This window comes from Cryptomeria japonica, chromosome 2 (genome assembly GCF_030272615.1).
Source record: "Cryptomeria japonica chromosome 2, Sugi_1.0, whole genome shotgun sequence".
Classification (NCBI taxonomy): Eukaryota; Viridiplantae; Streptophyta; class Pinopsida; order Cupressales; family Cupressaceae; genus Cryptomeria; species Cryptomeria japonica.
In genome coordinates, this window is record NC_081406.1 from 84,429,581 (window position 1) to 84,501,669 (window position 72,089).

The following is a 72,089-nucleotide window of genomic DNA, read 5'->3' on the forward strand; positions in this document are numbered from 1 at the left end:
CTAAAGAATCTGGTTAGTGTTTTAACAAGTTAAGCTCAACTCCTTAACTCCTTAGACAGGTATTGTTTTATTTTATTATATTAATATTAAATAATAAATATAAATATAAAAATATAAATAAAATCAATTTTTTAATATTTATTCAGTTTTCTTTCTTAATCATAAATAAACAAAGTCTATTTTTTAATATTTATTCAGTTTTCTTTCTTAATCATAAATAAACAAAGTCTATGATAAATTAGTTGCAAAATAAATAAATAAAAAATAAAAAATAATTTTTTTTATCATGAATTAGTTTCAAAGTAAAATAAACTATTTTTGTGTAACTGAAATCATTTAAATTAATATATCTTCTTAAGATTAATTTTTCATAAAATTTAATGTTAGTGATATAATATATTACTAGATGAGTAAATCATTTATTAAAATTATAAATAAAAATATCTTAAATTTAAAAAATAATCTAAAAAAAAATCTGTGAACACATTTTTAAATAATTTTTTTTAATATACCCGTACTAATTTATTTTATTTAAAATGCTAAAATTTTAGTGTGCAGAGAATTAAAATGCAATAATTTTATACCTTATCCCTGCACTGGTAAACAGTTATCCTGTTGGTAAAATTTTACTTTTCAGAGGATTTTTGAAAAACACCCTGAACAATGTATGAAAAGGACAGCTCTGCGACCTGGCACGAGTGAAATGTGAAATGTGAAATGTGATGAGAAAAAAAAAACAACAATAAATCTGTAACTGTAAATGTCATCTGCAGCCCATAACATGCCATAGACGTGCAGATGCAGGGATAATGCAATATTTTTTAAAAATATCCGATTCTTCAACAGATCTCCATTAAATCATTTGACAGTAATTCATTTGCAGGTATGGCGATGCGCACTGATTTATTTTACGGGCAGATAATGCCATATTTCTACCAGAATAAGATATTCCAGAAAACGATGTGCACCGATTTCTTTAACAGGCAAATAACGCCATATATCTACCAGACTGAGAAATTCCAGAAAACGATGTGCACTGATTTAAATTAGTGGGAAAATAATGCCCTATTTCTAGGGAAATGAGATATTCCAGAGAATGCTAACCATTGATTTATTTTGTGGAAGAATAATGACATATTTCTACCAAATTCAGGCGTTTCAGAAAATAACAGAGAATGCTATTTTTCTACAAGTTCTCGGCATTCAATAAAAATGAGTAGAGAGCAAATAAAATGTAGAAAATGCTGTGTATTGATTTAGTTATGTACGAATAATGACATATTTCTACCAAATTCAGAGGTTTCAGGAAAAAACAGAGAATGCTATTTCTCTACAAGATCCCTCTGCATTCAATAAAAATGAGTATACAGCAAATAAAATGTAGAAAATGCTATGCATTGATCTATTTTATGGAAGAATAATGACATATTTCTACCGAATTTAGACGTTTCAGAAAAAAGCAGGGAATGCTATCTTTCTACAAGAGCCCTGCATTCAATAAAAATGAATATACAGCCAAAAACAAATGTAGAAAACGGCAAGAATAATCACATATTTCTATCAAAATTCAGACGTTTCAGAAAAAGGCAGATAACGCAATTTTTCACACCAAATTCTCGGCATTCAATAAAAATGAGTATACATCAAATAAAGGTAATGAGAGGAAATTAATCTTAAAGAGCATACAAATGGAATGCAGAAATATCTGATCTCACTGGAACGGCGAATTTTTCAGTTCTTTAATTACATTATTTTCGTTAAAGAGCATACAAATGCAAAGCAGAAATATCTGATCTCACTGGAACGGCCAATTTTCAGTTCTTTAATTGCATTATTTTCGTCAAAGCGCTCATACAAAATGCAATGCAGAGATATTCCCAGGTAATGAGGAAATTTATCTTAAAAAGCATACAAATGCAAAGCAGAAGCATCTGATCTCACTGGAATAGAGAATTTTTCAGTTCGTTGATTGCATTATTTCCGTCAAAGCGCGCATACAAATGCAATGCAGAGACACCTGATAACACAATCAGAATTCTGAAAGTTACAATTCAGGAAACCGGTTAACCCTGAAATCAGTTACAAAAGACAGGTGAGATCATCCTCGATTATTCTCAAAGCCAGCGGAAGCAGCAGCAATTTATCCTTCCGCTTCGCTTGTATATAGACATACAAACACTTCGAAATATATTCCTGTGAAATGCTACAATGTGGAAAGGGCTTCCCCCTTTTTCTCACAAATGCAGAGATCCAAAGGTAAAACAAGATCAAACAAGAGAAAAAAACCTGCAAAGAAAGGGCAAGGAGAACAAGAGGCAGAGAAAAGTGCAGGATCCGAAAGCATTAACAAGAGGAGGCGAGCCGCCATTAATGCTGTAGTAAGGATAATAAGGAAATTGTGAACCAGAAGGAGGAGGAGGAGGAGGAGGAGCATAGCCGTAAGGGTACAGATCTGCAGGCGGCGGAGGGCAAGCGATCTTCGGAGCAGCGGGCGGCGGTGGCGGCGGTGAAGCGGGCACAACAGGAGTGCAGGGGTTTTCACAGGTAGCGCAGGCGGTGCATACGACCGTGGGCGGAGGAGGAGGAGAGGAGTAGATCACCTGCGCAGTCACATTACCCCCCAAAACGGCCATAAACAGCAGCAGAAAGAGTCCCCATAAGGCCATGGTCATATGCGCGCAGGCAGGCAGAGGGGCTTTGCTTACAGAGAAGATTCAAGAAAAAAAAAATGGTCCCCTGCAGTAATTCACTGATAAAAGAGTTCTGTGCACAATATTTTCATGGCCTCCTGTCGTCTTAATATAAAGGCCAGGCGTCAATTGGTCCAGTGCATGTGATCCGCCGGGCGAAGAAGTCGTGATCCGGCCGCCGTTGTTTAATTGAAGATTAATCTAATTTTTTTAATGTTTTTTAAGTCATTATCCGCGTCAACGGTCTCTAAACTACTTGATTGTCAATGACGTTTGCCATTTGGTGTCACGATGAAGAAACTTCCGAGCTCCATTTTCTGACTTAAATAAAGACCAACTGTCACATTTTTTAATCGAGTGTTTATAGAGGAGTGTACTAGTCTATGTAGATTTGTCGAGGATTGAAGGGTATCTAAGTGAGAGGATCGAGTAATTGAACGTGTTTCAATTGTTGTGATAGTAGTTGAACGCGTTAATATTCATAATTGTTGATTTAATGTCTAATTTTTTTTAACAATATTGTTCTAGCAGTTGTGATTTTAAAGTTGTTATTGCTATGATAACTACCCATAATTGAATGAAATGTTAACAATATTGTTCTAGTAGTTGTGATTTTAAAGTTGTTATTATTATGATAACTACCAATAATTGAATGAAATGTGCCCTTATTTGTAAAAAGCAACCAATCATATGATGCCACATTAGTTGAACAAGGGGGGCTCTTTTGCATGCCTATTGGTCTCACCTTTTTTTTTGGGTTGTTTTGGACAACTTGGCAAAAAACATGCTGATGTGGCATCATATTTGATGATGTGGCCCTGAAACCTTAGTTATAATCAAGGGACTTCCCAAGTAAGTTGCTATAAAAAATTGGGAGTGATTTGAAATTTCCATGTAGGATTTTGAGAAGCGCAAAATTAGGGTGCACAACTACTGGGTCCTCTCCCCTATTTTGTCAAAATCGTTATGACATAATCTTTTATTATCATATTTCGTAGTTTTTGAATCTCGATGAACGATGGAAATCAAAGAACATATAATCACCCTTATCAGTTATACTCAAACAATTGAATTAGAACCTTCTAGTAACTAACTTTATGAAAGATTTTAAAGTTATATACAAATGTACGAGCCAATGTTGATAAATTTTCTACTAAGAGTCATGGATTGAGGGGTATCCATTATGTCCAAATTGTTGGAATACAATCTTATATTGATTTGAATCTTCATGGATGGTGTAATCAATAAGCATACCGTCACGCTCATTGATTATACTCAAGATTATACAAAATCGAATGAACTACAACCCTCTAGTAACTTCCAAGATTATAACACTCAAATTGTATTCAATTGGGTGTGATGATTATATGAATGTACGAAACATTGTTGAGAGTCATGGATTAAGGGGCACCCGTTATGTTAAAATCATCCAAAGTACACTCTTACATTGGTTTGAACCTTCATGGATGGTGTAATTAAGGAACATACCATCAACTTCATCGACTATATTCAATCGATTGAACTCCATTTCGAGATTATAAAACTCTAATTGCATTCAATTGGTTGTGATGATTATGCAAATGTACGAGTCAATGTTGATAAATTCTATGTTAAGAATCATGGATTGAGGGGTACCCATTCTACCAAAATCGTCCACAATATAATCTTAAATTGGTTCGAACCTAATGTTGTAATCAACGAACATACCATCACCCTCACTGATTATACTCAATCAATTGACCTACAACCTTCTAGTAACTTCCAAGATTATAAAACTCAAATTGCATTTAATTGAGTGTGATGATTATACAAATATACGAGACAATGTTGGGTATCCATTTTGCCAAATCGTCTAGAATACAATCTTATACTCGTTCAAAAATCTTCCTAAATAATATAATCAATAAAAATATTATTACAATCTTATATTAATTTAAAATTTCATAGATAACTAATCAAGAAACATATCATTACAATCTTATATTTTTGAAGTTTCATGAGAATTTACCAAACAACCTTCGAGCAATTTCCATGAAATTGTATTCAATTGGGTGAGATGATTTGTCAGATGGAATTATTGGGGAAGGACTGGTGTTGTTTGGAATTTGCTAGGGAAGGAGACAAGAGAAAGGACGAGAGACATGAGTGAAAATACCCTAAAAAAATGGAGGACACCCGGAAACAACCGGCTTTGGAAGGTCTCTGACAATTGGTAGGTACCATTTAGTTTCCACGCACCCAATATAGAATCATTTCACACGTTTCACAATGTGAAATGGGCTTTTTACCATTTGTAAGTTTGGTCTCCGTGTGGACCAGAAATTTGGGTACGAAAGTGTGTAAGAGAAAAGAGGTGGAAAGAGGATGGTGCTTTTGGGTCAGATTCATTCCACACGCTACGATTATTATTATTGATTAGGGGACACATATTTCAAGGCATGGAATTGAACAAGATTACTAGTAAAGTTTGATCCTCATGCAGATTGGGGTTGGTATTCCTTCCTTTCTTTGTTTCTTCTTATTAGGTGTCATGCTTTTTGAAGTCCTCAATATTTTTGACTTTTAAGGAGGGTTTGTTATTGTAGGGTTGTAGGTTAGTTGTGTTTGTAATACTTTTTAGAGTATTGTTCTAATTTAGTTTTAATATATAGTATTTAAAATGAAAAATGAAAATATAAAGTTGTTAGGTTTAAGTTAAGTTAAAAGATATGATATTTTCACAATTCATAATAGTATTTGATAATATTTGTAGATGTGAATTTTTTAGAGATTTTAATATCATATTCTATGGTCTATTATGAAGAAGAGGATAAACATTTATGACACATTGTAGATTATGCATTTATGATAGATTGTAGATTATGCTCTATACAAAGAGGGATAAGGGAAGAGGAATCGGAAACCAAGATAAAAAGAAAGGAAGGTCACACAAACTCCAAAAATTCAACATTCAAGCAAGGTTCCACACCTAGATCTAGTCATCTCCTTGATCTATGCTTAACCTGCCTTGGAAGGTATTTCAGAAGAGGAGGGAGCTCTCGGCAATTGGAAGTTTATTGATGACTTCATCCTAGGAGATGTCTAGGGGAAACTTAATGATAAATATCCTTCTTCTATTGAGATTGCTTTAGTTTCTTAGTGTTATTTGATTTTTTGTCTTTGTTTTTTATGTTGTTACATTTAGGCTTTGTGCCTTTATATTATTGTCCATTTTTTGTGCCTTTATATTACTATCGTATTTAGGCTTTGTGCCTTTATATTATTATCTATTTAGTTAAACTTTAACTAGGACTTATTCATAAAAACATAAAAATTGAATTAGATAAGGAATACGATAATAAATAATATTAAACCCAAAGTAAAATTCAAATAGAAAGTTATCTAATAGTTAATATATATTTTTAAAATCACATTTTCTAGCTACTTGGGACTCATATCTTACAGACATATCATCCTTGGTTGTGGATTCTCATACTATAGATTTGGAGGATTATTTTGAGGACATTCATCTCCTCTTTATTGATAGCCTCATCAATTTATTGTCAACCCATCTTCATTGCCCATGGAACTTGTTCTTCATTAGTTTCGTGAAGTTCTAATTTGTCACCTCCTACATTGATTGGGCATGCACCTAATTAGTTTGTGGCATTATCATCTATCATGGACATAGCAACATATGAGCAGTTTATGGGATGTCACAAACTACCAACATTAGTTTATGGGATAATCCTAACAACTCATGTACCTGATTAGTTTGTGACATATCATCTATCATGGATTTGGCTTCCTACATCTTCCTGTTTATGGGAGTGGCTTTTTATATCTCTAGTGGATTTATTTCTTCCTAAGGGGAGAAATGTTGATTGTAGGCAGTGGATCTTGTTCTATCTTCGGGCATTCATGATTGGCATAGGAGTTGCTTCTTCATTGGGGAATTCTTATCCTCATTTTATCTTTGTTATGGGGGGATATTCATCGTACTATTGTGACAAAAGAAATCCTGGGGGAGGTCACATTGAGTCCTCCTTCTTTCCTTCTTTCTCTAGTATAATTATTGTATTTTCTCTCTTTTGGAGAGAAATTTTCTCCCATTGGATTTTTGTCTTTTTCTCCATTTGTGAGAGTTGCATTGGTTTGTACATGACCTAATTAGGCCTAGTTGTTGAGACTCATTCATGCTTGCATTTGGCATTCATCTTTATCTCTTTAGCTTATCCCTAAGTTAATCTTAACAGTGACATGTTGGAGTAAATAAGGACATTTATATAACTATTGATTAATTAGGTCCTTTAATTTACTTTTTTCACTTAAGCTAAACTTGGGTGTTCTTTAGATTTTATTTAATTAGGCCAATAAAATAGCTTCACTTTAGTTTAGCTATAGTTTAGCTTTATTTAGCTCCTCGTGCCTTTTATTTAGTTCTCCTAAATTTAGTTTAGGGCACCCTTGTGCTCTCTATATAAGTACATCATTATGTATTGTAATTATATTTTGTAATATTTGCTTTTGATGAATATGTCATATTTTTCTTGTTACTCTTGTTTGTGGAAGGTGTTCTAGTTTGGTGTTTGATCTTGCATGCTTATGTTGCAAAATTTAATAGTTTGAATAAGGGAGGTATCCATCTTGAGTTAGTATAACAAGTGAATAATACAAACATTAAGATTTGATCTATTATAGAGTATGGTAAGTATTATGATCCCAATTTCATTAAATGAGAACAATAATCATGAGGGGATCATATTGATTTTGAACTTCCAAAGGTGGCAACTCGTGTTGTTTGAACACAATATATTGTCTGTGTTTCATGCATATGATCATGAAAGGTTGTTACATCATTCGATCTAGTAGAAGGTGAGACAACTCCCTTTTGTAAGGATTTTTGGAGAATCCCATGGTATCTAGGTGAAGTTAGAATCAAGTCCCAAAGGGAGATCTTAGTCGAAGTAGCATGAAGCTACTCAACACGATCACACTCCTTACCAAAATGATTAAATATTTGGTTGATAATTAGAAATTGTAGACACCTAAATTCACACACTTAATTAAATGAATTTTATTTGTTTAATTATCATTTATCCACCTATTAATTAAACTAAGGTTTGATTAATATTCATCTTTCTTCTATCTAACCATTAATTAAATTCAATAATTAATTAATTCCCCTTTCTTCCATTAATTGAATAAATTCCCTCTCCACCATTTAATTAAAATTATTTCTTGCATATAAATTAAATAAATTTATTTATAACCCCCCCCCCCCCCCCGCCATTTTCCTACAAATGCAAGTTGCATTCATTTTAGTTAAAATAAATCTTTTTATTTTAAGTAAAATCCCTATTTCTCCCACTTGCATTCTCCTACATTTTCCATTAACCTCCTAAGCATTCTTCTAGAAGTCCTCAAATCCCACTTAATGAGCTTAATTCTTCTAATCATGTCACATCACTTCTCCAAATTTGGAAGAAAGTCTTCTAAATGCATTTAAGACTTTATCCTTTTCAACAAGTTAACTTCTTGAGTTCCCCAAATTTGTAAGGCTCTTACATATTAAACTCCAAAGTCTTCCAAACCATTAAAGGCTATTACAAAAGCCTTGAAGGTTTCTCCCTTCACACAAGCTAAACCTCCAAAGTCTTCAAAGAGCTTTTAAGGCTCTTACCAGACATCATCCCTTCAACACATCAACCCATCATGGCTTGTCTCTTTGACCATCTTTCAAATTTGCACAAGAGTTGAACCAATGGATAATAGCCTGCATCCTTGGATAAAAGCTTTATCCAACAAGCTTGCCCACATGGGGTTAACCATTAAGTCTTCCCAAGCATTTAATGTTTCATTCCTCTCCTCTCAAGCAATCTCATGGTGACACTTGTCAACATGAGATTGGGTTGAAAATCTCACATGAATTTATAACTTTCAATCCTAGCCCTTGTCAAGATTATTCAATCTTGGCCATCCATTTGACTAATTCTTCTATAAATAGAGCTCATTCTCTCATAGCAAGGATCCCATCTTAGTTATTTGTATCTAAGCTATAGCTAAATTGTCTTGTGAAAGTTATCAAGGAACTCCATTGCCATCTTCAAGCATTTTTAGATCATTGCAGTTGCATTATAGCATAGATTTCATCATGTTAGTTTATTTTCCATGCTAGATCAATCTCATCTTCACACCATGCTCATGCTAGCTGAATCTCACACTAATCTTGTTATTTTTCACCATATCATAGTTCCATATCAATAGCATTCACTAAGATCTTAGTTGCATAACATTTAGGTCTTTGATCATATATCCCTCGTTCTTTAGGTATTCATCCTAGAGATCAAGTGCTCTTCCAAACTGAGAGCTACCTTGATTTGAAGGATCCTTGGAGATAGAGGACAATGGGAAGCGCTTAGAGTTTTATGTCACTTTAACTTGTTTTATGATTTCAATCCTCTAACATAATGTTTCATTGGTGTGCTTGAGTTGTTTGTTTCTCACTTGCAGGATTCCACATTTTTTCGAGCATGTAGAAATAACATTTGATTCTTGAAATTATTATTTTGAATGTTGTATGTGTGAGAAACCTCATGATAATGAGGTTGTTGATTAAGCCTATTACTTTGAGTGAGTTTTTTTTCATAAACAAATATTGGGGGGTCTAGTTAGATTATTAACAACTTTAACATTAATCACAATTTGTTTATGAGTTTGAGGGGTATCTTGATGAAGATGGACATTAATTTTAGGTTTCTCACGACCATAAACATGAATTATGTTGACTTGACTTTGATTGGGTTCTTTATTCACTAAAGCTTCATCTTTAAAAGAGAGAGCATTGGAAATATTGCGACTGATGTGTTTCTCTTGCACAAAAATATACTCATGAGTAGGACCAATTTTGGGAGAGGCACAAGCATGATGCATCAATACTTCATCTCTAAAAGAGATGTCATGAATAGGAGGTAAAGTGTCATTAAGGGGATTTTTAACGGTACATCCTCTTGCACTAAAATATGCTCATGGTTAGGACCAATTTCGGGAGAGGGACAAGTATGATTCAAAAATGCTTCATCCTTAGAAGGGAGAGCATTGAGAAAGGTGTTAGTGTCATCCTCTTGATCCAAAATGTCCTCATGAATAGGAGGATCTTTAGGAGAGGGATGAAGGGTCATAAGTAGAGCTAAGAAACTATCACATCCATGAAATGACTTCATTGTGAAAATAATTTAACCAACTACTTAACCGCACAAAGAGATTTTCAAAGAAATAAAAATACATATGCAATTAACATTGATATTATCATTTAAGCAATATAAACTGGCAATAGATTTGAGAAATGAATGCATCTAAATCAAAAAATTTAATGCAAAAATCAGATCTGAAACTGGAAATCATAAGTAATGCAAGTGGAAGATATGTTGGGTTTTCCAAAATGAAATTGTGTGTAAATGGATCCTTAGACTAGAAATGCAATCTAGGAACTTATTCATTCACCATTCTCAATCCTTGATCATTTTATTGGGGGCAAAATCAATTAGGTCCAACTTCAGTCCTTAAGGAGAGCTAGACAATGTTGTTAATTGTTCCCCTTTTTTATTTGATATGATTATGCAAGATCTAGGTAAATTGATAGAAAATTGACAAGATTTAGCATAAACATACAAATATAAAGTTGAAAACAAACAAGAAGTATAGATTTGGAATTAGGAGATAGAGAAGAACCTGTAATTGAAATCTAGAGTTGAAAGTGTCAGACTATGGAGATAGGAGCCCTAGCCCTATAGGTGTCTTAATTAGCTAAGGCTTCATAATCTAGATTAAGAGGGTCTATAGATATTCCCCTCCAACATTTAACCTAAAAGTGTCAAATGAGTGAACTAATTGGCACAATCCAAGGGATTTTGCCTATTCAAAGTATAGGACTATGCATCTCAGTTTGCTTGCATAATTATGCAACATTTGGCTATTTGATATGTTATCTAAACATGTGAAAGAGGAAAAAATGTTGTGTTGTATAGGGGCTTGCCTAAGTCAAACCCTGTGTTGGAGTTCCCACCTCCATAACAATAATGGTGATGTAAAAGAGAGCTTGCCCCTAGTAGGGTAGAGGCTATAACATCATTAAAATGCTAAATAAATATGATATTACCTTAGGATTGATAATGGTGGTTATGAAATACTCTTTAGACAAGTCCTTCAAGTGTTGATATAATAACATAACATGAGAAGATATAACAAGATCAGTCATGAAAACATACTTGCATGTAGGTTGTTGTAGCTTGTTGCTCCATAAAATTGAATACTCAAATCCACATAACTCACTTGCTCATAGATTAAGAAATCATAAAAATATTAGGTCTCTTAGATGCCTTGTGAATGCAAAATGATTCCTTTATATAGGGTTCACAAGGTTTTTCCTAATTTAGGCAGACTTCCAATGGTCAAATAAAAATATCGGGATAATATCACAGATCGTGAGAATTGACACTACACATGTTCAAATTTGGGCCCCTTTTGGAGGGACTGCGACACTATGTGTCATAGTCCACTCAAAATGGGAATGGAGAAATATAGTTGTAGAGCATCAGGTTCTAGGACATAGGATTTGGTCACAACTTTTAGCATATGATGACAATTTGGATGTGATAAGGCCCAAATAGGCATGAAATGGCCTAAGAAGAGGCCCACTAAAGCAAGGACCCAAATAGAGTGTGAAAATGTAAGGGTATACAATTCATGACATTACCAATCTATAACAAGAATCCTAGGAACTCCCTTTCAAAATGGAGTCTCTCAAGGATATGAGTTGATTTATGATAATAATTTTTTTCAGTGGTCTAATCATTACCTTTCAATGGCTAGACATTTCCAAATTGGCAAAATGATCCTTCTAGCCAACCATGGTTGTATTTTGTCTTGTTGGCTCCCTTACAAAATTAGTTAGAACCAACATGCCCAACTAACTAGAAACTTCATTTGGAATATGTGGATCAATAAAGAAGGTCTCCATGCTTCTTCTTGGTTGCATTATATCCAACTGAAAGATAAAAGTTTGCCACACTACCAAATGGCTAGTGAGAGCCATGGATGAAAATTGCCCATGGAAGCATTTGCTTCAACATCACATCCATACTCCCACTATAGGAGGCCCATGGTATATAATTAATTGGCATGATAAAATAATTATGGATTCATTCTTGAAAATGCATGGTTCTGCTCCCTTTAACACTATTTGGAGAGCATGATATATCACTTCTAAAAATCTTATTTGGTATGAATAGTTTCTCAGGCATGACCTCAATTTTGTTTGATCTTCCATTTGGTGGAACAAACTTGTCCAACTAGAAATAAAACCCTTAAAAATTACCCAATAGCTCAATGAAAACCACCCACTAGTACATTCGGGTCAAAATTTCGACGGCAAATCATCGGAAATTCGACACAATTTCGTCGCACTACCGACAAAAAAAGTCGTCAAAAACTATGTGTCGAAAGTTCCAACTATCCTTGTGGTCGTCGCAATTCCAACATCACCTCCAACCTTTCTGACGGCCGCCATGGATGCTCATACCCCGAAAGAATACCGTCACGATCTTGACCTATCGTTGGAATTCTGACTCCAAAGGGTAAAATTTCGACAAAGGAGTGTCGTCGGATGCACAGCATCCTCGTCGGAACTCTCCTGGAGGCCATCGTAATTACGACGGCCTCCAGGAGAGTTCCGACGAGGATACTGTGCATCCGATGACACTCCTTCCTCGTTGGAACTCTTTACGACGGCCTCTAGGAGAGTTCTGACGAGGATGCTGTGCATCCGACGACACTCCTCTGTCGGAATTTTACCCTTTGGAGTCGGAATTCCGATGATAGGCTGATTTTTTGGAAAAAAAATTTTTATAGAAAAAGATTGACATTGGTATCTCTCTTCTATCTCTCTTCTCTATCCCTCTCTACTATCTCTCTTCTCTCTCCCCTCTCTAGGTCTCTTTCTCCATCCCTCTCTTCTTCTCTCCCTCTCTCCCTCTCTACTTCTCTTTCTCTACCCTCTCCAGGTCATTATCTCTTCCTCTCACCCTCTCTCTCTCTCTCACCTCTATAGGTCTCACCTTCCATTCCTCCATCATTACCCATGTTGTCAAGTTGCAAGATATTTCCCAAAGTACTTGGTTGCTAGGGTTTATTTGCTTAAGTGTTGGAGTCGGAGTTAGATGAGACTTGCATGATTAAGCTGTATTAAGTGATCAAGTCACCAAGATCTCAATTGTAAACATGACTAGGTTCTAGGGTTTTAGGGTAGCATAGGTCAAGATTGAGGTATGGTGGTCAAGAATTACCTTCCAATGACAAAAGACATCCAAATGATGAAGAATGAAGGCGATGAACTCATAGAAGTTTGGAGGAGATAATTTGACCAAGTTAAAATTTTGTTTAAGTCATGGTCATGATACTAGCTTGCTCATCAAGAGCAATTTGTGTGAATGAACCCTAGAAATGTACCCATGCTAGAGAAGCAAGAATTCCAATAAAACCTAAGGCAATGCTAGTAAGGGGTTAAAATTAAAGAATTAGGGTACAAAAAATAAAATTTGGCTAAGTCGAGATGTTGCTCAAGGATGACCTAAATCATGGAGTGTAAATCAATCATGAAACATGAGAATGGATAGGTCTTGACCCAAGCAACGCAAGTCCCCCTTGTGATTCCAGCAAATATCACATCACAATCATTGAGTCTATTTGCAATATAAAGTCAAGACCTGACTATTGGAATCTTGGAGTCATCCCATTTGATCACGTAGTTTAGCACTTGGGAGGATTTTGTTCAAGAGAGGATAGAATACTTGGTATTTTATTTTGTGTTGCATAGTGCATAAAAAACACATCAACAAAAACCATTGAAAGGTTTGGTTAAAGCCTTCGAATCACAATCTCTACGAGAAGCTATCAAGAATGCCCAGAATTTGGAAACTTTAGTATCCAAGAACATAATTCATAAGGCACCACTTTTAGAGCAACCAAAGAAGCCTATCAATGTAATATTTTATTTACCTTGGATATGTTTTATCCTAAGTGTGATATTCCACTATTAAAAAGATTAATTAGGTAATATTTTTACTTAGGTAGAATAAGATAATGACTTGCACATTCTCCTTCTTTGATTGAGATTCTACTTTTTCCTTGTCACAAATTTGGAAACTTGGATAAGCAATTTCTTTTTTTGGTTTTCTACCTCTTCATTATCCTCATGGATTTGGAATCTTGGAAGCTATCTATTGTAGGTTTTTCCTTAATTAACATATCAAATGAAACTATTGTGAGCTTTCATATCTTAACATACCAAGGGCTTAAGTTTGGGGATGACAGGGGGATGATGAAGGGGGCGGGGTGGGATGCAAATATATATACACCTTAAAAAATTAATTATAAAAGGATGTGTATAGAATAAGTATAACAACTGTAAATAAAACTTTGCCACACTATGTAAATTTTACAATAAACATTAAAAATATGTCAATGATTGCATTGAAATTTGAACATTAACAATGGTGGTAGAGTTTTGGAACTTTGGGAACAAACTAAGAATAAGTATAAGAATTGCAGATGAAACTTACATTGCCAAATCCATTTGTTTAGCTTTGAAAAGTGACTTTGAAGTTAATGCTCAACTTGTTTGAACTAATTAATTTGTCCTTGTACACAAGAGGATCTTATGCTATAATCTTGTACAAGTTTTCTATGGAAAATCTCTCCTTAATGGCCTGCAATCATGAAATGTTTATTTTCCTCAATACAACCTTTACAAAATTCTTTACATATGTTTGATTGGTAGTATTTAATTCATGTTTTGGGAGTTTTTTTACTTCTATTGATGGATCATTCTTTATTGTTAGAATATCATAATGGACCTATTTGTTAGAGTAATTGGGTCTTTACTTGATTAATTAAACAATGTTTGTTTAATTCTTTAAGTTCTCAATTATCTTTTTACACTTAAGCTAACATTAGGTGCATATTAATTAATTATTTTATTAATTATTATGTGCAAGCCTAGGGTTTTCCCTTTTTAGGGTTTATTGACCTATTAGAGGTTAAGTTTGATTTTCATTGTATTATTATTCACAATACATTTTTGGTGAATTGGAGCTCTCATCTTTTGAGAATATTTTTCCTGTGTTTTGTGTGTTCTTCAGATGATTGCTTCTTTGCTTCTCCTTGTAACATGTCTTTCAGCTTGCAGAAGATCTTCAGGCTCATGTGGTGTTGTATTTCTCAACTCCAATATGGTATCAGAGCCAGATCTGCAGCCATTTGTTCCTGTTTTTTGAGAATTTTGCATTGGAAGCAGATCTGGGGTTTCAGACATTTTTTTGTGTGCTTAGGTTTAGGCCTTTTTTTTTTAGCACTTTGGGCCTAAACAGATCTCACCATCATTCTCAGCAAGCCCAAAAACCCCTATAGTCATATAAAATTTGTCAATTTTTGACTCATGAGCATTTGGGTGATTTTTTTTCTCTCAACCAGATCGTACGACTCTGGCACGCAAATCGAGAAAAAAATTCAAATTTTGTTTTTTTGCCTTTTTACAGCATGCAAGCCGGATTTTTGATTTTAAAAAAAAAATCACAAAAAAAACTCAAAAATCAAAAGGGCACGAAAGGAATTTTTTTTTTTTTTTTTTTTTTTGGCTTTTTGGGTGGGCGCCTGCGCAAGGTAGAGCGCTAACAGTTCGCCCGCAGTACGGCAACCAGACCTATCAGACCGGCCCTCACCGTTGGCCCGACCCCCGCTAGCCCTGCCCTCCGACCCCCGCCGGCCCTACGCCCGCCTGCCCTCCGGCACCGATGCCCGGCCCCCGGCCCCCGCTAGCCCTCCGGCACCCACCACTATCGGCCTTGCCACCATCGGCTCTGCCCTCGCCGGCTTTGCCCCCACACGCCAGATCTGCACCCGCCACCGGCCTGCCAACAACTCTGCCCAGCCGCTGCACTCAGCACTCCACTCCGCCCGGGCTTCCCTCCGCCCAGCTTCGCCCGACCACCACCACCGTCGTCGGTGCACCACCAGAGCACCACCGGAGCCTGGCTCCTCCATCGGAGCACCACCCTCTAGCCTTTTTTGAGGAGGGGTTGTTTTTTTAGCTCTATCTTGAGCATCTGGCGTCAGATTTTAGCAAACGAGTAGGCGTCAGAAAGGTGATTCCAAGCGAGCCCTCGTGGTGGTGGATTTTTTTCCCTAATCTGTTGTTTGACTATACTTTTTTCTAGTCAAAGTTAGGCTTCTTTTTTTCTCTTTCGGGGCCGTAGAATGGGCAAACAGACTCCGTTTTTCGAAAACGAATAGGCGTTGGAAAGCTCTCAGCATGCTCTATTCAGATTTGTGATCTTTTTTCTCAATAATGTTCACCAGGTACATGAGATATCAGTTTGAAGTTTTTTTTCTTATGCACTACTTCCTTCTCATTACTATGTACTAGGGTTTGGGTTTATCTATTGTGGGGGGTGTTTTTTTCTCGCTTTCTATCATTTATATCAGAAATAAAGAACACTAAAACTCTCAAAACAAACAAACCCTTCTACATCTTCTGTCTATTCTGAAAGATCACATAATAAAAAAAACCAACAAGCAGGTGCAGGTGCAAAGTTTTTTGTTCTCATGGCAGATCCTTCAGTTGCGTTGTTGACTTCACACAACTTTCACACCTGGAAGCTCCGCATCACGAGGCTTCTCAGGGCACGAGGGTTGTGGTCTTGTTTGGATGAGGTTCAACCTATATTACATCGTCTTTATGAGCTTCTTCAGCACAGGAACAAGATGGATGAGGCCATGGGTTTGCTCTCCTTGCATGTCTCTGACAGTCTTTTGTTTCACCTTGATGAGTTACTCACTCCTCGGGCTATGTGGTTGAAGTTTGAGACTCTTTTCGGGAGGGTCAATGAGATTTAGACATTGCAGATTGAGGCCGATTTGGTCTCCTTGTCACCTGATTCCTTTCCCACCATTGAGGATTTCTTGAACCAATTCAAGACTACCCGATCTATTCTTCAAGGATGTGGCAAGGTCAAGATAGACACAAAGTGCATTCACTTGATTCTTTCAAAGCTTCGGGGTCATTTTTTCAGTTTTTTGCCTCTGCTTTCTACTCCACCATGGATGGGTTGGGTGCTCGTTTCATGATGCCTACCTTTGATGTCTTTTGTGAGCGTTTATCTCGTGAGTAGTCTCATCTTTCTTAGTTGGATATGCTTTCAGGATCCAAGAACAAAGCATTGGTTGCTCATTCATCTAAGGAGAAACAAAAGTAGAAACCGAAGCCAAAGAAGCCTTCTACAGGTAGTGAGAATTCCTCCAAGCTAAGTTTGATTCAAAAACACCTTTTCCTCCCAAACAAGGAAAATCTTCACAGTCTAGTGAGTCTTCCTCCAATACTCAGAAGAAATTAGGAGACACTTACAGTTTTTGTGGCAAGGACGGACATCCAGTTTCCAGGTGTTGGAAATGGTTAGAGGCTTTAGAGGAAGCCATGCAACAACATCACACTTCCTCACCTCAAGCGTCTTCTCCTTCCAAAGGGAAAGGTCCCGCTCTCACTGCTCAAGCTTCGACCTATGGGTCCACATGGATTCTAGTTTCTGGTGCTTCTCACCATATGACTCACACTCAACAGATGGTTACCTCTCTTGCCTCTTGTGGTACTTCACAGATTGCAGTGGGTGACTCGGTTCAACTTTCAGTCTTGGGTTTAGGTTCTGTCTCATTGGATGGGGGTACTCTGCAGGATGTTCTGGTTGTCCCTGACATCTCGACGAACCTCTTGTCCATCTATCAGATTTGCCACTCTGGCTCTGGTAAGACAATTGAGTTCTCACCACATGATGTGGTTATTTGGGACCTCTATGACTCTGATTTAGTTGTTGCCACTGGGAGTGTTGACACTGCATCTCGTCTGTACAGATTTGATGGATTTGAGCCCTCTGAGGGTGCAGGTTCTTCTCTTATAGCACATGTAGATTCCGTGAGTAAGCTTTGGCGTGAGCGATTGGGCCATGTCAATTACCGATATCTTTAGCAGATGAGTACACAGACACTTGTTCTTGGGCTCCCACAAATTTCCCACTCCTTTTTCAGGGGCCAAGTATGTACGCACTTTTATTGATGACTTCTCTAGACGCACATGGGTGTACTTTCTTAAGTACAAGTCTGATGTCTTTGATTCATTTCGAATCTTCCAGACATATGTAGAGACGTAGTCTGGCTGTTCTATTCGGCGGATACATACAAATAATGGGGGAGTATGTGAATCAGGCTTTCAGATATTTTTGCATTGAGCATGGTTTGCAGCATCAGTTTACTGTTCCCTACACCCCTCAGCAGAATGGTGTCGCTGAACGCAAGAACAAAACTTTACGGGAGATGGCAAATTGTATGATTCGGTCTAGGTCCATGGATTCGTCTTTTTGGGCTGAGGTAGTCAATTGTGCCAATTATATTCAGAATCGAATGTCTCACAAGGCTATTCGACATATGACTCCTGAGGAGGCTTGGTATCATGACAAGCCTGATGTTTCCTTTTTTCGAGTATTTGGCAGTGAGGCATGTGCTTTTATTCCTAATGCTCAGAGGAAAGCCATGGAGCGGAAGAGCTGACCATTCATTTTTGTTGGCTACTGTGAGGATGTTTAGGCGTACAAGTTGTTTGATCCTGACTCCAGAGAGGTCCTGTTTCGACGGGATGTTCAGTTTGATGAGTGCCTTCCCACAGTGGATACCCCGACTCCAATGTCTCCTCCTCTGCCTACCCCGACCACTGCATCTCTTCAGGATCTTTTTGAGGATGATTCTGATGATGGTGCTGATGATCCACCATCCCCACCTCCACTTACTCCACCTTAGATGCCCAAGTGGGCTCGCCTTACTGTTGAGGCGACAGGTCCTATGGCCGGTGATCCTTCAGATACTCGTCGCACCTATTCTCATACTATGGGTTCTAGTATTTTAAGTCATGCTATTTCAGATGATCCTCAAAAGTTTTCAGAGGCGACGGGTCACCCTGAGTGGGATTGTGCTATGGAGGAGGAGTATTCTTCTTTGATGAGGAATCATACTTGGGATCTTTGTCCTCTTCCTAAGGGCAGAAAGATGGTTAGGTGTCGCTGGTTGTATCACACTACATATGTTGCTGATGGTTCCATTGATAAGTACAAAGCACGTCTTGTTGCGAAGGGGTTTTCACAGGTTGAGGGTATTGATTACTCTGAGATGGGTTTATTGACCTATTAGAGGTTAATTTTGCTTTTTATTATATTATTATTCACAATACATTTTTGGTGAATTGGAGCTCTCATCTTTTGAGAATATTTTTCCTGTGTTTTGTGTGTTCTTCAGATTATTGCTTCTTTGCTTCTCCTTGTAATAGGTTTTTCAGCTTGTAGAAGATCTTCAGACTCCTATGGTGTTGTATTTCTCAACTCCAATACTATGCAAGTTACTTTATGATGTTCCTAGCTCGCATTCAAGAGCAAGGATATAGCATACTCATAACTTGCTTGCTATAGACTCACTACTAGACTCCATACTAGAATCAACTTAAAAACTTGATACAACACTTGATGCCCACAATGTTTCCCAAATCCCTTATTTATAGGATTCAAATGACTTGTTGAGAAGGTAAAATGAAACAATATCGACTTTACTGGGTAAACCAGTATATAATTAAAGTAGGTTTATTGTGCACACTTTAATTAAAGTGGCTGACATTAACATTCCTTTGTGCAAATAAAGTCAAATTACTATTCCCAGACCACACATGAGGAGATGGGTCTCTACATTTAAAATCCAAGTCATTATACACATCTTCCCACTTTGGTGGTTTCCACTTGGCACAAATATGAAATTTATGGAGAAGATCCCAATCTTGTTCGTACTATCATATATTATGCATGGGACAAAAGAAGATTCCCACTTTGACTGAACTATGACTATGTTGTTTAACATATGCTAACTATTTTTTTATTCACTTGTTATTCTTCTTATAACTTTATTGTGTAATATTTCCTTTATGCACACATACAATCTACAATTGAAAATTTATTTCCAAAATTATAATTATTCCACATTTAAAGTAATAAATTTGAAATGTACTTATAATAGAAAATTCATTCTCTAAACTATAATTTTTTTTTGCTCAATAACAAACCGAATCCAATATATTTATATCCAAACCAAAGGAAATACATAAGATGATAAAAAAATAATAAACCAATCCTAACTTCAACCTCGACAAAAAAAGAGTAAGTCTCCAAAGAGTCATTTGAATTTACATGCATAGCTATCAAACTATCAAACTATGAAAATATCTAACACTTTCATGAAAAAGAGAAAATGAATGACCTCCACCATAATTACTCCACCTTAAAAAAATAAAATAAAATTTTGGAATGTACCAATTAAAAAATTAGATGAATACCTAAAATTTGAAATATTGAGCAATTACATTATATTTGTACTTTAAAATAGAAAAGAGTAATTGACCATGATCTGTAAAGCTAAAACGGCAGCTACCTTGACGATTTTTTTTTATTTTAATTTTTAATTAGCAAAATAGGATTATTTGCTTCCTTCAAAGCTAAGGTTTATAAAGCCTACGAAAATCACGTTGAGAAAAAAGAAAGCGTTAAAAGTATTATTTTTTCATAAAAAGTTGCCTGCACGTAAATCAACGACATAATTTGAAAGCGCAGATTCTTTCGATTTTATTATTATAAACACTTTTGGGAGCATAATCATCAACCTTTTGAGTTGTACGATTTCCTTAATATTTGCACTCCCATTTGTTGACGCTGTAATACCTAGTGGAGAATCATATGATTTGGGCATGTTAACTTTTATTAAATTTGAGTTTATTTTAGAAAATATTTTAATTGTAAAAATGTTTCTAGAATCAATAGTGTCAAAGATTTTTTTGCATTTTTAGATCATACTCCATGATCCATGACAATAATTGTAATCTTTGACACAATCCAATTGAAAAACTTTTTCACAATTATTGTGAATTGTGAAAATTTGATATCATTAAATATTTTAATACTTTTAAATGATGAGTGATTTTTTTTCAGTCCCCGCCTTAAGCAGGGAACTAATGTTTTCATCTCTATCAAAAAAGAGCAATAACTTACTTTGATAATTGTGCAAGATGAAAAATATTTATCTTATGCTAAAGTTTTTATTATGTTTTTATTAAACTATTTTAAAATTTATTAATTTTTTGATATATTATTGGTTGTTTAATTTTTTGCTCGGGTTTATTTTTATTTTTCTCCCAAAAATATTCCAACTATTTCTGACTACGGAGCATAGGCTTTTGTATAGATTGTAAATGCAATAATTAAGGTGGTAGCGCTACGGCATAGCAATAATAATTAAGGCAGCAGGTGGGAGTTTAATGTTACGGCATTTGGTAGTGTGCATGCGTTGATGTTGCTGCTTCTACATACTTCAAGCATTGAGCTTAGGTTTTTTGTTGGTATACTTCTACAATTTGCTATCAGCCACATACCTTGCTATCTGATATTCTCTGTGATGCTTTACTGGACGACGTTAGTAGCTCAAGGTCATTACCAGACTCTATACACCAGACTCTATATGCCAGCAGCTTCATCCACAACTACCGACAGGAGCTCGCTAGATACCCTGCTTTGACTACAGGTTAGGTTCATTGTTTGTCTGATATCATTGCCAGAGCTTAATTTCCTTCAAATCTACAAGTTTGATTATAATATGTGTAAATTTACATTCAATTTTGAGTCCGAATTTTGAGTTATGTTGAATCTATAATCCGCAACAATATTTGGATCTGGAATCAACACGTTTGTTACAGTGTTGCTCCGTTTCATATATTGTTTGAACCCCATCTTCTCTGCTTATGATTTGCCTACAAATTTATGCCCAATATTTTTTTCCTTAAAATGCATCTGAAATTTTGTGAGATCCGAAATTCTTCCCATTTGAAAAGCTCATAGGAATAAGAATCTTAGAACCTAATGTCACTTTGAATTGGAGGACAGCTTATCGTCATCCTTCGGCTACGATTTTGTTTGGGAGATGGGATTAATAACATTAGGGAAAACTTATAGCTTAATTTTTACTTTTTACCTTTAGTCGAGTATTTTAACTGGAAAACCAACATTTTTTTGCAAGGAATATGTAAAATGCAAGTAGTAGCTAGGTAAAATGACCTACTGAACATCCAGAATGGACCAGGCGGACTTCATGAGACTAAGGTTCTCCTCTTCCCAGTTGCGTAGGTAGGATAAGAAAGACCTCTTCTTGAATATTATGAAAACCCTTGGCCAGAACAGAAATCGGGTGGCTCTTTCTCTGGTTACACAGCAAACTCCTGCCCAAATTAGTCATCGAGTACATTATAGTATTTGAATTTTTAGGGTGAAGGTGTATTAAATTCAATATGCAATGGTGGTTTATTTTCATTAGCTGGCTATGTTTTTCAATTTATAAAATGCCCAAGGAGAATGCCTCTAAGGAATTTAGGATTTCAATTACTCTTTATTGTATTCCATACACTGGCTAAGCAGATAACCATAAGAAAATAAGACTCTTCTATTGACAGGAACTTCACAGGTCCAGATGTTCATTTTTATTCTTTTACAGAGTCTTTGAGTTTACATGATTCATTTGTCATTTTCTAAATGCCTTTACAGATTTTTTAACATAAATCTATTCTGTGCATATATACTACAATTATCACAGTTTACGAGTGACATTTCTTAGCGGCATTCTATCAAACAGTTCACTGTGCCCTGAGGCAGGGAGGATGTTGGCAAAGGTTGTGCAATTTGGCTTTACACCTGTCGATTGCATTTTCTTGAAATTTTCTAAAGCGTTTTCAAGGTATGCATTATGTGCATATCGTGTTATCATGGCATTCCATAAGACCACATTTCTTTTAGGCATTTTGTCAAACAATTAGCATTCTAGGGCCTGATTGGCCTTGTCGCTGTTTGCTCACAATGTCAGAAGCTGCGAATATTATTTCCAATATCTTGCTTCTACACTCACGCATCCTTTATAGTTCAATTAGAGGTCCATATTGATGGATATGGCATCTCTGAATGACACATTTACTGAAGTTTATAGAATGGTTAGGGGAGTCTGTGTTTTCATTTTAAAGATAGTTTTTTTGTCTTCTTAGCAAAACATTTCTTCTGACGGATGAGTTCAGAATAATTTATCACTATTTTCCTTTTCTGATAATTTCATATTCCAGAAAATGTATTACATAGTAAAACTTTAAATCTTTTTTATAAATATCACTTATGTTATTCTTCATTGAAAAATTTGGGAGTAACACTTATTAATTATTTTAGACAAGCTTATATCGGGTAAGAACTTGATAAAGAAAGTGGTATGAATACAATTGTTTTGATGTTTTCAATTATATATTTATCAAAATTACAAACTTCTGAAAAGAATTCAAAAAAATCTTAACTTATTTTTTTTCAAAAGTTATCATGATTAGATTTTTGTATTGTATTGAAATTTCAGTATTGTGCATTTGAATTTTGGGTTTTACCGTAACTTTATGTTTTTTTAAAGCAAAGGCACATATTATCTTATGGATTGTCAATGTGGTTGTGGTTTTGTGTTGCAGGCTATCTTTTCCACGAGACAATCTTGTAGCCTTGTTATGCTTACTGCTCAAGGTCAGTATTGGATTCTTAAAGGTGCTCTTTGTTCAGTTCTTCAAATATAACTGCATTCTTCTCTGTCTATATTCGATATTTCTAAGTGGACACCACTATAGATACAAATCTTCTTAGTCTAGGTCAGTAATCTAGTAAAATGCTTATGAACACTAGTCTAAAGAAAAAAAATACATCTAAAAACCCAATTATAGTAGAAACATACAAATCACATGATCAACCACTTATGATATCAATTGATGAAGCTCTAGACAAGGTAAATTGTTTCCGAATTGATTCATTCAACTACACAGTTGGTGATTGCTTATTTGACACAGTCCATGTTTTCTCCATTGTAAATATACACCTAATGAACTACATAATGGTCTTGTCGATCATTTCTTACATTGTCTTCACAGTGGTTGTCCTGAAGCTTTGAGCTCTTTTGAGCATGAATTACATCCAACAATACTTTATGATTTGAATAATATACATGATAAAAATACATATCTACGTAGAATGAGGCTTTCAGCAACAGAAATCAATGCCAATGGTGAAGTTGGAATTTGGCGTGACACATTTTGTGTAAAATGGTTAGCACGTTGGTTAAATATACCCATATGCATTTGGTCTCTAACACACAAAAAAGCAGTTGCATTTCAATAGAGATGCATGTCATCCTACGATATCAATTCTTTTCCATGATACAAATCCAACTGTTGGACATTATGAACCTATCTTTTCAAGGACAAGCACATACAATTGCCTTCAAAGCATGCAATCACAATTGCCTATTGCATGTTATGAATTTGACAATGCCTGGACTATAGTTGCAAATGCATTTGACACACTTGAACTTTGCCGACCTGCTACAACTGCAACTCCATGTGGTGAAAGCATGTTTGATGCTATTGCTTTACTAACTGATGAATGATTTGATGCAATTGCTTTACGACTATATATGGCCCAATCTTTGACGAATGCATTGAAAGTGCAAGACAAATTTGCATTGGCATGTGTTGACATGAATGAGAACCCTACTATAACAAAAAACAATTGTCTATTGCAATTGCAGCCACTCATTTCTAAGATCGGAATACCACATGCAGAAAGCAAACTTGAAGGTTCTGAATTTTGTTTATTATGGCTTTCACACATATTTCATGCAACTATACATGTATGGAAAGCAAGTGAACAACCCAAGGCCAAAGTATATTGTAATTGCACAAAACTGAAAAAAAGCATAAACTTGATTTGCTTTCAACACAACTCATGTCATTGTCATTATGAACCACTTTACAAAAAACAACAACTAATAGCTAATATGCATATAAGGCAACCTATTTTGGTACAAGTCAGTGCAACCGCACCTGCATCTACACTGCCTTCTACATTTCAAAAAAACCTAGACTTGTTACCAATTGCACCAAATTTTGAACCAAGTAATTATGGTGAACAGAATTTGACTGGTTCACAAAATGTTGCAACAAACAATACAACTACTTCGCCTATGACAAGCTCACTAGCCCACAGAACTACATCTTTACGTAGTGCAAATTTGAAAGCCACTCACTCATTGCGATGTCACAAAGCTGCAATACATAATAAAGATTCACCAAAACAAGACATAGACAACAAACAATTGGTTGGAACAATAGACATTGCAAATCAGATAAGCACAAAGCCTCAAACAATTACAAATTTTCCTACAACAAAATTGAAAGAGACTTGTTTATTGCCATGCCTCAAAGCTGCAATCCATGCTAAAAATAAGCAACAAAACAATAGAGCCAATGCAATCCAAAAATCCATCAGCAGATACTTGCAAAGCATTAATGATACGCCAACACAACCATGTACGCTTTGTGAAATGTTGCATTTTCATAAAAACATTCGCAAAGCTGACAATGCATTTGTCAATGCTTTCTCTTTACTTTCCATTGCAACCAAAGACAAAAGAATTGCAATAGGGCAGCCCATTTACAAACAATGTATAAAAGCAACTTTTTTTGGCTAACTACCTTTTTTCGCTGCACCATGCAAGATAAGACGAAAAAAACAAATAGACATTGTCCATCGATTGACTTCTTTAGAAGAAAGACTTGTCTCTTTGCGTATTGCTTTTGCACAAATTAGACAATTAGGATATAAAAGAGCACAATATGGCTTAAATGGTACAATCATCAATGTTCTAGTAGATTTTGATAAGGTGCAACAAGCATTGCCTAGAAAAATAGATAAAACTAGAACAATAGCAGTCAAATTGAAACGAAAGCTAGAGTATGAAAATGCATATTTACAAGGCAATGTTAGGCCTACTTGTGTAATGAATGCTTTAACAAGATTATCAAAAACACCATTGTATATAAAAGAGCATATCTCCATAAATAAAGATTGGGAAGCTCTACTTGGAAACAAAAAGGAACACATGCGCACATATATTGAAACAGAAACAGATATGAACAATGACAAAACTGAACAAGATGAAGAGCCTATAACTGAATCGCTAGTACATTGGTTCAATGATCCGCATTCAATCAAAGACCTTGATACAACTATTATTGAAATTGCACTGTCAGAAGGCTTTAAGGCTCTTGGTATTTTTCAAGACACTTACTCAGAAGAAATGAACTTCCCAGCTTTATTCTATGGATCTGCGTGACCAATTGACATTACAAAAAATCCATCCTTTAAAAAATAGCAAAATGGGAGCTCATGCATAAGACAATGACTTTGCAACGCACATAACGAATATTTTTTTTAAAGCCATCAAAATTATTATACAACAAATATCTTCATTACAATGGGTGTGCATAAGAAAATCTAAATTAAAAGGTAGAAAGTTGCTTGCAAAGGATGTGCGTAGTCCAACAAATTTAGAAAAAATACTAAGATCTCCATTAGGCTTTAGATCATTAAGAAGTATTTGCACATCTCCAGATTATTTAGAAAACACAAGGAAAAATGTTTTTGCAATGATAAGACAATTAGGACCTCCAACTTTTTTTGTAACATTAACAAGCGCATAACACTTTTGGGAGCCATTATGCAAAGCATTGCAAGATATATCTACTAAGAAACAAAAAGAACACAATGAAACTATAGAAGATAGAGACTTAGACTTTCAAATTAGAAAAAATCCAGTTCTTTGCAGTCGATATTTCAATCATAAGGTCAATGCATTCCGCAAAATGATGCTAGAAAACAATGAGCTATTTGGCAAAGTATTGGACTATTTTTTTGTCACGGAGTTCCAAAATCAAGGAAATGAACATGTACATTTTATGCTATGGGTTAGAGATGCACCTATATATGGAAATTGCAAAAACATTGAAATAGAAAACTTTGTGGACAAGTACATTTCATGTGATTCTTCATTGCTCGATGCAAATCTTGTCAAAATGCAAACACATCATCACACAAAGACTTGTGAAAAATACAAAAACTCTAATTGTCGCTTTAGTTTTCCTTTACCTCCCATGAAAAGAACAACAATACTAGAGTCGTTGCCTTTTGCTAATACTGCAATCAAAGATACAACAAGAAACTTCTTCAAGCAATTAGAAAATAAACACTATACAAAAGAAATTACATTTGACAATTTCTTGGACGAATTCAAAATGGATGAAGCAAACTACATTGCAATGCTACAATCAACATTGTCAAGGAAAATTGTCATGCTAAAAAGGCACCCAATTGATATTTGGATAAATGCTTTTGCAAAACAAGTGCCAACTTTATGGTATGCAAATACAGACACACAATTCATATTAGATGCATATGCTACTGCATCTTATTATAGTTCATATATGACAAAACAAGATAGAACATTGTCCCTTGCATTTCGCCAAGTGCGACAACAATGTAGATATGCTTATGATGAAAAGAGCCATGTCATACGAAAACTGGGCAATGCATTGCTTAATTATCAACAAATGTCTAGCCGCCAGGCTGTTCACATTGTTTTGTCATTGCCATTGTGTAAATGCTCAAGGAAAACCGTTTTTATTAATACTGCGCCATTAGAAAGTAGAGTTTTCATGTTAAAAAGCCCTAAGCTATTAGCAAAGGAACAAGATAATTCTGAAAACATAATGTATGCATCTGCAATAGAAAAATACACACAACGCCCAAAAGCTTTTGACAAATTATCACTAGCTGAATATACAACTTTCTACTCTACCAACATAACAAAGGTAAAAAAAAGAGAGAAGCCACATATCATACGCTATGTAAAATACAATCCACATGTTGATCAAGACGATTATTGTAGAGAAAAACTTATGTTATATGTACCTTTTCGAATTAGTGAAGAAACATTATTGGTTGGTCATAAAACATGGAGTGCAACATTCAATGCAAACAAAACACAAATTGCAGAGATTGAAAAAATGTTTACAACACAAATTGATTATAGATGGGGTGACATTGAAAAAGCTGCCACAGAAGCTGATATTGAAAAGTATCCAACAATACATTTTGAAGATGATACTTACCAAAACATAGATGAAAATGAAATAGAGAAATATGACATCATAACTGACCTTAAGCATACAAGAAATACAAAATCCACACATAGTGCTTGCAACTCATTGTTTGCATAAATAGCTCATCCATTTTTGCTGAGTAACGAAGAATATTTTAGTTTACGAAGGCAATTGAACAAAGAACAACAATCAATACTGAAGGACGTGCTAATGACAAAGAGACTTGCACCCCAAAAACCAATATACTTATTCTTGACAGGCGGGGTTGGCACAGGCAAAACCTTTACAGCTAAAGTACTCTTGCAAGCAATGATTTGTTTCTATGATAAGCAACTAGATAGTGACCCGCTCAAACCTAAAGGCATTATTGTTGCTTCAACAAGAAAAACTGCATTTAATGCAGGCAGAAACACTGCTCATTCCATTTTCCATTTGCCATGCAATTCTTAAAAAATGCTACCTTTGGACTCAAACACACTTGATAGCTTAAGCAAAAAGCTTGACCAACTTCAGATTCTACTTATTGTTGAAACCTCACTCATTGGCTCGACAATGCTATACAATATTGATAGAAGATTTCGTCAGATCAAACACATACCAACAAAACCCTTTGGCAATGTCAATATCATATTTTGTGGCGACTTCTACCAAGCACAACCTGTATGTGACACTTGGATATTTGAAGAACCAAGAATAAATAATGAGAAAATCCCATACACATTTTGGATTGATGAAGTCACATGCTTTGAACTACAAACTGTAGTTAGACAAACAAATGAACATTTCATTTCCATACTCAATCGCACTAGGACTTCTCAACAAACTAACGAAGACATCTCCTATTTAAATACAACATGCTACAAACCACCACCCAATGATCCAAGATTCCCATATTTGTTCCAGAGAAATTTAGCTGTTGATGAGCACAACAAAAAAATGTTGAATTACTTGCCTACGAAGCTCTATGTGTTAGACGCTATCAATAAAAAGGATACACCCATTGACAATATGCATTATCAAAATGAAAAGTCATCACTGCGTACCACAATCTATGTAAAACCAAGAATTTTGGTTGAGCTAATTGTTGGCAACCTTGATACACAAGATGGTCTAGTCAATGGTGCTGATGGCATTTTCCAGTTACACACAAATGAGAAAGAAGAAATTGTCTGGATTCAATTTATTGACCCCACAATTGGAAAGTTGCGTCGTCAAAGAATGCAAACCCTATATACAACTGGTATTTTGCCTTCTTGGACACCAATAACAAGAATTGCTAGAAAAGTCAAAACACCTACAAAAATAGTCACTCGAATGCAATTTCCTTTCCAACTAGCATGTGCAAGAACTATTCATAGAGCACAAGGCCTAACAATGGATGCACTTGCTTTTGACCCTTGCAAAGTATATCAACATGGTCTTGCATACACTGCACTATCACGTGTAAGGAACATTGAATCATTGTACTTGATTCACAAATTGCAACACCAAAATTTCAAAGTGTCACAAAAGGTGGACAATGAGATGGAATGCCTTCGAACACAAGCACAATGGAAATTGCAATACAACCTTTGTTCTACATCATCAAACCATTTTAGTCTACGCTCATTGAATACACGAAGCTTTGCATTCCATGCACAAGAAATAGCCCATGACCATGATTTGCTTAGTGCAATTGTACTATGCTTACAAGAAACAAGAGACAAGACTCTTGAACATCTTACATTGCTCAATAAAAAATTCAAATGCTATCCTTCATTTGCTATTCATGGCCTATTAACATGTTGCACAAAAACAACCACATTACAAAAAATTGAAACATTCGCCACAAAGCACTTGGAATCAATAACAACTGACTTGCTGTACTTTGGCACTGTTTTACGAATCACAAATCTCTTTTTAACACCAGTTGCACCAATTAATGATCTACTCAATCTAATTGAAGAAATTATCAAGTCACAACCACCCAATTACAAATTGATTATTGTAGGAGACTTCAACATTGATATGCTAAATTCAACAAAAACAAAAACAATGCTACTTGAATTTATGCAACAACACAAACTGTCATTCGTTATTGACAAGCCAACAACGCATGCAGGCAGTTTATTGGATCACTTTTGGATAGGCAACATTGATATTTCACTTGTACGCTTCACTATATTGGATACATATTGGACAGACCACTTCGCAATAGTTCTACAACTCCAACTATAACACACAAAATTCTAAATTGCTATTACATCTTACCCAATACCTTCAGCAATCAATCACAATTACTTAATACAGCGTACAAGTTCATTTTAAAAACTCACTATTGCTTAAAAAATTGTTCAATCTTTACAAATACACAATAATTGGCTACTATTCAACCTACTAAACGCTAGCTAAAAGACATATTTAACATTTCTTCGGTTTATTGTCAAATTCTAAAATCTGCTTTCGACTAATTGCAGATTAAGCAAAACAAAATAGTGTTTTACCTATTTTGCACATCTGGAACTTGTATCAAGGTCAACGAAAAGTCATTATGAAAACCAACAATTATCTAAACTACAATTCTGGTAAGTTACAATTAACCCCTCCAATTGGTAATTATGCTTCTTTTTATCCTGCTACTTATTGACTTTATACATAAAATACACCAAATAGTTACATAAGTCTGCTATCAAAGATTAGCCAAGTACATGAAATAATAGTATGCATTTTGTATGTCTTTGTTTAACTCTTCATCTTCAAACAATTACATCTTTATGTATTAATTTGCATTTGAAAATTTGTTGTAGCAACTTTTGCAAACGATAGCTTTTGCACAAGTCAAAATGTAAGACACAGCATCTGACCACAACTTGTCATCAAAAAAACGCACACATAATGAAAATACGTATAGCCAATACACACTTATCTTTAATTATAGAAAAATATACTTTTTTTTTCTACTATATATTAACAATTTGCATACTAAATCATCTCATTCATTGTTTTGAAGCTCACAAATAGCCCGTCATCAAAGCAACCCCCCTGAAAATACGACCAACTCAAACAACAACGAAGAACAAAAAAGGCAAGTGTTCTCCTCAAATTCTAGAAATACATCTCTTATTTTTTTGTGAAATACATCACTCTCTCTTCTTTCTCTCACTGTTATACTTCCAATTATTCTCATTTCTTTGTTCTAATTCTATTTACACATACTTCCACAACAATGTACATACTAACCTTGCTCATTTGATTACAGGTCAAAGTTGGAAAGGCCTCCTGCATCAAGTATAATTGAAATATGTACAATGCAATCTGCCATTGCTTTTGAAGGTGATGTACTAGTCGCATATGGCCCTGCTATCAAATAGAGCTCAACAAACGAACCAAAAGCACCCATTGCACATGTTGATCTCGTTGACAACCATGGACAAATGACTATAACAGTAAACATCAACAATAAATTAATAGACACCTTTTTGCCCCAGTTATTGCCTGGGGCAAGTGTGCGCTTAACAAAATTCACAGTGAAGAAAAAATCACAATATGAGAGAGGAGATGCTGATTACTGTATCCAGCTAACTGCTAAAACAACAATTGAAAGTATTGATAAAGTATGCAAGAAACAAAAGCTAACACCTGATACAACCATTTCGCAATTAATCCACTCACCAAACAACTATTCAATTGGAACACTAGGCGTCCTTGTAGCATCTCAAAATCAAGAACCAAACGAATTTCAACTACAGGTCAAAGATGGAGAATTGCCATCTGATACAGCTACTGTAAGATATTTTCTCATAACATAGTCTAATTTATATGCCTCACAAATTATACATATAATTTAGTATACTAACGAACAAATTTGTGTCTTTTGCAGCTAACAGTTCCAAAAGTCCATACCAATTCCTATGCCACCTTGGAAAGGCTCCTGACTTCAGCAAGACCACCACTTCTTCTCCTAAAAAATGTTGTCCGCGGCAACACAAGAGGATCAAGTGACATTAGATCAAGTCTCTCCACCTACATTGATGAATTGAATGACGAATACACCAAAGGTTTCTTGCAAACACTTGCTTCCTCCAATTTGCAGGTAACCAACTAAAACACTCATTAGTAAGAACACTACAATTATTCTCATTCACTAAATTCCAAAAGCATTTAACACTTCCATTACAATCTTTCTTCCAATGACAGGTTGCTGGAACATTGAAAACAAAAAACGTGTACCTACCACCATACCAGCCACTTTGCAACTTGTGCCATAGCATAGTTTCTGCAGCTCACATGTCAGCGAACAACACTGCTCACTGCACCACATGTGCATCAACCACGACTTTTGCATACCAACACTACTTGCAATGCACAATTGAAACTGAAGATGGAACTATTAACTGCAACTTACACACCAAACTCTTGCAACAAAACTTTCCTGAGCTCACAAAAATAACATTTGAAAATTATAAGCAAAACATATCTGCAACTATCTACCTCATGTGCAAGTTTGAGATACGAGGAACATTCACAATTGCCATGAACAATTCCATCATTGCCATTGCACAAGAAGCGAGCAGTGTAATTTTATGCAAACCACTCTTCTGCATTGCTACAATCTAAAACCATTATTTATTACAACTAATCCTAACAGTGATCTAATTGTTTTGTGTAAATTGTAGAGTGTATAAAAGCACCATGCCATTTTCAAGAAGATTTTGGTTCACTTCACACTACTCCTCAAGGTAATGCCAATTATCCCCATTTCTATGCTTGTTCTGTTTATTATATTTAGTTTAAGGCTAAAAGTAAAATATGTATATATTTATAATTTTTGTAGTTTTCTTTGCCATTGCTGCTTTATATACTTATAATGAAGAATTTTTTTCCCACTATTTCATACTGTTGTTGTCGATAAGAAGGATGAAGTTTGTATGGTTTTAGCCAAAACGTATCCAACCCCTGAGAATTGAAACAAGCCCATGTAATTTGTAATACCTGAGTGATCCAAAAACTCAAAATTCTAATCAAATATTTTGCATCTATATCACACAATCCTTGACAATCAGTCAATGATACAACCTTTTTATAATTTTCCATATACTTTACTATTACACTATAACAACTCTCTACCATATGCAGACAAACCAGATTTATATTTGAACTTTCTGTTCTTAGGAATATCAAATCAAGTTTTCTTATGTTGTTCTAGCAATATGGCCCAATTATTATAGCCCATACACTTCCTTTCGTTCTTCAAATAATTCAAAGGAAAACAAAAACCCGTAAAACTATACACATTATGTACCGAGGGGAATCCAACCACACAAGGGCATTGCAATGAAATCTTAAACCAGGAATGCCTTCCCTAAAGTTGACATAAAATACTAGCGTTCCATCATATAATATTTTATTATATATATGACCAATGCCAAATCTGATTTACAGTTAGTTTAACTTCAACTTTCTAAGCAACAACTTATCTGCATTAACTAGTGCTGAGGGATATGAGTAAATGCTTGAACACACAGATACCACGTAGATAATTCACATCTCTACGTGTCTCCCTGTTTTTCATTTTATAGTTTGATTACTTGATTGTGTTCTTTAAGGTGTACAACACCGTATATATATCATTTAAATATAGATTTGGTGCATATGTAAATTAAATCAACATAATCATATATAAATGGAATGTGATCCTAGGCTTTTTTTCCCCATATTGTTATTTACATTCCTAATTTTTTTAATATAATACTTGAAGAGTCTACATTTGCACATTTCATTTGCTAATTAACATCTTAATTTTGTTAATTTTGCAGGTTCCCAAATGAGAAATTAAAAACAATCAAAAGCTCCTTGCTTCAACTAGTGGACAATTCAAAATACTATTCACATACCTATAATATTCAAAGGAACACTTATCTTATTTTCTTTTGTAAATAACTAGTTAATTATCTTTGGCTACAAACATTCGATAATATGCTTAGTTTTTGTAAATATAAATCTTATGCATTGTCTACTTGTATAATAGAATTGAAGACGAGTTCTTAGAACACTACAACACGTTATCTTTTTTGCATTCAATATCAGTTGTTAACTATTTTCAAAATCATATTATATGAATAGAAAAAGTTTTACTATGTCAAATTCAACTCTTCTATAGTATAATTGAAATATAATTACATTACTTAATCATATTTTTCTTTATGTCTATTCACAACATCCAGTCAATGAATTGTGTTTATAGATGTTGTTTCCCAAATATCTATTTTAGCAATTAACACAAGAAATATTATTGGCCTAGAAGAACACAATACATGTGCAGTAACTACGAACAATTAACATGAAATTACATTTTATGAAAAAAAAAGGTTCTTACTACGTCATATATAAGCTCACCCAAATTTAAAAATATATCATTGTAGCGTCCTAAAATTGCGACACTTGCAATTTCGACTGCATTTCGGTCTTCACGATGGCGATGCAACACGCAACCTGAATGGAGACCCTGAAACCTGATTATGACACTGAAAACTGCATTTTCTTGCACCCTGGCCTGAACCTCCTTTGCACCCTGCTGTCCCGGGAGGTGGGACCAGGGCGCCCAGCGCCCTGGTCCCTGGGTCCTATTTTGGGCCCGGTCTCTTTTGGACTTCGGGTCTTTATGTTTGCAAATTGGAAAATTATCTTTCCTGGTCGGCCTAAGGTTGGGAAAATCAGTCTTTTAACCCTAATTGGCAAGTATATAAACTACATTTTCCTCTCTCATTTGGACGTATACATACATGAGGGAAAAAGCGTGGAAACTATACTCAAGCATTCAAGCATTCAAGCATTCTTTCAAGCAATTGATCATTCTAAGTCTCCATTCAAGGCTAAGTGTTGCATTCAAGACAAGGATTCAACCATTGAAGAGGAGATCACATACTACATGCTACATACAACATACAACAATACAACAAACAACAACATCTATACTTTCGCACATAAGGATACAAACATCCTTACAACAAGGTATTAGTACTTGTTTTACATTACATACATTGACATTTACAGCAATTTCTCATTTCTTGGTTAATTCCAAAACCGGGGTTTGACCTAAAGGCAAACCCCTAATCCCTAACCCCCCAATCGTCTTCACTTTTCTGTGTGTAGGTTGCAGGTACGCGGTTGAAATTGAAGATCTGGAATCCTTGTGCAGAGACGAACAGATCCCTCTTCGTTTCGCGGATTTTTCGGAGGACCGTGTGCACGCCGGGCGCCATCGTCCTGACAACTTTTGCTCAAATTTGCAGGACAGCGCCGTATCGACATTTTACTGCTAATTCCAGGTCCACAGCTTCATATCATATCCCTATCTCAGTTTATAAGCGAGTCTTTATCACTTTCTATGCATTCCTAGCTTAATTCTTCTATCAACATTCTTTACAAAAGAGGGTAGCCTTGCTTTCTTAACCCTTGAAACACATTTAGCATCCAATCTTGCATTGTGTGGGATTGGATCTTGTGGGTTTCAACCCCTCTTTTGAATGTAAAGTCTCTCCCCTAAGTGAAAACCGTCAACCCTAGTGAATCTCCCTTCTCTCTCCTTGGAGTTGGAAGAGGGGAGAGCAACTAGGGTTCGATCGCGATTTTCCGCTTTACATTTTGGTGAACCCGACGTGAACATCCTTTCTGATTATTCATAGTTAGATCTAAAAATTGGATTCCTTGATTACATTTCCATGTTTGATCTTTGGCAAAATTTTAGAGGTTAATTGCATAAAAACCCTAAATTTTCTTTTTAAGTAATTAAACTTGTGAAATGTTTAATTGTTAATGCTTGTTTCAGATCTGCCCTTCTATTACAAATTATCAATTCGTATTTGTGCTTTAATTTTGAAAATTAAGTGGTTAAATGTCAAAACCTTAATTTTTGAAACCCTCTTGATTCAACCTTTGACTGATAATTTCACTAATCAAAACATTTCCAAATCAGCTGTAACTTTGGATTCCGCAATAAAATCACAATATCTTTCATCCTTGAAAATTTGGAAAAAAGTTGCGAGGACTGTGTGCACTCCGAGCGCCATCGTCCTCGACATTTTTTCCGAAATTTTGGGAGCGAGATCTTACTGTATTTTCCTGCTAAAATCCAGAATTTTGGCTGATTTTATCAATTTTAACACCTTCAAAATTACAGTCAAAGTTGGTTTAGCGATTGCTTGGATTGAGGCTTCTAATCATTCAAAAATTGTCGAAACTGAAATTCATGTCAAAATTGTGTTTCTTACTATCCTAAATCTGAAAAGTGTGTTGGCATTCATTCGAAATTTCAGTGATTTATTCAAATTCTTGCAATTTGTGACTTTTGAAATTAAGTGCTTAATTACAACAACTTTGATTTCCGCTTTTAAAATCGAATTTTGCATGAAATTGAGTCAATTTTCAAATTTCAAAACTTGCATTGCTCTTAACATTCCCTCTAAAATCATAAAATTCAAAATTTCAGTTTCCCTCTCTTTTTCAAAATTCAAATTTTGCATTTTTCGACAATCTTGGTAGGGTTCAATTTTGAGATTGCAACTTTAATTTGGCCTATCTACAGATCGTAAAATCACTCAATTTTTTTCAGGTTAGCTGTAAAATCATCATAACTTTCATCCCTGCAAATTTCAAAAAAAGTTGCGAGGACCGTGTGCACTCCGAGCGCCACGGTCCCGGACATTTTTTCCGAAATTTCGGGAGATTGTCCTGATTGTATTTAACAGCTTAAATCTGGAAGATTGGCTGGTTTTACTGAAATTTGCTACCTCTAAAATTTAAAATCTTCTCTCTCTCTTTAGTGCATGAGTTTTACAACAATAAGCCCTACTTACACTATTCCCGTTAGACGAAGCCTTAGAATTAAGTCTTTCCAAGGTTTAATTACTGAGGAGATGGAACCTAATTTGAATGGTCTTTTTAACAAGGACATGGGTAATTCCTCTAATCCTCTTAATGATGAAGAAGCTCTCCATGAGGTTTCTGTAGAACAACTTTCAAAATTGGATAACCAATTTGATGATTTTCGACAATGGATGTCTCAAGAATACCCTGATAGTCAAGCTCTTCCTTTAATTGAGGGTCTAAAACGTATGCTTCAAAGTGATAAGAATGGAATTGATATTTTGCGTGGTATTGCACACATTGTGGATTCAAATGTGATGCCTATGAAGAGTTGTGTCGAAACCTTAGGTTATACTCAACCTCCTACTCAAGACAATCATTCTATTCCTTTAACGACTCCTATTGCTAGTATACCTACTTTTACATCAAACATAATGACTACTTCAATACAAGACATTCCGCCTATGATCACCAGTCATGGGGGCAATCCTTCTTCTTCAATCAACCCTCTTCCTTCATTCAATCCAACTTCTTCATTCATTCCTTCAATGAGTGTTCCTATTATATCACCACAAATGAACATGACGCAAGGGGGCAATTCATTTAACCATTCCATTCCTCCTTGTAGTGTTCCTCCTGTCCAATCATCTCCTATGACTAACTATCATAGTGTCCCACCACCTTACTCTCTACCTTCTTTCAATAACATAACACCTCCATCACAATCTAACATGTCTAATATGAACTCTTCGACTGAAGCGACCATTAACAATCTTGCACAAACTGTCTCTTCTTTACAGCAACAAATTGCCTCTATGAATCAATCTAAGTTTAGTGTGCCCACATTTGATGTTGCGAGCCCACTTTCTCTTGACATTGTCCGAGCTATTCCCCCTAAACATGTTGAAATTCCGCATTTGGAGTTTTATAATGGTAAGGGTGATCCTCTAACACATGTTAAGACCTTTCAAACAATATGTACCGATTTTGCTTATGACAAAAGGTTGCTTGCAAAACTGTTTACTAGAACATTAAGAGACAAAGCCCTACAATGGTATTGCTCGTTGCCTTCCTATTCTATTACTTCTTTCGAACAACTTGCAAATGCTTTCATTCAACAATTTCAAAACAATATAAGCTCTAAAGTTACTTTGATTGATTTAATGCATTGTAAACAAGGTGTTAAAGAAAAAGTGACTGATTTTATTGGTAGATATAAGCATTTGTATGCTCAAATTTCTTTTCCAGTGCCTGACAATGATATTCAAAGAATTTTTATTTCTAATTTACAAAAAGACATTCGAGACAAACTCCTGTTTTCTGAGTTTACTTCTTTTCAACAGTTGTGTGCAACTCTTCACAATTATCAACTGACTGTGAGTCAAATGGAACAATCACATCCTGTGGCTTCGAGTGATAAGGGTGATAGTAGTCAACAACCATTTGGAAAGTTTAAACCGAACATAGATTCCATCAAATTCAATGAAAACATCATCAACAACAATGTGAATGCAGCATCAGGTGTGCCTCCTATTTCTAAGTTTTTCAAGAAAGAAAGAAAGTATACTCCTTTGAATGAATCATTGCATAGTATTATGAATAAATTATTGGAACAAAATGTGCTTACTCTTCCTCCTATAAGGCAAATTGATCCTGCAAAGATTACTTCACCTTATTTTGATAACAAATCTTTTTGTCAATTTCATCATCAACCTGGGCATGATACTGAAAAATGTTTTTCTTTAAAGGGTAAAATTCAAGATTTGATTGATAATAATACTATCTCTGTTTCTGGTGTGAATGATAAAGGCAACACATCTATAGCTCCTCCTAACCAAAATCTTCAGATTTTTACTGATCCATTGCCTTCTCATGCCTCTAATGCGATTGATACTACTGATTCCTCTGTCTCACCTGATGATCTTGTGTCTATGATTCCAAATGTGATTAACTTTGTAGAGCAGCAAGAAATCCCTAAAGAACCTTCCATCACATTTGATTCTAGTGAAACCATTAGGGCACCTGATGGTCCTTTATACATAGTTGCAAAAGTCAAGAACACACCTTGCCGTGGAGTGCTTATTGATCCTTCTTGTATGGTTAATGTCATTACTGAAGAATTTCTTTTTACTTTGCAATTGAATCAAGTTATCTATGACAAAACAGATGTGGTTGTGAAACTATTTGATGCATTTTCTTTTCCTGCAATTGGTTCTATTACATTACCTATTGAAGTTTATAACAAATCCCTTGATGTGAACTTTGCTATTATTCCATCTTCCGAACAATTTCGTGTGAAGCTTGGCTATCCTTGGCTATCTTCCATGAAAGCTATTGCTTCTCCTATTCACAAGTGTTTGAAATTTCCCCATAATGGTGAAGTTGTTACTGTCAATCATAGTCTCTTTAAACCAGCTGAAAGAACTTCTAGCGTTCCTCTTGATTACTTTTGGCCTAAACAATTCCAATCTCTTCCTCCGCGAAGTGATCATCTTTTCAAATCTTATCAAAAGTGGAAAACAGATATGATCCTATCTCTAAGTGAACCTAGAACACCTAAACTTGACATTCCTATCATTCTTGAGAAGGAAGTTCTTCCTTTGAAAGATAAAACTAATGTCTTTCCTCAAGAAGATTCCCAACCCATCCCTATGGATGTGACTATGCCTATGACTAATAAACCTCCTAAGAGTAGACCTATACCTCCTCGTCATGATGGACTTGGTCTCCTTCCTAAACCAAAAATTCCTCCTTTATATGGAGCAGTTGCTCCTCCTTCCTTCTATAGAGAGAAGAGACCTTCCTCTTCTCCTATTATTCAGCCTAAGAGACCACAACCTAAACACCCAAGTGCTAAGGATGAGAACATTCCTCCTCCTCAATCTTCTCCACTTCCTACTAAGACTAGATGAAATCGTTCTGCACGTGAACGCCGACGAAAGCGTCGTCTTAGAGCTCAAACTTTGCAATCCCCAAAAACACCTTCAACAAGCATTATTCCATTTTCTCCTCGGCCGGAAATTGAGCCTAAATCTCCTAAACATAAGATGCATGATGGTCTTGATCCTGTGCGAGTTAAAGATCCTATTTTTATAAATCTTGATGATGATATAGATGAAAATGTTATTCATGATGCAAATGTTACTCCTGTTCATTCTGATAGTGAATATGAACTTGTTGATATTGATAACCATTTATCTAATGAATTTTCTAAAGCGCTTATCCTAGCTCCTAGACAAGAACAATGTGGCTCGGAACATGAACATAGCCCTTGTTTGGATCTTGTGATAGCTCCATCTGCTGTGTTGGATGTTCCTCCTCTAGCGTGTTCCCTGCCTTCCCGAAACATTGATCAGCAAGATCGGGGGGTAGATGACATGCTAGACTAGTTTCATTAGCATAGCAGATTCTCTCCTCCTCTCTTTCGTTACTTCTTCTATATGTTATTCTCATTCTTCTATTTGTTGTCCTTAGTGTTGTCTACTTGAGGACGATGCAAAGCATTGAGATCTCTCAATCTCTCCCATGTTGACTCAAAACACACATGTGTTCCCTTCTTCTAGGTGACCTTCCTTGATGGGGGAATGAAGAACAATTATGCATACATACATATGATATACATGAATTATCATACAACATACTGACCCCGAGGAAAGCGAAGTCACCTTGTGCTTTGTGTTTTGTGTCTATTATCCTTGGGCTTATCTCACACTTGGGGGCTAAATCCTTGCGATAACGTGCTCCTCTCCTTTCTCATTTCTTATATGTATCACTACCTTAAAGCAATCACCCCCGGTGAGGCGTGTGCGATCGCTTTAACGTAGGGGGGTATACATCCCGTCCATATCTTTTCAAGATACTTGAAAATTTCTTGACAAATTTAGCTTTGCCTTGAAAATTTTTGATATCTTTCTTGCATGACTCATAGTGAGGGAACCTTACTACTGACAGTCATGGTTCTCCCTCGTGATCTTCCCTTTTACTTTGTCAATCGAAGTCGTAAGATCCTTAGTCCACTGGGGGCTTGGTGTATCTTGCCTCCTTGACGTGGTGAAAGTCTTTCAATGTTGTTTCCTTGTACTTTACCGGAAGTATGAGCGTACGCTCATACTCTCGCTAAAGTGGGGGCTAAATGTAGCGTCCTAAAATTGCGACACTTGCAATTTCGACTGCATTTCGGTCTTCACGATGGCGACGCAACACGCAACCTGAATGGAGACCCCGAAACCTGATTATGACACTGAAAACTGCATTTTCTTGCACCCTGGCCTGAACCTCCTTTGCACCCTGCTGTCCCGGGAGGTGGGACCATGCCCTGGTCCCCCAAGACCATGGCGCCTAGCGCCCTGGTCCCTGGGTCCTATTTTGGGCCCGGTCTCTTTTGGACTTCGGGTCTTTATGTTTGCAAATTGGAAAATTATCTTTCCTGGTCGGCCTAAGGTCGGGAAAATCAGTCTTTTAACCCTAATTGGCAAGTATATAAACTACATTTTCCTCTCTCATTTGGACGTATACATACATGAGGGAAAAAGCGTAGAAACTATACTCAAGCATTCAAACATTCTTTCAAGCAATTGATCATTCTAAGTCTCCATTCAAGGCTAAGTGTTGCATTCAAGACAAGGATTCAACCATTGAAGAGGAGATCACATACTACATGCTACATACAACATACAACAATACAACAAACAACAACATCTATACCTTCGCACATAAGGATACAAACATCCTTACAACAAGGTATTAGTACTTGTTTTACATTACATACATTGACATTTACAGCAATTTCTCATTTCTTGGTTAATTCCAAAACTGGGGTTTGACCTAAAGGCAAACCCCTAATCCCTAACCCCCCAATCGTCTTCGCTTTTCTGTGTGTAGGTTGCATGTACGCGGCTGAAATTGAAGATCTGGAATCCTTGTGCAGAGACGAACAGATCCCTCTTCGTTTCGCAGATTTTTCGGAGGACCGTGTGCACGCCGGGCGCCATCGTCCTGACAACTTTTGCTCAAATTTGCAGGACAACGCTGTATCGACATTTTACTGCTAATTCCAGGTCCGCAGCTTCATATCATATCCCTATCTCAGTTTATAAGCGAGAATCTTTATCACTTTCTATGCATTCCTAGCTTAATTCTTCTATCAACATTCTTTACAAAAGAGGGTAGCCTTGCTTTCTTAACCCTTGAAACACATTTAGCATCCAATCTTGCATTGTGTGGGATTGGATCTTGTGGGTTTCAACCCCTCTTTTGAATGTAAAGTCTCTCCCCTAAGTGAAAACCATCAACCCTAGTGAATCTCCCTTCTCTCTCCTTGGAGTTGGAAGAGGGGAGAGCAACTAGGGTTCGATCGCGATTTTTCCGCTTTACAATCATATATAATTTTATTTAATATATACATTTTTTACATGCTCAAAGTAACTTTATACTACTTAATTGTTCTCAACACTTCACTGCATTGCTACCATGTTTTTAGCTAAAGGCAGGGACTCATGCTATCTCATAGCTCTTGTTTATATTAGATTTTTTTTTAATTTTAGTTTTACTTGTATATGTTTTTATATATTGACTTGTGGTCTTATTAATTAGATGTTGGTAGTCAATTTGATACATTTTTATGCAATTTTTTGCTGTCTTAATATTTAAAGAGATTCATTTGTACATTTAAAACATGATGAAAATGAGAAATAAGAATGTCTATATTTGGAACACTAAAACAATCACATTTGCATCTATATCTACATATAAGTCATTTCATGTTTGCAATTGTTAACTTTGATCATTAGCTTAAGGTTGTAAAGCTAGTCTATCGAGTGGTTTAACTAAGGAGAACTATAGATTAGTAGATCATAATGACACCTTAGAGAACAATCTCATGTTGCAGGGGTCAACCTTAAGCCACTTAAGATCAATATGTAGAAGATTCCAAGCCTTACAATGAGCACATCAAAAGTATCAAATTTTAGATATTAGCAAATTAGGTTTGTGTTAAATTAACATATCTCTTCATCATCGTTCCAATAAATAAGTGCCCTAATCTTCTTATATTTAATTTTTGAAATAATATTTCAAATTATCAATTCCCAGTTGCTATTAATCAATCTAGATTAATTTATGTTTGATTCATATAAATTTAATTAGCCCGTTTTGAAATTAAAACGTAATTTTTACTTTTATACTTTGTCTATTCATGATTGCAAAATCACAAACACCATAAGAAAATAAGCTAGAATTGCACCCCAAACGACCCATCAAACCTCATCCTTAACAAAAGAAGTATTGACTTACAATGTGCTCCCAAATCAAATTGTAAAAGCAATGTAAGGTTTGACATAAAACCATCAATATTTAAGATAATAAATATTATAATTAAACTTGGCTTTACCACAAATATATCTAAATTTTGCTTGAAAGTGTAAAGACCTATTATGGTTTATGGATCTGACCTATAGTGCTACATGCACCACTAATATAACAAACTAAAAATTTGTTTTGCTTTGGCATTGCCTCAACAAGAGCAACCCTTTCTTAGGGAGATAAAGTCATTGTCTAATCTCCTCATTAAAAAAATACAACAAGATGAACATTTATTGATTTATTCGGTCTTTTAAAGTCTTGTTTTGGATTAAGACAAAAACAGGGTTTGAAGGGCCCCGAAACCCTTTAAAGTCTTGTTACAATTGTATTTAATCTTTGTTTTCAATTTCAAAATTCTCATTTTGAAAGAATGATCTATTATATTATTTATTTTTCATTAATATGTTTATACATTTTTTAAAAAAAATAAAAATTATTGAACTTCCTAGCATGCAAAGCTTTTATGTTAGAAGTTTTTAACCCAAAACCAATTTACATTTCAAATTTTAACAAATTAAAATAATAGTTATATTAATAGGCTTGTACAAATAAATAAAATCTTTATATCCTGGGCTTAGATACAAGCTTGTGTCTCAAGGATATTGGGCAGTGTTTCAGGAGAAAGAAAATGGTAAGAGTGCTCTGAATCTTGCCTTCAATGGTTTCTTGCTTGCAATGTAATCAAACATGATGTAATACAATTCAACACAGGTTTAAAAATAAGGTGCATTGTTCATATATACCAAACCCTATTAAAAAATACTGTAATATCATAATTTGAACTTTCTTGAGAGCTTATATGCATGACTGCTTTATACACAACGTGATAGATCTGCAATGGTCTGAACAAAATATGCAGATAGCTTTCAAACCCCAGGTTGGATTGGATTATAATCTGTTGCCGTTACCTGCCCATACTGACCTTTTATATCTTCTTCATCATCATATTCATAGTCTGACCTTGCATTAAGTGCAAGCATTTGGCATATTAGCCAAAACAAACCTGCATCTAAAGCCAGGAAGGCAGCTCCACCGTATAAGCCAGTCTTTGCAGTTGGGCACAGTGTTGTTAGATCATGGTGTACATTTTGTGATCGATGTAGACTCTCTGTAATTATAGTCCACGTCATAAGGGCTTGCGAAACAAAGGAGACAACCCTGGTAAGCAAATGGAAAAATGTATTAGCCCTAGGCAATCAGATCTAGGTAAGCCACTAACATTTGCAAACTTTTTTACCAGTATCACATACTAGAAAGCTTAAATGACTAAAAATGCAGCTTAATTTTCACTGTGGTTCATGTAACATGAAACTAAAATATGTGCCCTAATCCTTAAATTTCCACTTCTATTCTTGCAACATTTATGTCCTCGATATCCTAATGGAAGAATAAGTGACGGTGCACTGTAGATAGACAGTATTTAAATTGCATGCACCTACCAATATGTTTAGAGAATACTTACGTGGCGATAACGAAAAATACCATCAAATTGGTGGTCTTCAAAGCATGTGCAGGAACTGATTTCCCTTTGTAAGGATAAATTATAGCTACAACCCCAGACACAGATGTTAAGAACGATAATATGATTGACAAGCTGCCCAATAGAATGGTTGGATCAGAAGGGTATTTGCAAATGACAATCCCCTTTCCTGGGATAGGGGTTCCAGAAGCAGGCTGCAGGACACAAATTGAGCGAAAATATTATAGGCAATAGTTTGTAAAAGGAAAGCCAATATTTTCAGATGGAGAAAAGTAAAATTTTTAGTTCTTCTGCATACATTAACAAATTCTCAAACTTATCTGAATACTAAAACAACTTTAAATTTTAAATCGACACTGACCAAGTATGGGGATTTTGCATTTTCTTTATTTTGTTGAGAAAACTTTATAAACAGGAAATCCATTAATTGCTTTTAAAATCAATAATGTCAAAGAAAGACATGATATTTCCACAGTCCATGACAATCAATTGAAATGCTTCTGGTTAAAAACATGTTTCTACGAGAAGGATTTTAATTGACCAATAATGTCTTCATTCTATTTCCTAATTTCTAAAGCAAATTACTGAGTGATAATGCTTTATCTGTAATGTACACAGCAGAAACAACGCCATATACTTCTAGGAATTATCATATTTTTTATTTTTCAAGCATATTACAACGTCTACAGATAGAACATATCTTCAGAGATATCTTATTTTGTGCATAATAACATTTTTGTAAGATATTTATTTCTACTTAAACGAAAAATTCTCACTCCTCAAGCCTAAAAATAATCATTCTTCAAAATCTAGCTCAGGCATGATTTGATATTTTGGTTCCTGTTCATAGTAAATATTGTAAGCACAAGATCAAAAAATACCAAGAATATTCTGGAGAAAAGGAAAATCTATAAGAGACATGACATTTCCACTGTCCATGTGAGCAATGAGATTGCTTAAGGATATAACTTTGTGGATGATAATTCATCATCAAGATGAAAAGAACATGTTACATTGCAAACGATTGCTTCCTAAATAGATGGATGGTAGGAGATGGAATGGAAAGGAAGATGGGGAAAAAAGGGCCAAGAAGAAAGCCATCTATTGTAATGGAAAACCATCTTTAGAGCCTAACACCTTTTAAACCAGATTGAGCTTCAACAATAAAATTGGATTTGAGTCAAAAGGTTAATGCAGTTGACAATAATGATTAGTGATGGAGATGAATAGGTTTGACAAGTTGAAACGAATAAAATTGTATCAAAAATCTATGCTAAGAACAGCATAATGAGTTGTGTGTGTACCTGATTATCATTAGGTCCAAGAATTTTATTCTACCAACCAAAGAATCAAGACGGGAAGCAAGGAAGACACTTATGGTATTGAGATCTTATTTGGAAGGAAATTCAAAAAGTTATAACTTCAATGTTCTTTTTTATAAGAAATGCAGATGACAGGAATACAGAGGAACTAGGAAATGATAACCTAGGGAGATTGAAGACATGCAAGCATATATAAAACATCACATTATTCAAAATGATCCATATACAGTAGCAGAAATATAGCTCTTTTGAATAGGTTAAATGTGACAATGGCAATCGAACGAGATGAAACTGCACAAGAAAACCCAGAGATGGATGAAGAATAGGAGAGGATACCCCACCAATTTGGCAGCTAGGGAAAAGTCGTTCTTCTCAACATTACCTGTTTGAGTTTGACTAGGGAGTAGAATGCATTTTTAGTATAAATTTTATGTTCTACTAACTTTCAATGTTACTGGAATTTAGTTGGGGAATGCAAAAAGATTTGGGGACTGCAAAAAGATATTTAAAGAGAGTCACAGTTTCAAGACTTGAAAGACTGCAAACAGAGGTCAAAAACAAATGAAGGCAAGCATGGAGATGTAAATCTTCAACCGCAGCCCAACATTTTGAAAATGAATTTCTGTAACAAAAAAAGAGAATGGAAGAGAGAAATATTATCGTCCACAAGTAACCAGTTTAGGTCAATGGGACTTGAAAGTACCAATTACAATAGCAAGACAGAGTAAAAAATGAACATGTAAAAAAGATAAGTGCTTCCAAAGAAGGCAAGACTGATGAAAACCATGGATGGAGGCTAAAAGTGGCCCTGGTCTATATTGGAATGCATGTTCAAAAGAACAGATCTTTCACCCACCCTGAAAGGGTTAATATGAGGTATGGTGATGTCTGACTAAGTGGCTTGTTTGGGTCATTGTAGGAGGAATTGATAATCCTCCACAGATTCAGCAAGAAAAGACAAATCTAGGAACAAATCAAAGGAACGTAACAGCAAGAAAAGAAAAATTTAGGAACAAAGCAAGAAAATGTAACATCGTCAAAAAAAGAGTGCATGCAAGCAAATATTGAAACTAGATAAGGGAGCAATCACAATAATTCTCAAAGTTTGTCATCTTTTAAAGACAGAAAGTTGAAAAAATTGGACAATATATTAGATAATTAATAATAAAAAAATCACAATGGACACGAGGTTCAATCCCAAATCAATTTGCATCTAGGAGACAAAACCTAAACTGTAGGAGCTTAATGTGTTATGAAAACAGTAAACTAGATCGAAGGAAATGAATCAAGTGAACATATAATACTGCAAGAAAATGATTTTTTTTATAAAAAATGAACTTAAATTAAAAAAAGGTAGCAATCTCTAAGAAGAAATGTGAAATTTTGACACTTGGATTCTTAAATTTAGATGACGATTGCTTGACAGCTAATTAAGTATTCTTGCCAACAAATGAAACTCACCAATACACAAAATGTCCATTTCCAGAAATTTTCAATTTTCTATTAATTTACATTTTGTAATTCCAGTTACCTTTAGAACTTTTCAGCTTCAAACTTTTCTGGCCAAAATCTGTACCTATGGCAACAATTTTGATGGTAGTAGAGAATAACCTATTCTTCTAACATATTAAGTGAATTCCAATCAATGGTGTCGAGGTCACGCCCCTCCAAAGGTAGTCCTTACCAGTAACTTCTGTTTTAGGTTGTCAGTTTTTCATATTGTTCATTGATGAACACAATGGAATGACTTGGATTTATTTCAAGTGCAAAAGAAATATGAAGCTTTTGAAATTTTAAAGAAGTTTTGCATTGTGACGAAAGCTCAAACTCCAATTGACACTCTTTGAACAAACAATGCCAGAGATTGAAGATTCTGCATTGGTGTTAGGGATTGAATGGGTTTCATCTTCTCATCTCCTAGTTGATAATACATCTACAATCAAAATTACAAAAAATCCATTCTCTCATGATTGAACTAAACATATTGACACAAAAGTTTCATTTGCTTTGACATCATGTAAAAGATGGCAACATACAATTCAAGTATTTGTCCAACTGTAGATCAACCAGCAAATATTCTCACCAAAGTATAATAATTCTAGAGGAATGCTTGGTTTAATAGTAAACCCTTCAGATTGATGGGGGTATGTAGATATTAATCTTTACAGGTTAATTCTATTGATTAACACATTCAGTTTTGGTATAGTTTTACTCTTTTAATTTCTTTTTGTCAAACTTTTCTCACTTCCCCTATAAATAAGAATGTAAATCTTTATTTGAGAATGAAAAAGATATACCATCCTTCCTGCATTTGAATCCTGGCCTAACAGTTATGCTCCTCATTGTGACTTGTTTTTCACTGCTTTCCGAAACTGTCCAAAACAACTGCTTGGATCACCCATACCCAATTAGGAAGTAGTGGGCTCCATTGCTTCTTATTTTCAGTTCTTTCAAAGATGGCAAACAACTTCGTAGAGTAAAATTATTTTGTTTCACTTGTATTAAATAACATTGCTTCTAGTCCTGATTTCTAACAAACATAAGAGCTTTGCAGAGTAGAAGTTGTTCTCTTTCGTGGGATAATCCATCAATAATTCATTTTTTGCTAATTGTTAAGATATCCGAGTAAGAATGTCAGCAAACCAAGATGTATCATTGGTGGTGGGTTGAGAAGATTTTCAATGTACCATTCTTGGGCCACATTTCTGCCTCGAGAGATTTTTGAATTCCTTGTCTACTTTGGCAAGACCTTGACCAATGTATTTTGATTTTTTCAGCAAATTGAAACCAACGATCTAGCGAGTTTTTTGAAACTTCCAAATGAATTTGATACATAGTCAAGGTGTTAGATTTCCAAAGGGCTTACCATGTTTTCATCTTTGTTGGAAATCCAAGGGCTTACCCTATTCCTGTTTTGTACTGGAAATCCAATGGGCTTACCACATTCTCATGTTTTTGTAGTATCTAGAGAAGTTATCATTATTTAACATGAAGGATGACAGTTCTCCTCTCCACTCTCATATTTTTCCACACGACATCCTAGAAATGAAGAAAGATCCAATTCTCTAGATACTATTGGTTTACAATTCAAAGCCTCGACTACACACCATAAGATTCTCAATCTAAATATAAGTTAAAAATGTTCATGAAATTTGGTAATGTTATATAGTTGAACAATATCAATTTTGTCATAGTATTGTGTCAATGGTGAAGCCACTTGGAAATTATTAGAATTACACATCACACCACTTGTCAACTCACATAGTTGCCAACCAAAAAAGGGAGAAATCTTCAGTAGATGCAAAAGTTCTAGATGTCAAACCTTCTTGTTCTCGGCCACAATTCCAAAGCAAAAAGCTAAAATACTGAGTGTTGCAATAGTCATTGAAAGACTCCCGGTCTCACCCATAGCCATTCTGCCTGTACAGATATATATGCATAGTTTAGTGAAAGAAGGTTTTCTATCATACCAACATAGTAAATTAGAGGACAAAAAGCCAAGCAATTAAAGGTAAAGGTAGATCTTAGGGCACCACCAAGTTAAACAACAAATGGTGTACAAGACCCCCTTTTGAAAGCTCGTACAGGGAACTTTGTTTCCATTTATGGTTAACTTATGGTTTCTACATAGTTTAGTTTTTGTACTCCTGTGCTTTAACCTCATGACCAAGCTAAGTAGTTAGCTCAAACTTGCCAAAAGAGACAGCATAAACACTTTTGGCTTTAAAATATAGAAATCAGAGTTCAAATTCCAAAAAGAAAAATGTTTTTAAAGCTACGTAATTTGTCTCTTGAAGACATTCCAATAAAATTCAGACTGTACTACTCTACAAGAAATTCAGAGAATAATTTCCTCATAATATCTTCAAGAGATGAAAATACATTGTAAACAATAAGTGGTGAAAAAAGTTTTGATCTACTTTTTCAGCAAACAGATTCCTCTTATCACTCTTACTAACTTTGTACTACTACATAGTGGAATATATTACCAAAAACTTCTACGAATCTTGGAAATGTTTTCCAGCTGTATTTTAGTCTATATCATGTGTGAAACACCAGAAATTGCTCAAAAGTAACAGAAACTGATACGCAAAAGGTCTTAGAGTGAGTGAGCTTAAGCATACTTATCTCTGAAAAAATTAATAACTACATTTTTCTTTCAAGCTTGCAGCCTTCTGCACATTCTATGGACAAATTGGGTGTAACAATAAACATCAAAAAATAACTCAATTCAGTAACAATCTATTTGTTTTTGTACTTCATATAAATACAAATATTCTTCTGTTATGAATAGCCAATGGTCCAGATTGATTTATATTTTCAAATGAAAACCAATTATTCTGTTTTATGAGGTTCCCTAATAGCCTTGGTTAACACTAACAGTATGAACTAAAAGTTATATAGATTTTAAAGTTTCGTTTATTTTTTATAAAGATTCAAATGCCAAGTATTCCCCTCCAAGATCATAAATACAAAGCAGCTACAGCATGAAAAGATTACTGATACATCGTGAACCAGGTTCAGGTAGATTTCCCCAAACCAATTTTTGGATTCAACCCCTAACTACTATCATTGAAGTATTTCAATTAAGAAGCTGTATAGGTAAACCCATAGTTATAATATGCCTAAGTATTGACTACCAATAATGGTATATCAAGTAGTGACTTTTAGCAAGTAATTGTTCAGTTCCTCAATTCTTATAAGTTATAAAAGATTAAACGCAGTGACCCTCCCTTAAGTTTATTTTCTTTGATTAAAAGGGCAGAAACACACATTTGTATTTCCTTTTTCTTTATTCCAATGGCGACAAACCTGTGGCACTTCAAAAGAAATGGACCACTGCAATTCGTAAAATAGGCATCTGCCCATCTGAAAACTATCCTTCTGCATTAAATTGCAGGAATCAACATATGAACCAATTGCTGGGTGTTAAACAAACATGAGTGATAGATTTATATCAATTCCTAGATAGCAACGGTGGATAGTAACCTTAGACAATGACAAAAAGTAGTCTGTATACTATTCTTCATTGTACACAAATAACTACTGTCTACCATTGCTAGCAGCAAATTCAAAATGCTTAATGCTGTTCAAAAAACATTTTATTTTCTAGCTGAAGACAATTCAACTTTTATCGGATAGATTTACAATGTTGTCTGTGAACAAAGTTCAACAGCTATGTTGGGCAGATTATTGCTGCCAGACCAAACGAGGATTCTAAAGGAAAAAGCAAAGTTTCCATTCTCTAGACACTTTGCACCATCCAGTACTAATCAGCTGCATTAGGAGTTACAGGCAGCCAATTGCTTGTCGGATTTATATAATGTAGTTGTAAAACTGTTGAAAGACATAAAATACAAACTCCCTAGGAGTAGATGTAAGCTGTAGAACTAGAAAATGATGAAGTTGAAAAAGAGCACCAAATAATTAACAGGAAGAAAAGCAAGTACAAGACAAGGACCATTTTCAGCAGCAATTCTATTTAAATCTCCCTAGTCCAGAAGCAATACAATATGGCCAACCTTTGGAAGAACCCACAACAGAGAAACCTCATGCATTTGATAAAGGCAACTATAGCATCCATTCAACTTGCAAATAGAAATAAATTATAATAGTTCTCATGCTAAGGAAAGCAACCTCACAGTAAATAACCCAGTGACAATGGATGCAAGGTTTGACATGCCAGCCAAGATACAGCAACTATAAGATTGCAGATAGAAGAATGAACGAACCAAGGCAGAAGATAGGTGAGCCAACTTGAAAACCACTTTCAGAAATTAACTGAGCCAACAATCAGATCACTCAGATTTAGAACACCATACAACAGAGTACATGAACTGACAACCAGGGCATAGTGTAGCATTAGATAAAGTCAACCACAATACAAGAAAAAAAGAGGCATGAAAAGAAAAGGCAAGAGAGTGATTATGTGGCATTAGATAAAGCCAACCACAATACAAAAAAAGGGGCATAAAAAGCAATGTCAATGTCAAGGGAGAGAAATTTAAATTCCAAAAACTTTAAAAGAAGGTTAATATTCAAATGCCATTTAAAGATAGGACAAGCAGTATGTAAGGAAGTGCAAACATTAATAGATCTATGGTAACCTAAATGTTGTTTTATTACATGCAAGAGCAGTAGAAGAGTGAAACAAACTCTAGAAAATGCCATTATCCTTGACTAAATGGAGTTTCTCCAAGTTGTTATGGTTTAGCATAGACTTTACAAGAGCAATAGAACTCACCATCAGAAGTTACTGAGATGCCTGCTTAGGTTTCTGATTCAGATGAGTTTATAATGTATATACTAATACTGAAATCAATAGACAATCGAAACTTCATGTCATCACTGCAAAGTGCAACTCTTTAAGTTTTGGTCTCAATGCTCATCAGAGAGCAACAGTCAAGAGAAATGCCACACTACAGAAGAGATGTACATTGTAAACATGATTTTGTGTTACCAACAGTGATTAGAAATCTGGCTAGGAGCATGACATTCAGTTAAGGTTGCCTCAGGCGTGCTACTGTTCAAGCAATGTGTCCAATAGCACTAGGGTAAATCTTGAGGATACTTTCAACTTGGATCTTGAATGATATCCGATTTCTTTACAAATTCATTCAGGTTTCCTTAAGAATTCTTTTGTTTGGTTGTGTAGCTGTAAGTTTTGGTTTTGGCTTCCTCCCAAAGAGAAAACTAGTCTAAGAAAATAGGAACTTATAGTTCTGAAAAAAATCAATAGCGAAAAAACATGTATGTTTACATATCAAACTAGGTATCTCTTGAAAACAAAAGAAAACTCAAATAAGCTAATTCCAGTAAATCCTAGTGAAAGAAAATAACTACTTCAAGAAAACACTCAAAGAAGTCATTGATATCAGTAACCAAATGACCCACCTAATCACGATGAGAAGGGGAGCTTGATTTTGGCATGGCAACCCATGTTAAACTCCGTGCATATCAAGTCTTCCAAGGGAAACAATGGACTGGTGAAAAAGTGAATTGTGTTACAGGTTGCTTCATCAGACAGAAAACAATTGTTCTATAGTTAGAATGCAATGCATTCTACTCAAACATTAGGTATATCATGGCAGGAAACCTGAAGCAATTAATGATATGAACATCAAAGCTCCTCTATGACTACAACCAATTTGACAAGTGTTTCATAGCATGCATGCATCAATGTTGTCACCACAAGTTGGACCCTACTTGGTCAATGGTTATGTTCATATGGTGGGTCTTCCCAGTCAATGGCTCCATTCATATTTCAAGTCATAATTCGGCTACTAAACAAACCTGCCCAAATTCTAAGTCAGACGAATGAGTATAACTACAGTACCTATAAATAGTAATGATCCCCATCACCTTACAAACCTGCCCAAATTCTAAATCAGACGAATGAATATAACTACAGTACCTATAAATAGTAATGATCCCCATCACCTTACGGTCCATTTTTAGGGCCTATTCTCTTAATTCTGATTAATTAACCAGCTTCATTTTGAACACTAATCCACAATAAATTATGCTGTGCAATGCCACCATAAGCAAAAACAGCCTTAGAACCCAATATCATTTGACTCTATATTATCCAGGGCACAATAGCGCATATCACTATAGGTATATTATCCAGGGCACAATAACACATATCACTATAGGTATAAATCTTAATTTCCTATACAATTAGACTATGAAATCCATGACTATAGGGCTTGTTGCAGAGACTATGAAATGCATGCCTCTTCAAAGCACTTAGATGTTAGGCTGACAGATGTTGAAGTCGAGCATGCTGATAAGGCATGATTGTAAGCTCCACTCACATACAACAGCTCTATAGCCTAGGACAATTCCCCAAGATGTACGATTCACAATTCTCCAAACCTTTTTCCTTTGACACTAGAAAATCAAATCTCTAACCAAGAGAAGCGCAAAGGCGAGAGGTAAAGAGAAAACCAAGCATGCAAAATGGGTATAACTCCACAAAATTTTCTGGCGACTAAAATTACCAGCCACTGTACAAGGAAGAAAACATTGTTTAAAGAAAAAGAGATGACAAAAACAAGGAAGAAACATGCATGCCTCCAACACAAATTCTTCCCACTTGAAAATCAAACACAAAAACCACACAAATTTGAAAACAAAACATGCATCGTGCATTACACAATTTAAAACACTGAACACACGATCAGATAGCCTAGCAACAATTCTCCCACGAAGCGGCTCTAAAAATTTTGAGCAACAGAGAACTCCATTGTCAAGGCCTCTGCTTAAAATTCCCACACAGCAGCACGATGTTAGGCACTTTGAATTGCAGACAAACTCCAATCCCGCGTAAAACAGCCATGATTTGCCCAGTGTAAATGAACAAAACAATAAAACAGTGCTAATTGTAATGGAGATAAATATCATGAAAACGCCAAATTCAAAGAATGAGTACACACAAACATACCTCAAAATTTATGTCAGAATGAGTACACACAAACATACCTCAAAATTTATGTCAGAGTTTAGCCAGGGGCAATGCTGAAGCCTGATAAAGGGAGTTATGCAGGATTCCCCGTTGATCTTTATATTTTATTTATATATAGTCCAACCCGACCTGATCTCTACAGTTCCGTCATCCCAGTTAAATAAAGATCTTAATTTTAGTCTATTTATGGCATATACTGCTGTTTCCACCTTAATTAACTGATCTCTAACCACTGTTTTATTGCCGTTTCCCGAAAGTGGAGTATTTGTTTTCGTGATTTTGACTTTTTAAATTAGTTCAGTTCACATTCTTACGGCGGTTGGCCCAAGATAAAAAATGCATGTCGAAATATATGGTATTGGAGATTGGATTAACATCTCTAGCTACAACTCTCTTAGGCTTAACTTAGTATTTTTCATGTTTTTCCTTAATTAATATATAAAATTTGAAGAAATAGTATTTTTATCAATTTAAGAGTGGAGTGGAATGATAGAGTGTGTTATTCTGTTCATGGGATAGTGTGATTTGATCTTACGGCTTATCTTAGAGTTGATACTTTTGAAGGGGTTAATCTCTGGGTAACTCGACAACTAATACATGTTAGGTATCTTTGATTGAGATTGGGTTGAGATCAATTTTGTTGGGGCATCTCATGGAAATCCTGGGCTTTTTGATGTTGGATGAGTGTAAAGAGATCATGAAGGTAAAATTTTAGTCTTGGATGTAAGAAAACTTACAGAAGGGACCAACAATGAGGTTGAATTCCAAGCGGTTTGGCCAAGGATTAAACTATGTAAGAATTTGAGATATTAAAGAGTCCACGTAGAAGGGGATTCTTTAATTACTATCAATCCATTCACTAAAGATACAACCCTAATTGGAAACTATAGAATCTCTTGCTGCCTATTTGGGAATATATTGGACTAATTTGATGATTTTTGTATCACAAACATGTATAGAGAAGGCAACTACATGATTGATATCTTGGTCAATTAAGCAATTGACATGACCAATAATAACACATATATGGAGCTAGTTGATACTTGGCACGAGTTTGCCCAAATATGTTGAATGAAATAAATTAAATCGTAGTATTGCTATTGTAGCCATTAAGATTCAAATTTTTGCTAAAATTAAAATAATTCTTAAATTAAAATAAAATTGTTAGGTAAATTAAAATAGAGCTTTGAACATAAGAACTAGCATATATATATATATATATATATATCTGTAATAAAAACATATATAAAATACGTTGAGAGATATCATTATCAAGACACTTATTTTATTTTATAATAAATATTTAGTAATCTATATAATTATAGTTATAACTAAAGTACGGTGTATAATTACAATTGTTATATTTGAAATTTATATATCTACAAGAAAGAATTACAAATAAATATTTAACAATAATAATTAAATTATAATTCTAACAAAATTGTAATTCAAATTGATTTATTAATTTATAAATCTTGATTACGTTTTTGGAATAAATTGTTTCTCATTAAAAATAATTAGTATACATAAACAAATATTTTTGTAATAAAGATGTCTTGAGCCAACTTTCATTGATATGCCCAAGTGTGTCTTATTTTAAAAAAATAATCCCATGGTGTTGTTAGGGGGAATTGTTTAAGTCTAGCACAAATTGTGTTGTTAAAAAAATGGTGTGTCAACCTTGCAAGGCTAAAAGGTTTCTATTGATAAATGAGCACAGGGGGTCGCAAGGGGGCTCCGGGGGTTGTGTGCCCCGATGGGGGTTCAGGGGTAGCACTCTCAAAAGCCACTTTTTATGTATAATTTATCATTGTAAATATTAAGCGTTTATCATTAGGTAATAGATCTAACAGTGGATATTTTGTGTGCTTTGCTTGCCCTAGAAGCAACCTTATTTTATGAGGGTATTATATTAAGACTATATATTATGATGTATTCTAAGAGTCTGATAGCTATTGAGTTGGCTCTAGATCTTCGTTGGTGATACTCTTGTGAGAAGCTTCCTCTGCAAGTATATTAAAATTTATCAAGATGATTTCTAAATAATATATTGGGTCACTTTTGGAGTGTGGGTTTTTTTCTTCCGAAAAGGTTTTCTCCACAAAAATCATTATGTTGTGGTATGCATGTCATTTATGCTAAGTTTTTGTAACTATTGTAAAGATTTGTAAAATTTTGTATAATTCTCCTCTCAAGGTTAGTATAGGAAGTTATTGCACTATCTTAAATTCCTTTCATTGTTTGGGTCATCAAACTTGAAGCTTTCCTTGTTGCTTTTTATATTTGGAATGATACATTAACACTTGATTGCCCACTATGAAAGTATTCTTCTTCTCATGTGTCCTATTTTAGGGCTTATGATATCACTTCTCTACATCTTGGCTTCATTGTGCCAACAAGGGCCTCTCATCCAAGTCCATCAGCTCATACATTATTGTGTATAGGGAATCATTATCACCTGATTGTGAGGTAAATGTATCGTACAAGTTTAAAACCAAAAACTTAATTGGAATGATTGAGTCCTTAGCATAAATTAGGTAAAATGAGGTTTTCTTAGTTTGGTGCTTATAAGTGGTCCTATATTCCCAAGGGATGGTTGGAGTTTTCTCATCCTAATCTAAGTGTCTAACATCACAAATCTTGATCAAAGCACTCTCTAGAATCTTGTTAAGGAAATTAGTGGTTTTGTTTGCTTGAGGATGATAAAGCAAACTATTGTGATATAATAATATTAAATTGACATAGCAAAATGAACCATTATTTTAGCAATGCAATTATTAATTGGTTGAGTCTCCACTTTTCATGTGAGATGGTTTGTCATAGCAATTATATAGTGTGATCTAGTTTGATCTGGCCATGGGTTGATCTACAAAATATAAATAATAGTTCATTCTCTAAAGTGTTCTAAATGATAATTGGAACTAGTGACATCTCATCCCACTAGTTTGTCTTACCTATGTGTTGGAAGATGTCATAACACTAATTTTATCCTATAGCTAACACTAAATAAATTGTAAACCTAACTTTAGTTAAATTCTAACCCCAATCGAACCTTATATTAGTTAAATCCTAACCCTACACATGATTGGTATTGTAATTTAACCTTAATAATAGTTGAACCCTAACCTTGATCATAATCCTAATTAAAATCTTACCCTAACCCTAATCCAAACCCCAAATCTAGCCCCAACTCTAGTTGAATCCTACTAGTATACATATATGAATATTAATATACATAAAATATGCTAAGAGACATCCTTCTCGAGGTGCCTCAATAAGGATATCTCTTGACATATTTGTATATATTAATATTTAAGATATGTATTCTAGTGGATAGTGGATTTATGCGTTATGACCACCACACACAAATATCTCCTAAAGATGTTGGCGATGTGGAACTACATCATTTACCAAGTATCATACCTATGGCCCATTCACACATGACCAACAATGTCTAACAAACTCAACACCCGACATGCTACACATATCAACTTGCCTCTGCCAGATGAGTTGTGGAATAGAGGTGCAAATTTCATGAAATTTGAGAGAAGGCGTGGTATTGGTGTTTAGCCATGAGGTTTCTCTCTTTTGCTTTGGCTATCTCTGGTAGAACAACTCCAAATAGTTTTGGGCACTTTAGAATTTTGTAGCCAAGCATCCAGTTATTCCATTCTAACTGAAAAAATGTAAAAAAGAAGAAATTTACATACATATGAATAACATGATAAATTTTTGTTTCCTCTAAGATAAATTAGATATCACCATAATTTGGGCTTCATTTTTTTCCATCAACATTCCAACTCCCCTTTTCACTGTAGGGATCCTCACTAAAATTCCCATTTCCATTTTACAGTTTGTTTGCTATAATTTTGAATGCTTTGACTATTGGACACAAAAGAAAGAAAATACAAGTAAATTACAAACATGTTGACTAACCAAAAAAGAGATCAAAAGACTCCACAAATAACTCTACATAAATGATGATGCTCTCATTTTTTGTTTTTTCTTGAAAAAACCTAATATTCATTAGAATATGCAATTAATTTTCGATGGAGGAATACAAGATTCATAACAATAAAGACACTTCTAACTCCAGAAGCTTCAATTTATGGTCCAATGCTGACATCAGTAGTAGAGCGAGCAACACACGAATCTTCATCAACTACAACTATTGTCCACTCTTATAAACTCACATTAAATGAAAATTGAAAAAAACCAAACATCTCTAAAACCGTGACTATTGCAGAGTTGTTATTACACTGGATTCCTTCCCACTAATGAGAAAAGAATGGATATGAGATCGAAATGCACTAATTGATCATTTTTTTATAAGCAGAAACAATTCAATGTTGATCGAACTTAAAATGGGAACTAAGTGGTATAGTCAGTCTCCTTATTAATATATCATCATCCAGTTACAACCAAGAAGAGTAATAGTTGCACAATCTTCAGTTTTGAAACAATAGACTTCAAATTTCATGAAGACAACTATTTGAATTCCATGAAGGCTATCAAGATTTATGTGCCCATTTTTGTGTACGAGTGTGAACTGTATAAGTATGCCTCTAAGCATAATTAAAATATTAACTCTAATCATAAACTTAATTAAAATCTAACCCTAATCATAACCTTAATTGAATTCTAATTGATGTCAAACTTCCTTAGGGAGCCCATACACAACATTTGATTGTTTTCTTGTCTACGCTAGCCTAAGAACAAAAAGGCTCAAAACATGATAATATATACTATAAATGTAGATATTCACATAACCTAAATAACCACACTTACACCATACACACGCATAACCTAAGCTATTAAAATGATAAAAAAAGTCCTAGCACATTCCTATACCCCTATTTCCCTTAGTAGGTGACCTAGGAGCTTGTAGTCCTTCTTAGAGACTTTTTATACCATAAATTTATTCATACACCTAATAATGGACATCTGAGACCTGATTTGGATACCCATTTAGCCATTATTAAACATATCTAAAAATTAGATAAGGTTGTTTTGTATGGAATGAGTCAAAACTTGATGTTTATTATCAAAGTTAGGCTTGTTTAGGAGACTATTTTGTAACATCAAAGACTTAATAGATTGATCATGTCCTAATATTAATACAAAGGTGTCAATGGACATTTATAACATGTCTGAACAATCACTCACAAAACACAAGAAATTTAAAAAAAATACAGTCATATTGCCATGTAGAAGCTTGCAAACCAAGGGATTGATGAAAAGACATCTGCACATGTGGACTAGGTATGAAACTTGGCATACTTTATAGTACACCTATAAGAATCAACAATTTAAATTTTGGAGAATTTTGGTTGGTGGAAACTTAAAGTAAGCCCTTGCCCTAGTTTGAGGCCAAAAAAAACATAATTAGCCCTAAAAATCACAAAACTAGGTGTCAAGACCTCAAATAAATTTTGTTGGCCTTATTTTGTCCTTGTTGAAGTGTCTAGACCTTCACAGAGGTTAAGAGATCACTCTAGATTGATTCTATTAAAATCAAGCTTGTTGTCTTATTAATGACAACATGACAGATTTGTGGAAACATGAAAAATACTCAATAAAATCACTTCAAACTTCACACAATTGAAATATTCTTGTTATACAAAATTTGTACATACGCAATTCTCCTGGATTCGTAATGAAAATAATTTTATGGTATGTTTAGCTCATCAAAATCCTCTCCTAAATTCATTCAAATAACCCTAAAGACCCTCAACAACATGCTAGGAAGGAAAAATCAATTAAATATTATTGTAGCATGCCTATTTGACTCCCTTTCCAGCTCATTTACATGATGGCAAGCAAGGCTTTATGGTATTATTTATTTTATAACTACTCAAAACTGACGTTTACAACTTATTTGCAAGGCCTTGTTTACCTCCTCCATGACATTTGAACAAATTTTGAAATTTGAACTACAAACAAGTGGAGGGAAACAAACTTGGAATATACCTAGGAACCTAGACCTTATGAAAATATTATTATCTATCTCCTAGCTAGCAAGGATGCTCGTGCATTACTAACCCTAAGCTTGAACCATAATTGAATTCTAACTCTAATTGAACCCTAACCCTGATTGAAACCAAACACTAACCTTCTGTGAAACATAACCCTAACTATAGAATTAAATCCTAACCCCAACCTTAGTCCTAATCTTAATCTTGTGCTACTTTTTAACCCTATGTTATTTCAAAAAATTTAAATCCCTGCTTCTTAAACACTAACGAAGCTTGATAATTTCTAACAAATATTATATGACACATTATGAAGCAAAATAAATCAACCACTTATAGTTATATCATACAACATGGTTGGACAAGCTTTTTTTATTACCGGAGATTTAGGACTTGGTTGTGGAAGTATGTACTGAACCAACTCTCATTGACATGCCCAAGTGTGTCTGTCCTATTTTAAAAAAAATCATGATGTTGTTAGGGAGAATTTGATCTAGCACAAATTGTTTGGGTCATTAAATGAAGCTTTCCATGTTGCTTTTTATATTTGGAATGATACATTAACACTTGATTTCCCACTATGAAAGACTTATTCTTCACTCATATTTCATGTCAAGGTTTTTGATGTACATTCTGTACATCTTGGCTCCATTGTGTTAACAAGGGCTTCTCATCAAAGTTCATGAGCTCACACATCATTGTGTACAAGGGATCATTATCACCCAATTGTGTAGGTTTAGAAACAAAAAATATATTAGAATCCCTAAGTCCTTGCCATAAATGAGATTGCATGGGTTTGCTTTGTTAGGTGCTTATAAGTGGTCCTACATGCCCAAAGAATGGTTGGGGTTTGCTCGTCCTAATTTAAATGCCTAACATCACAAATCTTGATCAAAGAACTCTCTAGAATCTTGTTAAAGGAATTAGTGATTCTATATACATGAGGATGATAACATTCCTATAATGAGGTACTGTAGTGGTGAAAAATTGAGGTTTCCACCATTAGAGGGAGAAAACTACTAATTTTTGCTTAGGATGACCATTACATTTAAAAGAGGGGGAATCCAATAGATTCAGTCACAAATCAACAAATATTAAGACTAAATATTGATTGAATTGATTAATTTGGGGCCCTCTTTTATAAATTGAATTGCTTATTTAAGATAGTGCTGAAAATGAAGTTAAAAACATGAAAACAATGAGTTGTAGATGCAGGATTGAGTTGTGCACCTAGATCTGAGAAATGTTCACAGACTCAGATCTGATCTGATCCCCGAAAGAGCACTTAAAATGTCAGGATTGTGGTGACCATCGCCATGGTCCTCCAAAATTTTCACACACCAAAGGGGGATTGATTAGTCTCTACAAACAATGTCGATTCTAAATTTTACAACTTTGTATCTGTTCCTTGCATACATAAAGAAGGGGAAATAGGGGCTTGCCTAAGTCAAACCCCGGTTTTGAAATTAACTATGAAATTGAGATAAAGATAATTGAAATTGTTGTAATGAAAGATTCTCCTTTTGAGGGAGATGCTAAATAATGATTGAAAATTAAATGATATACCTCCTTGTGAATTTTTGATTGTCTCCACATGGAGTTAGGGTTTCATGAAGTCTTCAACAAAATTGGATGAAAATGTCTAATTCAATGCTTGAATCTTGACTTTATTGCTGCTCCAAGGCTTGAAGGAAGACTGATTGTTGCTCAATTTCTCTTGAATTCTTGATTTCAAATTGAATTTCCTATGTGTGTATCTCAAAATAAGAGGGGAAAGCCTCCTTTTATACTTGCCCATCGGGAAAACTAATTAATTTTTCGACATAAGCCGACACAAAGATAGGAATCCCACTCAAATTTAAAATGTTAAATTGATTTTTTGAGGGGCCCAAAAAGAGGAGGACCATGGTGTAATTCCATGGTCCTATTGAGGACCAAGGTACCACACACTATTCCTACCCTATTTTGGGGCTAGGACAAGGTGCCAAATGCATGGAAAAATTAAAAAATGGTGCAATACATGAGATGCATGAGCATAATCAGGTCCCAATCAAGCCAAGGGGTGCAAAAGCTAAGGTAGGGACCCAATGCGATCAAAATTGCAAAGGGGTGAAATTTTAGGATGCTACATTTAGCCCCCACTTTAGCATGAGTATGAAGTGTTAGGATAACCGGTGGACAACTAAGAGGGGGGGGGGGGGTGAATTAGTTGTCAACAGATTATAAAAATTTAAGCACACAAAATATTTTATTGGAATATCAGATATAACAATTAAACATAAACATAAATCACAAAACAATTACCAACCATCCATAACACATAACACCAGGATTTGTACGTGGAAAGCCTGCTAAAGGGAAAAACCGCGATGGGAAGCCTGCCCACAGTCAGATAATACTTATGCAGCAAGTATGTGATTACAATAAAAGGGGTTTGCACATGCAGGAAGGCCAACAACCTAGAGTGCATTGCTCATCACACAAGGAGCCTCATTGACTACAAAGAAATCCAGACTACAATCTGGAAAGATGATTGAACTGCAAGAATAACATCTCCTATGCCTGAGTACAGTTTCAGTTAAGCTCAATACCCGAGGTCTTTAACCTCTTTCACACACCCAACTTGATCACCTATGATCGACCAAAACCTCTGCATATAATTGCAAATTAATTCGCACATAGATAATCTCATAACCTTAATCCCATAGCACGATCTACAAAGAGATCTTACATCATATTTATACCAACTCAGGACCTAAACAATTAGGTCGGCCACCTAAAAGATAATACAATAAATCTGTTACATAATCTTGCAAACCAATGATAAACCAAGTCGGCCTAAGACTGAAACAACATAAACCAAACAATAAATCCAATCGGTCACGCATCAAGAGCATCAACCAACACGTTACATAAATCGATCCATAACCTAGCAGAATAACACCGAACCCAAAATAGGTCACCATAAGCCAAATGAAACACCACTTATCAATTGGAACACGAACACGATAACCATCAACATCCTAATAACCTTCTAGAAGCTGCACCAACACCACTTATCAGATTCATCAAAATATTTTCAACAAAGCGTTATCGGTAAAACCTTTACCAGTAACCAAAAGGATTACTAGAACATATGATAGCATCCAAATCATCAAATACCGTACCAACTAAATGTGATACGCATTAGGAACACATGAATAACCAATCCAAACCAATTCCAATAGCCAGACCAAACCAAAGACAAATCTCTAGATCAACATCAAAGACCAACCACTCTATCGAAAGCCAGTAGACAACAAAACAACTAGTGTTGAAATCAATGAGAAACATCAATGTAACACATAATCAAATCCTCCAAACTGCCAATAAAGACAATCATGCTCTCGGTAAAGTACAAGGGTTCACATTAAAAAAATTTCACCAAGTCACCAAGAAGGCAAGATACACCAAGCCCTTAGTGGACTTTAGGACCTCACAAATTCGATAACAAGATAAAAGGGACATCATGAAGGAGAGAGAAAGAGAAAACTGTGACTACAAACTAGTAAGGTTCTCTTACTATGAGTCATGAAAAAAAATACCAAAATTACAAAGCAAAAGACTGAGTTTACTAAGTAACTTAAGTATCAAGATATGCAAGAGAGAGAATCATTGAGTAGAGTGTATGCCCTCATGTTAAAGTGATTGTGTACACCTCATCAGGATAAATTTCTTTAAGGTAGGATATACCCCAAAAGACAAGCACATTATTGCAATAATATGCCCCCAAGAGAGGACAAATCAGAGGATAATGATCACAAAACACAAAGCATAGGGTGGTTTGACTTAACTTTGGAGTTAGTCTAATTTTTATGATAAATAATGTATATCATGTATATATATGTATAAAATTGTCCTCATCTCCCAAAGAAAGAAAAACCACCATGGAAGAAGGGCACATGTGTCTTTTGAGTCAACATGGGAGAGACCAAAAGAGATCTCAATGCTTTGCATCATCCTCAAGTAGACAACACTAGGGACAACAAATAGAGGAAGATCATAAACAAGCAAGAGAGGGGAGAGAGAGAGAATCTATAACACGAATGGAGCTAATCAAGTAAGTCATCCACTTCCTGATCTTGCTTATCATTGTTTTGAAAAGGTGCACAATATGCAAGAGGATCCATATAAAGCACAATAGATGGATCTGTCACAAGTACCAAACGAGGACCATTCTCTAATGATGAGTCACTTTGTTTCTTACTAGGAGATAGGATTAATGCATTTGATTTTTTTTTAGATAAATCATTGTCAATATCAACATATTCCTATTCATCATCTAAAATATTAGGATCAACTTTTTCACCATTAACAACATTCTCACCTATTTCTTCATCAATATTAATAAAAATAGGAGCTCTAATAGGGATAGAACTTGAACCATCATTTGTCTTAATCATTTTACAGCTTGGAGAATTAGGTTGAGCTTCTTCCCTAGGGTTAAGCAAAGGTTGAGCAAATGGAATTATATCAATATTTGGTGTCTTCGGGGAAGAAGTATTTTGAGAAGCAAGTTCACGAGCTCTAACACAATCTCTCTATCGGCGTTCTTGTTAGACAACTAAGATAACCAGAGGAAAACTAAGAGAGGGGGGTTTGAATCAATTGTAAACAAATTATAGAACTTTAAGCATTAAATCCTTATTACCGGAATACATAAACCAAAAACTGGAATAGCAGATGTATACACCTAAAAATGGTTTGAAGATAATTAATTAAATAAGCAATTATTTAATTAATCCCCTTTCCTAATTTAATTGAATTCACTAAGCAATTTGATTAAATTCTCCCCTTCATCTACTTATTAATAAATATAAGGATTTATTTAATAGGTTCATTTCAATAATCCCCTTTGATTAATTAATTCAAATTAATTAATTCTCCTCCATCAAATTCATTTCTTCTAAATCCTTTAATTAATTAAAACAAATCATTTAATGAGTTGTTGAAATTAATTAGCCTTTTCCTATTATTTGAATTTCTAAATTCAAATTCTCCTAACTTCTAACCACCTAACCTAACCATTCCTAAACCTAACCCATTCCATCTAACCCCATGTCCCCCTTCCTTAGATACTTGCTCTCTCATGAGCAAAGCCTCTTGACACTTGTCACCATAGAGATGACAAATGTTCCCTTTCATCTAGCCTCTCTAGAAGCCTCTTGACACTTGTCACCATAGAGATGACAAATGTTCCCTTTCATCCAACCTCTCTAGAAGCCTCTTGACACTTGTCACCATAGAGATGACAAATGTTTCCTTTTATCCAACCTCTCTAGAAGCTTCTTGACACTTGTCACCATAAAAATGGCAAATGTTCCCTTTATCCAACCTCTTTTTCAACCTCCTCCAATTTCACCATTGATATCTTCAGACTTAATCTTGATCGTTGATTCCTACCACCTCACCCTTGGCCTTGGAAATCCTATAAATAGACCCCATTTTGGAGCAATAAGGATCCCATCTAATTTGTATCTCATGCATTGTTACTATAGGCATAATATCTCTTAGCATATCATTTGAGCATTGTTATTATAGGCAATTGCATTAACTTAATTTGATCATTTTCTAGCATAATTGTTGAATCATGTAGCTTAATCATTCTAATTTGCTAGCTTAATTGCATTGTTATCATTTTAAATCTTCCATCTAGATGTAGTCAAGTCACTAGAATTTTCTTATCCAGATCTGAGAGCAAATACACACTCGCATTTACTAGGAGACGATAGATCGATTAGCCATGGTTTTATCTTTATTTGTTTTAAATTTGCTAACCATGCTTGTAATGATCTATTGAGTGTTTTTTCTTGTAGCTGTAGGTATCACACTTCATAGGCACGACATTTTGGCGCCCACTGTGGGGCCAAAATTATTGTTTTTGGCCTCTCAAGCTTCATCAACATTCATCTCTGCTCGGGACAGAATCAGAAACTCATACGAGTTCCTTTTCTAGCTCATACGAGCTCCTTTGTGAGCTGGAATGACAAGAGATCCTAACTCGTACAAGCCTTTAGGAAAATTTTAGTGTCGTACGAGCTCCCATCCTGACTCGTATGGTCTCAGAAAGGTGCTCATATGATCAGGTAAAGTCTGTTGTATGAAATTCTGCTTTTGTGTTTTGAGAACATACTACATTTCAGATTTTCCTTCTTTAATTTGATTATTACTAATTCTAACCCTGGTCTGTTTGTGAGATTTTTGATAGCCTAACTAGTTTTTGCAAGATGATTGTTGAAGATACGCTAGCCAAAGATTTATTCCAACCAAACACATCATGACTACTAATGGATCTATTTTGCAGGTTGCCTAAGAAGAATTCAACAAAACTTTGTGTATTTCTTAAATTTTATAGGTACACTTATCTTTTGCTAAAGGAATGAACAATCATGTATTTTGTATTTTTGATGATAGGCGAGTATGCTCTCACTTTTCTTAGGTGATCAGAAAGCTAGACTCATCTTTTACTTTAATTAGTGCATATTTTTAGCAAGCCTGCCCTCCTGAGGAGCTAATAACTCTTAGCCATTAAGGTCGATGAGAGGGGAACAACCTAAGTGGGAACGGCTAACGCTAAGTAATCCAACCCACTATAAAATAAATGTGATTTCATGAAAATCAAGTCAACGATAGTGTTCGGGAATAGTTCTCCTCCGTACCTTCGGGTATAGCAAACCTTGGTTTTCAAGGCTGGGAGACCTCTTAATTGAGTTTATACCTCGATGCACCGAACAGATCCCTTACTAGTTCTGATTAAATTAGAAGCTACCCGATTCACCTCCGAAAGGGGGATAATCTTTATGCAAGATAGATAGTAACTCTCCCAAGACACTTGCCATATCGTGCCCCCATTAGCGTTTGGAGTCAAATAATACGACGTTGAGAATCCATTGCATGAGACTTAGTGACCGTATTCTGATTAGCTATTGGGTGTGTACCTAAGTTTGCAAGCAAATGTTTTCTCTCTCAGCCAATTTCCTTAGGGTTAGCATGCTTGGAGTCACTTATCATATCGCGTGTTTGTGGTGTATTCATCCCTAAATTGACAAATCAAACATCTAAAACTGGAAAACATAAGAAAAACACTAGACTTCAGTGTCAAAATTTGACCAAACAAACACATTTACCTCTGTTTTGTTCTTTGTCGTACAAGGAATTCATCTTGTCGTATGATCCGGGAAAATTGTCGTACGAGCCTGTTAGCATAATTTTTTTTTCGTATGGATTGTTAAGTTGTGTCGTACGAGACATTTTGTTTATTGTTTGTCTTAAGGGGAATTGTCGTATGAGTCTCTTCTTTTTCAAAGGAAATTCTTATTTTGTCATATGGTCTTGCATCTTTTGTCGTTCAAGGCTGTATAGTTTGTCGTATGAGTCCCTATATTTGGCAGTCCATAGCTATTTCTTGTCAGATCTGTCATTCTTGCTTGATCAATTTGCAGTAATCATAAACATTTGTTATTTGTCATTCTGTGTTTAAATTGTCTTCTTGGTTTGTTTGGTCAAGTTGTCATCCGTTGAAATTAGACTTAAGAACATAAACACCTTAAGATTTTCAAGTGCTCACCCTCAACAAGTTCAAGATCTAAACATCTCAAAGTGCATTATCACCCTCTTTGGTAAATTGATCACCCAAACATAGTTTCTCATCAGGATCCATCATCCTTTATCACAAAACTGAAATGTTTGGTCAGGATAACCTTGTCCCACATCATAGGATATATCGTTCCTACTGGACTTGGTTCTGATCAAATCATCACCATTGCACTCCAAAACCGAAGATCAAAATATTTTGCAAACAATTAAACACTTGAACCATCTTTTCGTGTCATATCGCGCTATCACATTTAAATTGACAATTGATCACTTATTAAAATAACTTTTGGACAATCGAATTATAGCACAATATCGAACACGTGTGTGCCCGTTCTAACTAGAGCTTAGAGATGAAGAATCACAGAGATGAAAATCAAAACATTGGAAACAACTGAAGAGAATAATACCATGAAACATGAAGATGAAATTCAAGTTGAAGGAAAAATAACATAACAAAATATCAGACATCAAAAAAGATCCTCAATTCGACAAATTTATGTAGAAATGATTGGAGGGAGAAAAAGAAAAATATTTCCTAATGTTAGCAAGATCCGGTGCTACACTCGCCCAAGATTTTGATGTGAACATATTGACACAAAATAAAAGTGACCCTCCTCCTAATAACGAACAATATGAGGATATCTTTGGTCTCAAAATTAATGATACATCAATTCCTAGTAATACCAGAATCAATGAAGAAACTTACATACCCAAAAGAGATGAAGTAAAAATTCTGAATAACATTCAATCCAATGAAGATACAAGAAGGACTATAGATGACACAAGAAGAGATCCAGATCCTCCTAGAATGCAAAATCATGGTCATACAAGAACAAATCATGTTGGTAATCCTATCACAACTCTTACACAACAAATACAAACAATGCTAACACAAATTCAAGATATGCAAAGAGGAAATGTTAGACGATACTCACTTCAAGAAATCTATCCTTATCCATTTGACAGAAACCTAAACATGATACCATTTCCTATAGGTTTTGAAACTCCTAGATACGAAAAAATATGATAGAAGCACTGACCCTCAAGATCATATATGAGAATTTTGCACAATGAGTATGGAGTTTGCGCATGAGGATACCTACTTGATGAGATTATTTTTGCAAAGCTTAACTGGACTAGCTATGGAATGGTTCTCCAAACTTCCACCTAGAATCAAATCATTCTTAGAGTTGGTGGATAAGTTTGTGTCACAATACTCTTACAACATACAACATGAAATAACAATGCTAGACCTATGTAACTCCAAACAAAAAAGTGGAGAACCTTTCATGACATTTTTACAATGATGGAGATAGTTAGCTTCATGGTATCCTTGTACAGTGCCAGAATACGAAAAATGGACATATTCATCGACAACTTAAATGATCAAATGAGTTATTACTTAAAAATGCAAGGAAATAAAAGTTTCAAAAAAATGATTGATAATGGAATCAGAATGGAGGAAGCCATGATAAAGAAAGGTGAGTTGAAAATATACAAAGACGGAGTCCATCCTCCTAACAACACTAATAACAACAATCACAATGATAAGCCAAAGTTTTGGAATAGAAATCAAAATGTCGTCAATGATAGAATAGTGGATAACAACAATGTGAAACCAAAGCAACCAGTTTTTAATTTATCTACTCACTCAACAACAGCTCAGCAAAACAATCATCACCAAAAGCAACTATCAAAAATTTCTTTTGAAGGCAATTCACAAACATTGGTGAACCCCTTGGGTCAACATTAAAGACACTTCTCGCAAACAAATTGATCACTTTGCCAGAAGAAAGGAACTACGAACCTCAAATAATACCACCTTGGTGGAATGATAACCATTATTGTGATTTCCATCGAAACAAGGGACATCACACATATAGTTGTCAGCAGTTGAAACATGTCATCCAAGATTTGATTGATAATGGAGTAATAACTGTGGATGGACATACAACAAATGAATCTCATACAACTTTTAAAACTCCACTTCCAAACTATGAGAAAGGTGAATCATCAACAACAAACAATGGTAAGGGTAAAGCGAAGGTAACCTACACTCATACATATGATAACATGGTAAATGTGATTATAGTAAAAGAAAAAGAAAATCAAGAACCTGCTCATGCTATCACAAGAAGCAAAGCCAAAGTTGTTTTGCCAGGTCCTACAACAAACACGTCATCCACTACCAAACAATAAAGTCTAGTAGATCAATTGCAGAAAACACCCGCACAAATATCCATCTTGGAACTTTTAAAGATTTCACCTACACAAAAAGAAATTCTTGAACGAGCATTAGTAGATACAATAGTGTCCAAAGACCTTGATATCGATCAATTCCAAACCATGGTGGGACACCTCACAACCCCTCACTACTTATCATTCACTGAAGAAGATGACATGTCCCTGTAATATCCCCATAATGCTCCCTTTCATATCGAAGTCATCATACATAAGACGTGAGTTAAACGTGTCCTAATAGATGGAGGAGCTAGCTTAAACATCTGCTCTTTGAGTCTTGTCCGCGCTCTAGGTTATTCAGAAGATACAGTTGATTCCTGTAAAAAGATCACCATTAAAGCCTATGATGAAGAAGAATGTTCCTCTAAAGGAATTGTGATGTTACCTATCAGAGTGGGACCTTTGCAGAAAGAACCAACATGCCAAGTTCTAGATTTAGATTTATCATACAACATACTCTTGGGAAGACCCTGGATACATGATATACAAGCTATTCCATCAACATACCATCAATGCTTAAAGTTTCCCTATAGTGGGCAAGAAATCATGATCTTAACAAATTCAAATCCATTTCAGTATTGTAGTAATCTTAAATCAATTCAAGAAGTCATTGTTCCTCATAATAGGGAGGTATCATCTTCGAACACACAATCCAAGGAACAATCATTTGCCTCTATCTTGTCAAGTATGAAAAAACAAATGCAGCTAAGAGATTGAGGGAACGAAGAATAGCCAATATCACAACTACCCCTTTCCCCTAAATCCTTTGGAAAACCATCAAACTCTAAACAACAACCAATTGTAAAACATCTTTTGATGTTTGATGGAGCATTTGTTGGTGTTGGAACCTTATTAGAGGAAACTGAAGACAAAGATGTGCTACAATGGGTATACAAAGATGAAGAAGTTCAACAAAAGGTCAACAATGTCCACATAATACAGAAAAGTATGGAAAAGGATTTAACATTCTCAGAAGAATGGGATACACTAGAATGGGTCCTATAGGAAAAAGAAAAGAAGGTATCTCAGAACCTATCCAGCCTTACACTCAGCAGACTACAAACGAAACTGGCTTAGGGTATGGACAAGTTACTTTACTAGAAGACACATCTTTTAGTCAACAACAAGAGGAATATGAAAACATACAAGAACAACTAGCAATTGAAAGAGAAGAAACATCAACTAAGCAACAAGCACAAGCACACATGAAATGGGAAAAGAACCAAGCTTCAAATCAACAAGAGAAACAAACTAAAAACACCTCTCAAGAAGCATTAAATCTCAACCAAAACAAGAAAGAAGCTAATACTAGTCCAAGAGAGCTCATAAGAAAGTTGATAGAACTTAATCTCAATCCTGAAGAAGTTGAATATGAAAGAAGAAAAGATATAGCTAGAAAAGAAGAAGAAATACTATATGAAGAAATCTGTAAGTTGCAGGTTGCAAGTGAGATAGATTCTAATGAATGGGAATGGGATTCCTATCACTCTGAAGAATCAGTTGAAGAAATTTGCTTTGAAGGAGATGTAGGAGTCGATGCAGTTCACATGTATGGAGGACAAATGTCAGGAACTAGTTCACTTGAATTAGAATCACATTCGACTGACTTGGACTTAATCGAGGACGATCATGAGCTACTTGCACGAGATCATTCTGATGAGAGTACTATTCTAGATATTGACATACATATTGAAAACTTTGAGACATCTATCATGACCCTTGATACCATTGAAACATCCCAACCTGAAGACATCCTACCTCTAATCCACCCCGAGCTTATTGATTGGGAAAATGAAGGACATACCGCCATTGATACCTTTCCAAATGACCATGCCATATCTGTATATCTTAATGCAATCGAACCTATAACAATTCTCACCAAGAATTTCAACAACACATCTTCCAGTCAA

The 72,089-nt window shown here is 35.1% G+C and overlaps 2 protein-coding genes and 1 long non-coding RNA gene across 6 annotated transcripts; 2 read left to right on the forward strand and 1 right to left on the reverse strand.

The window, feature by feature from the left end:
• The first annotated feature begins 21,147 nt into the window (after positions 1 to 21,147).
• LOC131036245 (uncharacterized) lies at positions 21,148 to 30,923 on the forward strand. Of its 2 annotated transcripts, XR_009371612.1 has the most exons (4): positions 21,148 to 21,377; positions 23,341 to 23,392; positions 30,315 to 30,422; positions 30,848 to 30,923. It is a non-coding gene; the product is annotated as an uncharacterized LOC131036245 (long non-coding RNA). The 2 variants fall into 2 exon arrangements; XR_009371611.1 differs by lacking the exon at positions 30,315 to 30,422.
• A 177-nt stretch (positions 30,924 to 31,100) lies between these two features.
• On the forward strand, positions 31,101 to 33,889 carry LOC131873684 (uncharacterized). Of its 2 annotated transcripts, XM_059216859.1 has the most exons (5): positions 31,101 to 31,622; positions 31,718 to 31,930; positions 32,035 to 32,412; positions 32,514 to 32,576; positions 33,654 to 33,889. In XM_059216859.1, the coding sequence occupies exons 1-4, from the start codon at positions 31,272 to 31,274 to the stop codon at positions 32,520 to 32,522; spliced, it is 951 nt and encodes a 316-aa protein (XP_059072842.1). In that variant the 5' UTR covers positions 31,101 to 31,271; the 3' UTR covers positions 32,523 to 32,576; positions 33,654 to 33,889. The 2 variants fall into 2 exon arrangements, with proteins under 2 accessions (XP_059072842.1, XP_059072841.1); XM_059216858.1 differs by having other exon boundaries at positions 32,035 to 32,576.
• Positions 33,890 to 43,774: 9,885 nt separating this feature from the next.
• LOC131078889 (uncharacterized) lies at positions 43,775 to 54,570 on the reverse strand. Of its 2 annotated transcripts, none has more exons than XM_058016715.2 (4): positions 54,349 to 54,570; positions 49,187 to 49,284; positions 44,525 to 44,736; positions 43,775 to 44,220 (listed from the first exon to the last, which is right to left on the reverse strand). In XM_058016715.2, exons 2-4 carry the CDS (start codon positions 49,277 to 49,279, stop codon positions 43,929 to 43,931), a joined length of 597 nt encoding a protein of 198 aa, XP_057872698.2. In that variant the 5' UTR covers positions 49,280 to 49,284; positions 54,349 to 54,570; the 3' UTR covers positions 43,775 to 43,928. The 2 variants fall into 2 exon arrangements, with proteins under 2 accessions (XP_057872698.2, XP_059072843.1); XM_059216860.1 differs by having other exon boundaries at positions 54,311 to 54,367.
• Positions 54,571 to 72,089: the final 17,519 nt, after the last annotated feature.

Coding starts and splice junctions, on each gene's coding strand:
- LOC131873684 (XM_059216858.1), top strand. CDS start 31,272: ATGACTATAACAGTAAACATCAACAATAAATTAATAGACACCTTTTTG. Junction 31,623..31,717: donor TGCCATCTGATACAGCTACT/GTAAGATATTTT, acceptor TGTCTTTTGCAG/CTAACAGTTCCAAAAGTCCA. Junction 31,931..32,034: donor TTGCTTCCTCCAATTTGCAG/GTAACCAACTAA, acceptor TTCCAATGACAG/GTTGCTGGAACATTGAAAAC.
- LOC131078889 (XM_058016715.2), bottom strand. CDS start 49,279: ATGGCTATGGGTGAGACCGGGAGTCTTTCAATGACTATTGCAACACTC. Junction 44,737..49,186: donor TTGTGGCCGAGAACAAGAAG/GTTTGACATCTA, acceptor TGTGTCCTGCAG/CCTGCTTCTGGAACCCCTAT. Junction 44,221..44,524: donor GTATTTTTCGTTATCGCCAC/GTAAGTATTCTC, acceptor TTTGCTTACCAG/GGTTGTCTCCTTTGTTTCGC.